Raw genomic sequence first — 66,614 nt, 5'->3', positions numbered from 1 at the left:
AGCTCCCTGATTGCTCCTTTCGGCAAGGGAAGCAAAAGAAATATTGTAGGTCCTCAATATGTTTGAGTCAGGTCATTCTAAAGAACCCACAAATGGAAAAGTCCAACTCCACAATTAACTAATAACTGCATTCTTGTATTCATCCAACTGTTAATAAACATTCAGTCATCACGCCAGACCATCATGGAGGTACGTGAGGAATAAGATGCTGTTCTTTTTCTCAAGAAGCTCAGTGAAAGACAGAAAACAATGGAAGCATTAGGAAAACTCATTTCTCAGTGGGGTACTAAAAGCCTCTGGCTTTTAGCTGTGTTTTACCAATAGGTAGCGTAGGCCTATAATCCCAGCAGCAAGGGAGGCTGAGGCAGGAGGATCCCAAGGTTAAAGCCAGCCTCAGCAACTTAGCGTGTCTGTAAGCAACCTAGTGAGACCCTGTCTCAAAATTAAAAAAAAAAAAAAAAGGGCTGAGTATGTGGCTTAACCACTGGTGGTTAAGCACCCTTGGGTTCAATCCCCACTACCAAAAAACAAACAAACAAACAACAACAATAACAACAAAAAACCCATTTCTATCCACATCACTGTATTCTTTCCTTCCCTTCCGCCTTCCAAGAAAAGAAGGACAGGACTCAGAAGGGGAGCCAACTCTGGGAAAGCTCTGAACTAAACTAAGCAGAGGTGACTGCCTCTGACTGGAGGGAAGGAAGGACTTATAGCTCAGTTTGGCAGAAAATGAATTTTCAGGGTCATAGCACCACTGGGCAATTTTTTTTTTCTTAATCTAGAGTTGACTTTGTCTTCAGAACTCACTTCTGCCTCCTTTTTCTTTCATAGCACTTCTCTATACTTGTGTTATGCTGCCTTCAGGGTCTCTAAAATTCCCTGTAGGGCTTGACCTCCAACTCCAATTGCTTCCTTCCACTGGGCCACAGTCAAAAGTCTAATATCCTAAGTACTGCGTTTATCTGTTGTTTATCTCTGCTGAGTGTGAAGCTGATTAAAGTAATTCCCATTATCCTGTGAATGAAACTTACCGTTCTTAAAAGGTATATTTGCATTTTAATAGCAGTCCTTTAACACAAAGTAATCTCTAATTGGTAGAATGTGTGAGTTACTTTCTGTGGGAAGAAGGAGAAGGGGGAATTATTCCTTAACTCCCTAAATTTAAAAGAGTTGCTGCTCTCAGAGCATCTGTAGTCTCACCTCTCAGTCACTCCTCCGCAGGATGCAATTTTGCTTCTTTCTGAAGTAATGATGCTGAAAAGTTTTTTAGGTTAAATTCAAAGGATGTGTTTCAGGCATCTTCCTTAGCCCATCTGCATATCCTACATCTTGAAGTCTTGATTTTCCTTCTCTCTTCTAGATACTCCTTCTGAAGTTTCCTTCATGGGACCCCCTTACCTGACTGCTTCTGAATGTTAGTTTCCCAGTTTGCGCTTTGGTTGTTCACTGTGCCCACTGACTGGAGGCTCTCTCTTAATTCCTGTGGTTTTAGTTACCATTAATTCATTCTTCCTTCAATACTTAGTTATTGGGCATCTACAATGTGCTAAATGTGGTTCTAGGACATGTATATACTGTCATAAACAGTACCACATATGTATGCACATAAAGCTGAGTGAGAAAGACAGATAATGCACAAATGAGCAAATACTTAGTATAATATTAGTTCTAATACTATGAGAGATAAAAAGCAAAGTGAAAGTGCAATTTTCAATAGAGCCTCTTAGAGAAATTACTACGGAGCAATTTCAATGAAGCAAGGGATCTGTAGGTTTGTAGGGCACAAATTTATTTCTTGAACTTTAGATCCTACTATGGTTTGGATAAATGTCCCCTAAGAGCCTGTGGATTAAAGTTTTGGTCCTGCCTCTCATGGTGCTATTGGGAGGTGGTGGAACTTTTGAAAGCTCAGGCCTAATGGGACGAAGTCTAGTCATTGGAGACATGTCCTCAAAGAGGATACTGGGATCCAGGCTTCTTCTTGTTTCTTTTCTTTTCTTTCTTTCTTTTTTTTTTTTTTTTGCTTCCTGGATGCTATAAGGTGAGCAGCTTCCTCTGCCATGTGCTCCTGCAATGATGTGCTACCTTGCCACAAGCTCAAAAACAACAGGAACAACCATGAATGGAAATCCCAACACTTTCTTCTTTTTTTTTAATTGATTATCTTAGATCTTTTGTTATAGTGATGAAGAACTGAGGAACACAATCCTTATAACCAAATACCTATTGGATAGACCACCTGGATGTATATCCCTCAAGCACCTGAAAATTCATATGTCTGAGATTTACCTTTACCTACCTTTCTTTTCTTCTCTTTCTTTCTCATACTTTATTTTTCTTTTCTTATCCCTTATTTCTGAAAATACCACTACCATCTATCCTCCAAGACAGAATGTACACATTTTTCATATGTGATTCATCATCTGAACATCTTTTATATTTGGGGAAATTTCCATATTACAAGTAATCCCTTCTCACCCATGTAGAATCAGAACTCAAATTCCAGTCTATTTTGCAGCTGGGATACTGGCATGTGAATAAAATATTCCCATGCAAAACTAAATTTGGATGTGAGCAATGTGAATAAACAAGCTCTGCATAAGACTCTTATTGGCAGAGTTTTCAGGGATGGGGGCACTTGAGACCTGATACAGAAATGATATTGGTAGAAGTAGCAGTTGCAGTAAAACCAGGTTGCAGGACTCAGTAGTAGCAATAGCAGCAGTTGACATTTTTACTGAAATAGAAAATACCAGTGACTTATTTCTAATCTGAACAGTTCTGTGGCATGTTTAGTTATTTGTTATAGTTTGGATAATGTGGTATCCCCCAAAAGCTCATGTGTAAGACAATGAGAGGATGTTCAGAGGTAAAATGATTTGATGATGAGAGTTGTAACTTAATCAGTAGATTAATCCACGTATGGAGACTAGTCAGGTGGTAATTGTAGGCAGGTTAGATGTGGCTGGAGGAGGTGGGTCACTGGGGGACACTGCCTTTGGGGTTCCTATTTCCTGGTGAGGAGAGCTCCCTCTGCTTCCTGATTGCAATGTCCTGAGTGGCTTCTTGTGCTATGCCTTCCGCCACGATGTCCTGCTTTACCTTGAGTCCATAGCTATGGAGTTGACTCTCTATGGATTGAGACCTTGGAAACTGTAATTCCCAAATGAACTTTTCCTCCTCTTCATTGTTCTTGTCAGGTCTTGTCATCACAGTAAAGAAAAAGTTGGCTAAAACAGTATTATTCCTGGGAGCTTAGTCTTAAGTATTTCTTTGACTATCCCAATAATTCTATAAATTATTTAATATCTTCTAATTAATCAGTTTTTGGTTAAAAGAGCCAAAATAAAATCCACTGTTTACAACTAAGAACACTCTTGATGCAGGAATCACCCTCAACTCCCCCCCTTTTTTTTTTGCTACCTCTCAACCCACAGAATTTACAGGACTCTACAGTGCTGGGGAATGAACACCAGTTCTTTGTGCATGCTAAGCACATGCTCTACCACTGAGCCCCTTACCCTCAGTTTTGACCTCTCTCTATCAGGGCAACCAGTGCTGCCTGATTTTGCAATCTGATTTTATCATTTTTTGTCTAAGGACCATCCAGTGGCTTCCTAGGGCCCTCAATATAATGTCCAGGATCAAGTTCAAACACCTTAGTACAGACTCTCAGGATCTAGTCCTGATGGACCATTTCAGCTCATTTTCACAGCCTGTGTCTCAAGCCTGTGTTCCAATTATACTTTTTGTTGTTGTTGTTGAGCTAGACTAGCAGCAATGAAATCCCTTGAGACTCTCTTAAAAATGCAGAATCTCAGTCCTACTCCAGACTTACTGAATCAGAACCAGCATTTTAATAAGATCATTAGGTGTTTCATTTGCATATTGAAGTTTGAGTAGTGCTGTGTTGTAGCCCTGTACTCTTTCCTCCTGGGCTTTTACACATTCTGCTCCCTGCATTCTCCTTTGCATGCCAATCATTATTCCACAGGATTCTGCCAGATATTCCCTCTTTCAGGGACAATTTTTTGACTAGTGAAGGCTGGGTTGAGAGGCATTCTCTTAATACCCTCAACATGACACTTATGCTTCAACTACCTTTCAACTCCTTTTTTTTTTTTTTCTTTTAAACAAAGGTTTTCTCTCCTGGGTGCAATTTAATCTGGAGCACTTAAAAAAAAAAAAAAAGCCTTGATCCTGGAATTTTAGAAAGCTATCCCCAATGATTATAACATGGAGGCAAATACAGAATAAAAGCAGTAGACTTTAAGCTCCATAGAGACAGGGATTGTGTCTTATTTACTTCTGTATTGCCAGACTCTACAAATGTGCCAGGTATATACAGTATACTAGTAAATAATTGTTGCTCCCAGTTTCTCAGGAATGTACAATCAGTTTTGCCTTGTACACACCATCTTACCTTATCTACAAACCTAACTCACATGTTAGCCACTGAGGAACCTATTTATCTAATTGAAACAAAAGAGCCATTTCTTGAGGAAAAGAACTTGAGTTAGCATTTGAAGTACATCTCTAACCACCCCTGTCTTCTGTTCTTGAGCCAGTTTGATGTTAATAAAACAAAGCACGTTTATATAATTGGATGCTAATAGGCACATTGTATTGAAACACTGTTTCCATGCAACAGTTTTAGGAAGCAGTCACTAATTTTTTTGTTTATAAACTTCTTGGGTCCTGAGAATTCAAAATAGTGAGGAGGTTGATGAGATCAACACAACTATAACCATAGTTTTATGGGAGGTTACAAAATGCATTTTGTGTGTGTGTGTGGGGGGGATTTCTTAAGTTTATACATGATTTCCTTACATGTAAAGTGACCTTTAAAAATAAAACGATTGATAATACATTTGTATAGTGCTTTACATAATGTGATGGCCCTATATAAATTTCATTAAATATCTTTTATTTGATACCAATTGTGCATGATATTTATTCTAGAGAATAAATGCTGTAACTTCTTCCTGTCCTGGAGGAGTTTGCAATCTGTAGAGAAATGAAACAAAACACACAAAAGAGTGGTGAAACTAGACCTCATGAAAAAGCTTACACAGATCACTGTAAGGAATGATAGACAGCACAGGGTTAACACACACCACAAAATTCACATTCGAGGGCATGTTTCTTATTTCATAGTAACAAGTCTAAGGAGGAAATAAAAGATGCTTTATGTAGCTGCTGTTTTCAAAGCACAATCCTTATTGCAAAAATCCTAAGTTCCATTCAATAAGTTTCTTCTTAAATCTGGTAACATAAAAATTCAATGGGCTTGTCAGGATTTGGAGAGGGTGCAGAGGGAAGAAGCACCTTCCACTTCTCACTGTAGGGCCCCTGAGAACCACAATTTGGCCTTGAGTCCCAATCCTCCCTCTGTGAGAAAACTGTTCAAGCTTTAGACACTTACAATAGGGTCCAACAATTAGAATGTTTATCTATGCAAAGTTTTTAAAGATCATATTCTCAGTGAGGAAGAGCAAACTCCCAATTGTTCAGGTGCCAAGGTATCTGTCATCAGTTGCTCTGAAACCATGTTGACTGGCAGGATTCCTACGGCATCAGAGCACTGTCACCTTCACGATATAAAAGCTTAACCATAAAGGTTAATTTTCCTTTCTTTCTAAGACTCCTTATAATTAATATCCATTTTGAGCATTTCTGGGTAGAATATTTGCTTGTGGTCTGGAATGATTTGTGGAAAGATAGCTAGAACATTTAGGGATTGAGTGTAGGTTGTGGCCTAAATATTTCCATTCTGTATCAATTGAACTAAACAGATAATTCAGTTGATTTGAGATAGATCAAACTATCTATTGATTAATATCTATTTGTTGATGAATAAAACATGCAAACTGCTATAATTTGATCTGATATGCACCCTGAAGGCCTTTGTATTAAAGGCTTCGTCCCTAACCATGGCACTAAAGGGAGGTGGTGGAACCATTAAGGGGAGCTACCTGGAGAAAGTTAGGTCATTGAAAGTGTGCTCTTAAAGGGAATGTTAAAACCCTTCCCACTTCTTCTCTCTCTTTGCCTCCCAGGTGCCTTGAAGTGATCATGCCAAGTGTTTCCATCACAATGAGTTGCCTCCCAATAAGACTGACAGCAATGGAGTCAACTGATCATTGACTGAAACTTATTTTTTTTGAGATGATATTATTTTTAATTTTTAAAATTTGTTCTAATTAGTTATACATAACAGCAGAATGCATTTCAATTCATTGTACACAAATGGAACACAACTTTTCATTTCTCTGGTTGTACACCATATAGAGTTGCACCACATGTGCAGTCATACATGTATGTAAGGTAATGATGTTTGTCTTATTCCACCATCTTTCCTACCCCAAGCCTCCTCCCCTTCCATCCATCTCCTTGGCCCAAAGTTTCTTCATTTGCCCCATGCCCTGCCACCCCATTATGGATCAGCATCCACTTATCAGAGAGAACATTTGGCTTTTGGTTTTTTGGGATTGACTTACTTTGCTTAGCATAATATTCTCCACCTCCATCCATTTACCTGCAAATGCCATAATTTTATTCTCTTTTAATGCTGAGTAATATTCCATTGTGTATATATACCACAGTTTGTGTATCCATTCATCATCTATTGAAGGGCATCTAGGTTGGTTCCACAGTTTAGCTGTTGTGAATTGTGCAGCTATAAACATTGACGGGGCTGTGTCCCTATAGTATGCTGTTTTTAAGTCCTTTGGTTATAGACTGGAGAGTGGGATAGCTGGGTCAAATGGTGGTTCCATTCCAAGTTTTCTAAGGAATCTTCATAGTGCTTTCCAGATTGGTTGCACCAATTTGCAGTCCCACTATCAAAGAATGAGCATGCCTTTTCCTTCACATCCTCACCAACACTTATTGTTATTTGTATTCTTGATAACTGCCATTCTCACTGACATGAGAGATGAAATCTAGAGTAGTTTTGATTTGCATTTCCCTAATTGCTAGAGATGCTGAACATTTTTTTCATATATTTGTTGACTGATTTTATATCTTCTGATAAGTGTCTGTTAAGGTCCTTAGTACAAGTTTTTTGAGTTCTTTATATATCCTGGAGATTAGTGCTCTATCTGATGTGCGTGTGGCAAAAAATTGCTCCCAAAATGTAAGCTCTCTCTTCACCTCATTGATTGTTTCTTTTGTTGATAGGACACTTTTTAGTTTGAATCCATCCCATTTATTGATTCTTGATTTTATTTCTTGTGCTTTAGGAGTCTTGTTAAGGAAGTCAGGGCCTAATCTGATGTGATACAGATTTGGGCCTACTTTTTCTTCTATTAGGCTTAGGGTCTCTGGTCTAATTCCTAGGTCTTTGATCCATTTGAGTTTTGTGCATTGTGAGAGATAGGGGTTAGTTTCATTTTCCAATTTTCCCAGGACCATTTGTTGAAGAAGCTATCTTTTCTTCAATGAATGTTTTTAGCACCTTTGTCTAGAATGAGATAACTGTATTTATATAGGTTTGTCTCTGTGTCTTCTATTCTAACATTGGTCTACATTTGACCAAAACTTCTGAAACTATGAGCCAAAATGAACCTTACTCATTATAAGTTTATCTCAGGTATTTTTTTCTCATAGGCAAAGAAAGCTAACACACGAACCAAACTAAATAAAAAAGTAATAGATCCACAATAATATGTGGCCTTATATAACTTATGTGCTTTAATATTTTGCAAAAGGCTTGAAGCAAAACTTAAAAACTAGGGAAGAGGGCTGGGATTGTGGCTCAGAGGTAGAGTGCTCGCCTACCACTGAATTACAACCTCAGCCTATGACAGATTCTTAAACATTATAATTGTCTTAGTCTCATAATTTGGAGACAGCTAATCTCTGAGTATTAAAAAGAGACACTTAAAATGTCTTTATAATTAAAACATTAAAGTATAAAAACCTATGCTGTCTGTTGCTATAGGGTTCTATGACAGAAAATTAAAATCCAGGATATTATTGGCCTTTAGAAATTAATATTCCTATTTTTGACAGTCAAAGATTAAGAATCACATGGACGCCAGTTTCATCTACTGGGATACGTGTAATTTTAAAAAGGAAAATAACAAGTGTTTGTGAAGATATGGAGAAACTGAAACTTTTGTACCTTGCTAGTGGGAATGTAACAGGTACACATTGAAAAGTTTGAGGGTTTCTCAAAAAATTAAAACAGAATTAACATTTGACCCAGTAATTCCACTCTTACGTACTTCTCTACAATAACTGAAAACAAGGACTCCAACAAATACTTGCACATAGCTGTTCAAAGCAACATTACTCACAGTAGTCAAAAGGTGGAAATAACCCAAGTGTTCACCAACAGATGAATGGATTTAGAAAGTGTGGTATATCATACAATGGAATACAAGTAGACATAGAAAGGCATAAAATTCGGATACATGTTGTAACATGAATGAACCTTTAAAACATTATGCTAAGGCTGGGTTGTAGCTCAGTGGTAGAGCACTTGCGTCATACACGTGAGGCACTGGGTCAATCCTCAGCACCACATAAAAGTAAATAAATAAAATAAAGGTGTTGTATCCATCCACAACTAAAAAATTAAAAAAAAATTATGCTAAGTGAAATAAGTCAGACACAAAAGAATAAATATATGATTTTACTTATAAAGAATATTTAGAATAGGTAAATTCATAGAGATAGCAGACTGGCAGGTATTAGGGACTGGGGCTGAGGAAATGCAGAGCTCTTAATTAATGGGTACAGAGTTTTTCTGGAGGGATGAAAAATTTTGGAAATAGTGATGATGGTTGTACATTATTGTGAATATAACTAATACAAATGAGATGGTGAAAATGGCAAATCTTATGTTACATATATTTTACCACAATTAAAAAAGTTTCAACTCACATTTGCAACATGACCTATTTCCTGTTTCCTTGGAGATCTTTTAATATTCATAGATCTAACTATCGTACAACCTAATGTCACCTAATGTTTCTCTAATATAGGGAGTGTAGTATATAAAGGCAGAGGGTATAGCTCTAGTGGTATAAATCACAGAGTTCATGTTTAAGTATCTAGAATTTAAATTTCAACTTGCGAATTTAGGTTTTGCGTCTTTCCTGCAGAAGAATCATCACTGAATGCTGACTCAAACAGAGCAAAAATGGACTTCTTGAAAACCTTTTTGAAATTCTCCCCAATAAATAGGTAGAGTGTGGGAGAAAAGACACTGTTGAAAGAACTGGTTACCACTGTAACTACCAGACTCAAGTCTAAAAGGAGTGACTGGTTCGTAGTGAGAGTTAAGCCCTGGTGTATATGGTAGGGCATCCAACACACAAAGAAAGAGATAATAGCAGTCATCATGACTTTGAAGGGCTTTCTGGATTTAAACAGGCTCCTCTCTTTCATCTTACTGGCTACTCTTTTGTAACAAAAGATGATAATGAAGAAAGGTAGAAGGAAGCCCAGCAAGAAGCGGCTGATGAAACAGGTTGCATGAATCCGTCGCCTTAAAGTTTGCATCTCTTCACTTTCCCAGTTAGCCGACACAGCATAGTTATTTCTGCAGGTCACCTTTCCATTATGGTCATGATGTGTCTCCCTGAAAACCAAATAGGGTGAGCTGAGGGCAGTAGCAGATATCCAGACTCCCAGGATAATGTTGGAAGCAAAGCGTGGGTTTCGGTGCTTCTGGGACCACACTGGGTGAAGAGTGAGAAGATAACGATCCAGACTGATGACAGAGAGGAAGAAAACAGAGGCGAACATCCCCAGAGACAAAGTGCTATTGAAGACCTTACACAATGCTGTTCCAAAGATCCAGTAATGGTCCTGAAGATAGTAGATGCCCAAAAATGGCAGAATCAATATCGAAATAAAATATGAGAAAATGAGATGAAAAAACAAGAGGGTATTGACTGTCTTTTTCATCTTGAATTTTAGCACCCATAGGTAGAGGCCGTTGGTGATGGTACCGACTATAAATGACATGAACAAAGAAAGGGCAATAATCATGTCTGAGGCAGAAGCTGAAAAGTGAGTGCTATTTCTTACTAAAGTAGAAGTATTGATCAGGTCATCAGTAGAGTTGATCAACTTCATAATTACCTATGGAGACAACCAAAGCAAAATAAAATATTAAATGTAGAGATTAAAGTAGTGATTTTTGCATAGTAATAGTCCAAATGACAATATTTTAACAATGGCAAACATATTATTTCTATAATAATACAGACAAAATGTTTTTCTAAGGTGTACACTTTTATATTGTATGTAGAATTAAGATCAGATTAATCTGAGCACAAAAAACAGAAGTATTACAGATGAAATAAATGTGAAAGAGAAAAAAAGATTGGGACTTTGGGACAATTGTTAAGTAATCAATTTAGGCTAAAAAAATCTTCTATTCAGATGTTAACTGGAAGTCTGACCTTTCCTGATGGGCACAACTTCTTGAGTAAGGCAATTCAGAGTCATTTTTACTTGACTAAGACTTGGTTGGGACAGGGACAAATGTTGCTAATGAAATAAACTTGAGTAACAAAAATAATAGCAACTGTTGCAAATTAGGGGTTGCCTAATTAGATTTCCCTTATAAGCTAATTATATTTAGTAAATACTGTTATCTAGTATTCTGATACTTGGCATATAAGAGTAATCTTCATATGAGAGCTGCAGAGTACTATGAGAATGTGGAATCTTCAACCAAAGAGGTAAGTATGTTATAGGATACAAGGAGTAGTTATTTTCACTTGAGGAGAGGAGGAGGAAAAAAGTCCAGAAACTCACATTTATCTAGTGTCTGTGTTATTCCATAAAAAATCATTTCTTTTTTCTCACAAGCCTGTGAGGCAAATTTTTAAGCAGGGGGGAAAGTGAGTTTTAAAATGGCTAAAGATCTTTTATCACCCACATTTTCCACCACGCCTTTGTTGTGACAGATGGGGAACTGTACCATTGTTTTATATTGTCTGTGAAAATTGGCAATTGACAATGCTCCATGAATCAAGAGTACCTAAATATCAAAGTATCTAAAGCATCAAATTTCTTGAATAACAGTTCCTGTAGTATCAAAAATATAAACCCCAAAATGTTTTGGAAATAGCTATTATGAAAGAGTCATATCAAAAATTGGTTTTTGATGAATTGGGTAAAGCAATGGAAATGACTAATGATGCATTTTTTTTTCACTAAGCAAAAACATTTTAAGATTATAAAGGGAAAAGAAATAAAATAATTGTTATATAAAAACCACAACTGACTTAAGTCAATGCCGCCTTCTAAGGGACTTGTGAAATTTTCCTTTAAAATAGAAAAAAGTTCCTCTCTCAGTAAAATCCCTTAATTGTCTGCTTTGTGAATAAAACTCAAAGCCTAAAGGGTATGGAATGGATAGCAATGGAGAGTGAAAATTCAAGAAAAAGGTCATGTTAAGGTCCTGAGACCTAGAGGAGAGGGCAGGGGAGTGGGGGTGGTCTTAAGAGAGGAGGCACAGGAAGAAGCCAGCAGGAGGTTAAGAGGCCTGAAGAGAAGTCAATGAGATATTTTGAGAAGCAGAAAAGACTGAGGGGGTGTAAAAATAAGAAGGTCTAATGCCCAATTTTTGTCTATTTGCTATGTTTTGATATAATATAATGTCCCTTTCCCCCATTAAGCCACAATTGTCTTGTGTTGGTGGTTGTGGAGAATCAAAAGAGTTTGTGTTCCCTATTTGGAAATGGAGTGCGATGGAGAGAAAAAAGACAGCAGTAGGAGGTGAGATGTGACTGAGAGGAAGCACGCAGTGGAAATTGGATAGATATTGGGGCTTGAGTAGCCAGGGAGAAACATAATCACCTGGAGAATTTCCCAGGAGGGAGGGAGGGAGAGAGAGAGAGAGAGAGAGAGAGAGAGAGAGAGAGAGAGAGAGAGAGAGAGGGGGAGAAGCTAGGTATGCCTTTGTTCTTTCTGTATACCTAGTGTGTTTGTGCACATGCAGATAGGTTTATGGTTTCTGTATATGTCTGTTTGATGTGAGGTCTGTGTATGTGTATCTGTAGTATATTTGTGTGATCTGTGTATATATGTCTATATGTCTGCAGGCTATGTTTGGAATGGTGTATGTTATGGTGTTTATGTGTTTGTGCTTTGGGTGTGTGTAGGGGGATCTCTTCATATGTGATTGTGGAAAGCTGAATTTTAGGAAAATTTTTAATTGTGTGGCTAAGCTCTTAAAAGGCATCTGAAAATACTGTAGAACTTGAATAATATCAAAATGATTCTGAATATTATATAAAGTTTCTAGGGACTTTGATTTATTGTACACAACCAGGAGAATTCTTCATTTTTTTTAATCTTTATTTTATTTGTTTACTTTTATGTGGTGCTGAGGATCGAACCCAGCACCTCACATGTGTTTGGTGAGCACTCTACTGTTGAGCCACAACCCCAATCCCCTTCATTCTTAAATATCTTTTAAGAAGGTTTTAAAGTACTTAAACATAAATTAATGGGGCAGATTTCAGGCTCTGGTGTTCCATAGTCCTGGGTTTGGATCTTATCCCTACTACATTTTAGCTCTGTGACTACAGACTCTTAAGTAACTCTTTAAGCTGGGGTGTTTTGTTTGTTTGTTTGTTTGATCATACTAAGGATTGAATCCAAGGGGCACTTTACCACTGAGCCACATTCCCTATCCTTTCAATTTTTTATTTTGAGTCAGGGTCTTGTTGAACTGCTTAGGGCCTAAGTGGCTGAGGCTGGCCTTGTGATTCTCCTGCCTCAGCCTCCAAGTTGCTGGGATTATGGGCATGAGTCACTACGCTCAGCATTCCCTATGAATTTTTATGAAGGCTAAATAAGAAAATGTTTTAAAATTACTGAGCTCCCTTCATCGCACACAGTAAGTGCTCAATAATTTTCTAATCTATTATTTTGCTCAGCTTATTATATTAAAGCCAGTAACAGCTTCATTTTGCTCTTTTACTACTACAGGATATACTTCTTTAAACAAAAAAAAATTTTAATTGTAGTTGGACACAATGCCCTTATTTAATTTATTTTTATGTATTTATTTTTAAAATTTTTTTAGTTGTTGATGGATCTTTATTTTAATTATTTGTATGTGGTGCTGAGAATCAAACCCAGTGTCTCACACATACTAGGTAAGCACTCTACCATTGAGCCACAACCCCAGCCCCTTTATTTTATTAATTTTTATGTGGTGCTGAGGATTGAACCCAGAGCTTCATGCTCTACCGTTTAGTATATCCCCAGCCCCAGGATATACTTCTTTCCTCACTAGAGTACCTGTACTACATTTTGGATACCCTCAGAGAGTTTTGAAAAATCCCAATGTCCATCTCTTCAGGTAGAGCTCTCAGATTTGGAGTTATCTTAAGGTTGATGTAATGGCACTTACTGGCACAAACAGCTCTAAGGAAGACACCACTTCCATTTGGGGACACTAAGCTGCTTTTGTGGGAATGGGCCACAGAACCTGAGAAAACTGATCCTGGAGGGTCCATTCAGGTGATGGGACTAGGCGATAGTCCAGGGAATCTTACCTTAGAGCTGTGTCTTCGATCCAGAGAGTCTTGAGCAAGCCACAGTGACTCTACATCAGCAATCTTCTAAGGACAGAGACAAAAATCGGTGACACTTGGCCTTCAAGTTATCTGCTTTTCCTTTTGCTGTTGCAACTTCCTATCCTTAAACTTACTATTTAAATATTTAGTGAGTTTTTTCGCTCTTCTTGGTTCCTTTTTCTGTGGAACATACTGCTGTAGAGGTGGAGGCAGAGAAGTGTTTACTTCTCTTCAAATTGTTTTTTCTCCATTTCAAAGGAGAATTTTTAAAATTTCATAAGCAAGGCCATTTTTAAAAGTCTAATAACTGACTTCAGGTATTAAAACATTGGTTAAAATTATTTTCTTGTATTAGGTCATCCCACCAGGAACCTGCTCTGCCTCAATTTTAGGATTTTGATTAGCATATGGATAAGTGATGTTGGGTACATAAGTATTCGGTAAATATCAGGCATGAACAAAAATAGAATCTGGAGATGAGCTACCTAACCTTGCTGGAGAAAAGTGGTTAGAAAGAAAAACTTAAACATTGAGTCTCACATTAAAATGGAATCCATTTATATCAAAACAGGCAAAAATTTATATTGTTTAGTTTAGAAGGATGAAGGCAGACAGGCTGAGTGATCTGCATTTAAACAATTGTTGAGAAGGGTGCAAAAAAAAAGCAAGAAAAAAATGGAGTTGGTTATCACATCCTAGGAGATAAACTCATTACAAGAAATACTACAACAAAGATCACACCTTTATGAATTACTGACTCAGTCCTACATTTCCTATTTTCTTCTCTCTAATTCAACTCTGAATTTTTTTTGATCTATCTCTGTGTTGACCTCAGTGTCCTGATTTCTTTTCTGCGTGCTTTTCTCTTCATCTCTTCACTGCCAGCAGAGAAATACATAAAAACCACTACACAGGTTCAGTGGAGAAGAGCTTGGGAATCAAAACCATTACCTAGTCAATGTTAGACTCAGAATTTTAAAGCTTTCACTGCTCATCTGTTCCCTTATTAGAAATAGGATTAAATTTTACTTCTCAATTCATTTGTGGCTGTAACCTTCAACCTATGAACTGATCTTCTTTGCAGGTTAAGGATGAGTTTTCAAACTTGCAGCTGCATTTTAAAAGGGATTTCTTACCAGGTTTTCATGCCCTTTGGGTTAAAACACAGATCCAGAAGCAACTTGAGGTATTATTTGGTTCAAACCTACTAATTTTGAAGATCAGCAAATTGAGATACAGAGAGGTTAAGTGAATCACAATAGGTTTTCACCAAACTCCCTTAGGGTTATCTCTTTTAGAGCTATTTAAGAACTTGTCCTAGTTTCTATTATCTATTAACAAAGAAGTTGAGGCAGAAATAATGTACACTAAAAATATTGATGCACTTCTTGTGGGTATTATATTGATTGAACAGTATAGAATAGAAAGCAAAACCCTAGATAAAATCCAAACTCTGAATCTCAGTTTCCTCAACAGCAATAACACATTTCTTTCAAGTATTCTTGTGGGGATTAAATGAAATATTATAGGTAAAGACTTAGCATGGTGCATGGTACATGATAAGTATTAAATAAGTGATAATTATGTCAATATTGTGTAAGTCATAGCAAAGGACCCCACAAGCCCAGTGGGTTAGGGTGAATATCTGAGCAGTGCAATTCAAGAAGAATTTATTGAGTAGTTATTGCATTCCAGACAGTGTTTGAGACTGGGGAAAGCAAAATAAATAATTCAAAGTAATTACCCTTAATGTTTACAGTTGTTATAGAAGATGATATCTGAACTGAATAGCTTAGGAATGTAGGGGAGAGAACATTCTAGATCTTAGAAACCGTATGCTTAAAGACTCCTCAGCAACACCATCTGCTTCTGCATTTCTATATGTGTGTGCTGTGGTTATACAAAACAACATAAACAACATCAGTTTCCATTTCTATGAGTTCTTTACTTGAAACTACCTGACTTAATTTGGAACATGAAAAGCGAACTGAATAGAACCACATCAGAAAAACCACATCAGGGGCTGGGGATGTGGCTCAAGCGGTAGTGCGCTCGCCTGGCATGCGTGCGGCCCGGGTTCGATCTCAGCACCACATACAAACAAAGATGTTATGTCCACCAAAAACTAAAAAATAAATATTAAAAATTCTCTCTCTCTCTCTCTCTCTCTCTAAAAAAAAAAAAAAGAAAGAAAGAAAAACCACATCAGCAGAGTCATTAATTCCTCAAACATAGTCTGTGTATTTCATCACAGTTAATTACCACTGGCTTAAGAACTTATGGGAAGAAAATAGTACTGATAGTATTTCTAAGGAGAATTATGGAAGAATTCAATTTTAGGCTAATTCTGATACTAGCTCCAATGCCTGCTTTGGGGGGGGGAATTAAACACTATTTACAAAATATTTGTTGTTTATGAATTTTACTAATTATAGGATTAGGAAATATAGAATGGGGGCAGAGGAGAAATGAACCCAAAATCCCCCTTTTTTTTTTTGCGGTGTTGGGGATTGAACCAAAGACCTTATGCATGCGAGGCAAGCATTCTACCGACTGAGCTACATCCTCAACCCTCCAAGTTCCCTTTTTTAATTCATAAAATAACATAGAAAGGAGATTTGACTATTAGTCCAGTGGTTTCCAGCCTGGCTGAAACCAGAATCATCTGGAGATTTTTAAAAATGAGTAGAGTGTTCCTGATATTTGATTTATCCACCCAGTATTTGCTGAGTATTTATTGTACTTGAAACACTATTCTTGCCTTTGGGGATACAGAGTAAACAAGAAGAGCTGTGTTCGCGTGGAGCTTACATTCTAGGGGGAAGAGATGGATAATACCCCAGTAAATAAATACATAAAGAAAAGACATCAGCTAGTACAACAGTGCTATGCACAGCACCAAAACACGAAAATAGGATGAGCTAAGTGGCTGCCTTAGATGGAGTAATCCAGAAAGGCCACTGGTCCAGAAAGGATGTTTGATGGAATTGGAATGAATGAAAGAGCCAGCTGTGCAGTAATCAAGAGGAGGAAAAGAAAGGTGGATGTGTATCTTGTTCCATGTCTTTTTGTCTTATTTTGTTTTGTCTTAATTCTAGCTCATTTATTTAAAAGATCAACATTCCCCCCTTTTTTTTTTCATTTGGAAGGAATAATCATTGATAATTATGAACTCCAGGGGGTTCTGTAAGGCCTAACTCTGAAAGGAGCTTACCAATCTCATGTGGGATTCTTGGATGAATGTAATGAGGAAATGGAATATGCAATCTCCTTCTGAAGTAGTAATTTTTTATTTTACTTGCTAAAACACATAATGGCAATAAATTTTATTTTATATGCTTTGAATGCCCATTTTATTTCTACATCTTTTGAATTTATTGCTTCCATCTTAACTAGATGGAATTCTAGGGATTGAACCCTGAAACTTACATATTCTAATAAGCACGTGCTCAACCACTGAGGTGAATTCTAACATCCCCAGCCTAAAAAAAGTTAAAAAAATTATATGGTTGCAAAATCTCAGTTGATGAAAGTGCTGAAGTTACTTCTTAATATGTTTGGCTAAAATGCTTGTGGTGGATCAAAGGGTAGTTGAGAGAAAGATTGTTCCATGTCTTTCTACTCCATATGGGCTGCTTTCTACTTCCTGTCTGCTCTTACTCTCTTAATTGGGACTTCCCATTTATTGGAATCTTTGGCTCATGATTTTAACTTCATCCCTTTGTTTATAGCCTAGGTTCTCCTTCTTGAGGGGCTTAAGGGCCTCCCCTCCCACCCCAAGCATTCAGGTGTTGGAAGCTCAGTTCCTAGTGTGGCCATGTTGAGAGATGGCAGAACTTTGTAGAGGTAGAGCTTAGTAGAAGGCCACTGCAGGTGTTGCCCTTAGAAGGAATTGGTGTAGTTCTTGTGGGGCCCTCATGAGAAGGTGATTATGAAAGAGCAAGACTGGCCCCTCTATGCTCTGGCTTGTTATCTCACTGTGTTATCTCTCCCTCTTGCTAATGTTCCCACCATGATGCCATTTACTCTGATGCAGTGCAGCCAGGGGATCCTCACCAGAGCAGGTGCCATGCTGATTGGACTTTCAGCCTCCCCAAACTGTGAGTTAAATAAAACTCCTTTTCTTTTATAAGTTACCTAGACTCAGGTCTTTGGCTAAAGTAATGGAAAATGAACTAATTCACAGTCCTTGTTATGATAGCCTTCTTGGGAACATAAGTTCAGTTTTGTTCAAGTGACTCTGTCCTGGGAATATGCTTCCAGCAGGTGGCCTTATTAGACATAAAGTATCACATTGAATGAACCTCAGGCCCTCTTCATGTCTGGAAATTCCCAGAACTGCAGGCAGGGTATACTTAGAGAAGAGGCAGGGGATACTGCTGGGAAATTGACCTAGATCTTAATTACAAAATAACTTAAACTTGGTTCAATCTCAGGAATGACAGGGTTGGGCTTTGGAGCAGAGGTAGAGAAGATAGGCCTTGTACAGGAAAGAAAGAGTTAAGGCTTTGGGTAGATTTGTATCTTTGCAACTCAGACCCAAGGTAAAGTGCTGAGAATGTACAGACCCAATGTTTAGAATTTCCTATGACAGTAATGAAACATATAAAAATGAATGAATGGTATTAAGGGTGTTTGAGATTAGAGACCAGTTATTTGTGAGTCTACCCTCTGAAGATGGGGGAAAATACCTGCCGCAGTCTGGCTGGGCACATTTCATGAGCCACTTGTCAAGCAGAAATGAACTTTATTTTTAGAACACACTACACACCACACACCACACGAGCTCTTCAGGAATTCCCTCAGAGCCCAACTGCCACCACCGACGAACGAGCCTCTCAACTCCCCTCTCCTCCCACTCTTGAGGCCCATTGGCTGGGTCACATGGGCGGAGCCAAAAGAGTCCCCCAATGAGCAGCTCCGTGGTCTGAAAGGGTGGGGAAACAGTCCAATGAGCATCACCCCAGAGGAGCTAAGCAGCTGGATGTTTGCTGGGGCCACTTGGGCTGTGGCTCTCAACAAATACCTTATCATGCAAATTTTAAATTCTGACCAGTTCAGTCTGTTATATTTCCTTCCATCCTGAATGTAGGAGTAGCAGAGCAGATTGTCAAAGTATTCAGGGCTGATGGTTTCCAAGGTAATATTAAGGAGAGGAAGCCAGCTGAGTTGAGATCACCAATAAAAGAGTAGTAGAAGTGACTGTGCTGGGGGTTTACATGGAATAGGGAGAATAGAAAGTCATGATACATTTGCCAGATGGGGAGAAAGGGAGAGAGAGAGAGGGACTGGAAGGTGTAGTAGTAGTAGTGTATATATAGGCATAGAAAACTAGCCAGATATGGAGTATTGGAATATTTGAGGTGTAGCAGCACTGAGTGGTGGCAAAGTCTCTAGAGTGTTCCAAAGGAAATCAGGTAGTAAAACAACTATCAGAATTAAAACTTGAAAATAATATATTGGATAGTCCTTACCCCCCAAACAGTAGATATCATTGAAAGGTTTTAAGCAAGTAGTGATATGGGCACGACAATAGTTTTAAAAAGACAGCCCAGCTTTTGAAGGGGAAAATGGATTGGTGAGGGGTGAGAGTGAAGGTGGGAAGAACAATTAACTTAGTTTCCTCTTTTTTGTTTGTTTATTTTTGTGGTGCTGGGGATTGAACCCATGACCTTGTGCATGCAAGGCAAGTACTACTACCAACTGAGCTATATCCCCAGCCCCTTAGTTTCTTCTTTAGAAGAAAGGGTAAGAGCAACATAGTTCAAATAGTAAACAGGTCACATCTGTGTGCTACTAAAGCATCACCCTATTGAGGAACTATAGAAAATGGTGAATAATAGATATTGCTGGGTTACCTCACCTGCATTGTGAAGAGGTGGGGTCTTTATAGAGTCAGTCTGTCAGTCCTTGATTGAAGGGTATTCCCAGGGGATGTTAATTTCTTGGTACTTTCTCTGCCAAACACATGAACAGAGAGAACATTTGGGTAGGTGAGTGCACTCCACAGAAGAAAATCTGGCCATAAAGAACAGAAATGGTAAAGACAGAGTCATGGTGGGCATTGAAGGGGATCTGCAATATCTGTTAAAAGGCTATTATGTTAGTCCAGGCAAGAGACAGAGGTGGCTTGGACCAGAGTAACAGTGATGAATATAGAGAAGTGAAAGATGAGCACGTAAGCAACTTTTGGGCACATTAATTTCACACTCTCCATTTTGTTAATCCTACTCATGAAAGTTCTGCTTTTTTTTTTGGACTGGGGATTGAACTCAGGTCACTTGACCACTGAGCCACATCCCCAGCCCTATTTTGTATTTTATTTAGAGACAGGGTCTCACTGAGTTGCTTAGGGCCTTGTTTTTGCTGAGGCTGGATTGGAACTCACAATCCTCCTGTCTCAGCCTCCCCAGCCTCTGGGATTACAGGCATGTGCCACCATGCCTGGCTACTTTCATTTCTTTCAGGGAGTATTCCAGTGTCCTCTTTTCCTTTTCTTATTTCAAACCATAGTTATCAGAAGGTAACATAAGACTGACATTCAGAGCTCCTTGTCTTATGAATCACATGTCCTTTTTCTTTCTCCATCTTTATGATGGAAATGAGAAATTTCTATTGCTAGGGAAATGAAAGTGGACAATAGAAAATCATCCTTGCCAGGTGTGCTGATGCATGCCTGTAATCCCAGCTACTTGGGAGGCTGAGGCAGGAGGAGCTTGGGCACTTTAACAAGTCCCTTTCTCAATATAAAATAAAAAGGGATAGGCATGTAGCCTAGTGGTAGAGCATCTCTGTGTTCAATCCCCAGTACCCTTCCACAAGTCCTTGACTGAGATTATGATCTAATCATCAAAGGCCCAGAGATGCTTGCCTGGTGTGTATGAGGCCTGGGGTTCTAACCTTAGCATTGCGAAAACAAGCAAGCAAAAACCCCAAAGAGTTGACTAAGGAAGTAATCTAGCAAAATACTAAGGAAGGAAGTGTTTGGCAATGTACAAGATAACTTATAAGTTTTTACCAAGACAACAGAGATAGTATCTGTTGTATAGCAACAAGCTTGAGACAAAATCAGTCACACTTCTGTGTGCAAATCTGGTATTTACAAGAAAGAGGAAGCTTCAAACCACCCTGAGCTCTCTGCAGAGCTCCTGCTGACATTCTTTGTAAAATATTGTTGACAAGAGACCTAATTATGGCAAGGGTCTTTGGGGGGGGGCTACTCCATTTCTTTTGGGGGTACTTCAATTTAAAATCTTAAATTTCAGATGTCCTCTTTTTATCTTAACTTTAAAATTGTACTTGATATGGGCACGACAATAGTTTTAAAAAGACAGCCCAGCTTTTGAGGGGGAGAATGGATTGGTGGGGGGTGAGAGTGAAAGTGGGAAGAACAATTAGCTTAGTTTCCTCTTTAGAAGAAAGGGCAGGAGCAACCTAGTTCAATTAGTAAGCAGGTCACATCTAGACTTTTTGTTCTGGTATATACATCTAAATATGTATTTAAAAGATTTTTTTTTTATAAAAATGGAATCACTGGAACAGACACTTCTCAGAGGAGGACATACAATCAATCAACAAGTACATGAAAAAATGCTCACCATCGCTAGCAGTCAGAGAAATGCAAATCAAAACCACCCTAAGATACCATCTCACTCCAGTAAGATTGGCAGCCATTATGAAGTCAAACAACAACAAGTGCTGGCGAGGATGTGGGGAAAAGGGTACACTTGTTCATTGTTGGTGGGACTGCAAATTGGTGTATTTGACCCAGCTATTCCCCTTCTCGGTCTATTCCCTAAAGACCTAATAAGAGCATGCTACAGGGACACTGCTACATCGATGTTCATAGCAGCACAATTCATGATAGCAAGATTGTGGAACCAACCTAGATGCCCTTCAATAGATGAATGGATAAAAAAAATGTGGCATTTATACACAATGGATTCTGCATTAAAAAATGACAAAATCATAGAATTTGGAGGGAAATGGATGGCATTAGAGCAGATTATGCTAAGCAAAGCTAGCCAATCCCTAAAAAACAAATGCCAAATGTCTGCTTTGATATAAGGGGAGTAACTAAGGACAGAGTAGGGACAAAGAGCATGAGAAGAAGATTAACATTAAACAGGGATGAGAGGTGGGAGGGAAAGGGAGAGAGAAGGGAAATTGTATGGAAATGGAAGGTGATCCTCAGGGTTATACAAAATTACATACAAGAGGAAGTGAGGGGTAAGGGAAGAATAATACAAGTGGAAGAAATGATTTACAGTAGAGGGGGTAGAGAGAGAAGAGGGGAGGGGAAGGGAGGGGAGGGGGGATAGTAGAGGATAGGAAAGGCAGCAGAATACAACAGACACTAGAATGGCAATATGTAAATCAATGGAAGTGTAAATGATGTGATTCAGCAATCTGTATACGGGGTAAAAATGGGAGTTCATAACCCACTTGAATCAAACTGTGAAATATGATATATCAAGAACTATGTAATGTTTTGAAGGACCAACAAAAAAAATAATGATAAGTTATTGATTTAAGAGGATGAAAGTTACCTCTGTAATCCAGATTTTTCTTAATATAGATTGAATTCTAGCATTCTATCAAAAAAAAAAAAAGGAAAAAGCAGCTTTACATGTATGAAGACATGAATTGGTGTGAGCATATTTTATATACAAACAGAGATATGAAAAATTGTGTTCTATTTGTGTAATAAGAATTGTGATGCATTCTGCTGTCGTGTATTTAAAAAATAAAAGCAATTAAAAAAATGGAATCACTGTTCATTCTATTTGGTAACCTTTTCTGTTTAATAATGTTATGTTTTCATGTCAATAAACTAATAGATTAATAAATATACATCTGTATTATCATGTTATATTAGCTAATATTCTGTTAGAGATTATTTTGAAATTCAATGAAATAAAATATGTGAATATAACTGCCAAATAAAAATCATAACTTCAGAATATAAATATAACTGAAATTCAGGCTTTATATAATCAGCCTGCTGGTTGATCTTTCCACATCTTTGCTAGCCAACCACTATCATATAGGCAGTCCTAATTCTATAAAGCAAGACTTTCACATGGAATTGTTCATATATCAGGACCAGGAATCTTGTGTTTCAGACATCATGGAAGGTATCAGAAAAAAAGGTAGCCCAGGAACCTGCATAGATGATAGACTTCCTCTCATGGTTATGTAAGAGAATATTGAAGATTTTCTTTTTGTTAGGTACTGGGGATTGAACCAAAGGATGCTTTACTACTACATCCCCAGTCCTTTTCATTTTTTTTTTTTTTAATTTTGAGACAGGGTCTTAGTTGCCCAGGCTGCCCTGAACTTGAGATCTTCCTGCCTCAGCCTCCCAAGTAGCTGATATTATAGGCATGGGCCACCATATCTAGCATTCACTCTCTCTCACTCTCTCTGTATGTATATGTATATGTATGTGTATATATATAATTTTTTTTTAACCACTGAGCCACATTGCCTGGCCCTTTTTATGTTTTTCTATTTTAAGATAGCGTCTCACTAAATTGCTTAGATCCTTGCCAAATTGCTGAGGCTGGCTTTTTTGAACTCACTATCCTCCTGTCTCAGCTTCCCTAATTGCTGGGATTACAGGTGTGTGTGCCATGGTGCCCAGCCTTCTTTAAAGAATAAAATGTATACTCTCCTGATTCAAGGTTGCAAAACCAGAAGATCCCAGAAGAAAGAAAAACTTTTAGGAGATGGCTTCTCAGAGCAGAAAGTTAAGTTTCATCTCTGTGAAGTCTTTCCTTATAGCACTCTGAAGGTGTTTGTGTTCTCTTCTTCATGGAATAAAACTTAATTTATGACCTCCCACTTCAGTGAACTTATCAGAGCATGAGGAACATTCCAGATTCCTATTTGAATATGTGTTCCTCTTACTACATTTCTGGGTTTCAAATATCCCTTAACATTCTTTTTTTTTTAAAGAGAGTGAGAGAAGAGAGAGAGAGAGAGAATTTTTAATATTTATTTTTTATTTCTCTGCGGACACAACATCTTTGTTGGTATGTGGTGCTGAGGATCGAACCCGAGCCGCACGCATCCCAGGCGAGCGCGCTACCGCTTGAGCCACATCCCCAGCCCCCCTTAACATTCTAAGAATTATTTTTGTAAATGAGCTTGGCAGCAACTCAAAACACTATAGCATTTACTAGGTGACTCATTCATAGCCTCTCTCTGAACATCATTTTACAGAAGTGCTTTCAGATGGTTTATTTTTTTATTTTATTTTTTTTATTGGTTGTTCACAACATTACAAAGCTCTTGACATATCATATTTCACACATTAGATTGAAGTGGGTAATGAACCCCCAATTTTACCCCAAATGCAGATTGCAGAATCACGTCGGTTTCAGATGGTTTAGAATACAGACATATCCTACAGGCTCAGCTTGCACAACATCCCTGAATATCTTGGGACATGGTTGAGTAGAGGAGCTTTTAGGTTTGTTGTTAGCCATCCTTTCTTCATACTACATCTCCTGGGAACCAGCAGGGGGGCAGTGAAATTAGAGCCTCCTGGGAAAGAGCAATATATGACTTCATATAGAGCATCTTATGGTGCTGTCCCAGTGGCTTCTCTAGCTAAGACAGATGATGCCTCAATTTCTCAACAGAGGTGGCTATAGTCAGTTATTGAGAGAGAACAGCAGTCTTATGGTCAACTAATATTAACTACAGGCCTGCTATGTGCCAAGTACTATGCTGATACTCAGAGAAGTAAACTAGAAATTGTTCACCCATTGCAGAGCTTCTGAATTAGTGGGAACAAAACAAAACAAACCCCCCCCCCCCCAAACAGTAGGCAAGATATCAGCAATGACAGCTGAGTTTAGGAATATAAAAGGGAAATTGACCTAGATAGGGAGTCAGGGAGATATCCTTGAGGAAGGGCCATTTTAGTAGTTACTTGAAGGTACATGGGTAATGGGGGTAGGGACTGGTATTTCTAGCAAAGGAAACATATTCTGAGAAGGCCCCAAATATGTTTGAGAACTGAAAGAAGTTCAGCACAGCTGGAGGGGAGAGAACTAGAGAGAGAAGAGAGGCAGGAAACACATATAGGACAAAGTTCATCTAGAGCTTTATAGTCAAGATAATTCTATTGTAATTTATTTTGATGGAAAGGAGAAAGACACCGTAACTGGCAAATAGAAATTAAAACTTCAGAATATAAATGGTACTGAAATTCAGACTTCATATAATCAGCCTGCTGGTTGACCTTTCCACACATTTGCTAGCCAGCCACTATAATGCAGGCAGTCCTTAGTTCCCATAAAGGAAGATTTTCATGTGGATTGTTCATAAATACTAGTTTTCTAGGAATACCCAGTGATATAACAGAAATTTTTTTTCTTACAGTTCTGGAGGCTGGAAGTCTGAGATCGAGGTGGAGCAGGGTTAGTTTCCTCCAAAATCTCTCTCCTTGGGCTGGGGATGTGGCTCAAGCGGTAGCGCGCTCGCCTGGCATGCGTGCGGCCCGGGTTCGATCCTCAGCACCACATACCAACAAAGATGTTGTGTCCGCCGAGAACTAAAAAATAAATATTAAAAATTCTCTCTCTCACTCTCTCTCCTCTCTCACTCTCTCTTTAAAAAAAAAACAAAAAACAAAATCTCTCTCCTTAGGCTGCAGATGGCCTCCTTCTTGTTGCCTTTTTATGTGTCCTTTTCTCGGATCATGGAGCCGCTGACCACTCCAGATGTCCAGGTTTCCTCTTTTAAGGATGCCAGTCAGATTGGATTTAGGCCAGCTCTGTGGCCTCATTTTAACGTACTCACCCCTCAAAAGGCCCTATCTCCATATAGAGTTGCTTTCTAAGGTCCTTGGGGTCAAGACTGCAACATGTGAATTTTGTGGGGACATAACTTAGCTCATTACATGGCTGTAGTATAGAGAAGAGATTGGAGAAGGGCAATTGAGGGGATCTTAAGGAGACTACTGAGAGAGATGATAGTGACCTCAGGGTGTAGGCCGCAAAGAAGATGGGTTTGAGAAGCATTTTTTTTTTAAAATATATATTTCTTTTAGTTGTAGATGAACACTATCTTTATTTATTTATTTTTATGTGGTGCTGAGGATTGAACCCAGTGCGTTACATGTGAGTGGCAAGTGTTCTTCCACTGGGCTACAGCCCCAGCCCTTGAGAAGGCAGCATTTTGATGGAAGATGACGTATGGAAGTGAAAAGAGGGAAGAGTCAGATGACTCCTATGTTTTTGGTTTGTGCATTTGACTGAAGCTAAGTCCTTGTCTTGGAGCTGTGGTGTGATAGCTTGGGTGGGCTGGAATGCAAGTGGCAAGAAGAGCTTGCCATGCTGGCATGGTCCTGAAGTACAGTAAACAAGGTCCTAGGCAATCCAGAGCATGTCAACCTTTCATCCCAGGGCCAGTGTCAACTCCCACTCCACACAGTACCACAGGTCTGAGCCCCCAGCATCCAGTCTGCAGACCTCAACCTCCTGGGAAACTGGGATTACAAGTAGTGAGAAAATGGAAATGGGGCAGACCAAACTCAAGGATTAACCAATAGCATTAGTACTTTTCCAAACCCTGATTAGCACAAATTTGAACCAATGGCTAGTTCTTTACCAAACTCCAATTTGCATAAATTTGGACCAATAGTGTCAACCCAAGTCTACAACTATATAAACCCCTAGACTAGCACACTCAAATGGCAACTTCTTTTGGGTCCCTTCTCACCCAGCAGGAGTGAATAAATCCTACTCTTACACACCTCATCTGTGGATGTCATTCTCTAATTTCACCAAATAAGAATCCAGAAAGATGGTCCTGGGGTTGTGGCTCAATGGTAGAGTGCTTGCCATATAGAAATAAAATAAAGATATTGTGTCCACCTAAAACTAAAAACTAAATATTAAAAAATTAAAAAAAAATATGGAAGAACCCAGAAAGAAGAAATTGGCTTTGAGCTGCTAGAGTATGCTGCAACACTGCAGGGTATAGCCTGCCCATTAAAAGTAGTAACATGTCACTCACTGGTAGTGGAGAAGAATTGGGCTTTCTCAGCTGCAGAGGCCTGAGAAGACCCTACCCGTTGGCAGAAGCAGAGAAACTCTGTTTCATGACCAGCTGGTGCTGTAGTTTATTTAAATAACAATATAGAAAAAGGAACAATGGTTTGTAAGGGAAGATGATGATTTTAGTTCTGCTGTTATTGAGGTGCCTGTCAACCATCAAGAAGACTAGGTCAGAGGCCAGATAAGAAAAAGCTAGGACAGGCCTGGTAATAGGCAGAGGTTTTGCTTGAATGCCCTGCCCTACATTACTTTAAGGGTCAAGGAGGAGATGCCACCTTGATAAAAAGTAGCCATATGGATCAGACTATGTTATAGGTTAGATCTGGAATGTACCCTAAAGTTTTATGTATTAAGGTCTGGTCCCCAGCTAATAGCACTATTGGGAGGTGGTGGAAGCTCTAGGAGGTGGGACTCAATTGGAGGAAGAAGGTCATTAGAAGCACGTACTTAAAGGGTATATCTTATTTCCAGCTTCTTCCTTTTTCTTTCTTTGTCCCTTCCTTCTTCTCTTTCTTTGCTTCCTGGCTGTCATAAGATGAGCAGTTTTTTTTCCACCACATTCTCCCTGCCATAATGTTCTGCCTTAGCACAGCCCTAAAATCAATGAAGCCAGTAACCATGAACTGAAATCTTTTGAAACTGTGAGCTCAAATTAATCTTTCCTCCTTAAATGTTTATCTCAAATATTTTGTCACAGCTATGGAAAGTTTTTCTAATAGCGTGACTAGCTTTCCTGGTTTCCTGTGGCTAATAGGTTTCCAGAATAAGGGACTTTCAGTTTTAAAACTGGGAAAGTCCCAGGGAAACGGAAACAACTTGATTACTCAATAAAAAGATTCTAATAGACTTAGGTCTTTGGTTGTTCGGTGACCCCACCAGAAACAACTTTAACCTAAAGCAAATAAAACTCCATGTGGGGCTTAGTATAACCTTCTCAGTGAAAGGACACTACAATTTGCTTTTTCTTTTTAATAAATGATTTTTTTTTGAAAAGAGTGAGAGACAGAGAGAGAGAGAGAGAGAGAGAGAGAATTTTTTTAAAATTTTTTTATTGATTATTTAAAGCATTACATAGCTCATGATATATCATCTTTCATACATTTGACTCAAATTGTGTTTTGAACTCCCATTTTCACCCCAAATACAGATTGCAGAATCACATCTGTTACATATTCACATTTTTACATAATGCCATATTAGTGACTGTTGTATTCTGCTACCTTTCCTATCCCCTACTATCCCCCGAGAGAGAATTTTTTTAATCTTTATTTTTTAGTTTTCGGCGGGCACAGCAACATCTTTGTTTGTATGTGGTGCTGAGAATCAAACCCGGGCCGCACGCATGCCAGGCGAGCGCGCTACCACTTGAGCCACATCCCCAGCCCTTAATAAATGATTTTTAAAATTAAATTATTTATTTATTCTAATTTGTTATACATGATGGCTGAATGCAATTCATTTCATATTACATATATAGAGCACAGTTTTTCAAGTCACAGTACACAAAGTATTTTCACATCATTTGTTTCTTCATACATGTACTCAAGGCAGTAGATGAATGGATAGGGAAACTTTGGTATTTATACACAATGGAACATTACTCAGCATTAAAAGAGAATAAAATCATGGCATTTGCAGGTAAATGGATGGAGTTGGAGAATATCATGCTAAGTGAAGTAAGCCAATTCCCCAAAACCAAAGGCCAAATGTTTTCTTTGATATGAGGATGCTGACTCATAATAGGGGTGGGCCTGGGCAGAATGGAGGAACTTTGGATAGGGCACAGGGGAGGGAGGGGAATATAGGGAGGGGGCCAGGGAGTAGGAATGATGGTGGAATAAATAAATTATTTTAAAAACTAAATTAGGGGTTATTAGAGTGACCACATGTTCTGAATTGCTGAGATCACTCTCAGATTATGCCTATTGCCTCACATTATTACTAATATCACCCCCCTTCTCAAAAGTGTCCTGATTTTGATGACAAATTATATGATCATTTGATCTTTGATAAAATGATCTAATTATTTTTTTCAGGGGCAGGCAAGGGTTGAGGGGTGGTTCATTTCTCCAAAGGGTTTCCTTCCTTGGTCCTTCTCTCTTTATTTATCTCTCTCTCTCTCTCTCTCTCTCTCTCTCTCTCTAACCCAGAGGTGTTTAACCACTGAGCAATATCCCCAGCCTTTTTTAAAAAAATGTTTTATTTAATGTTTGACAGTGTTTGTTTTGAGATGATTCACTGCTGAGAGCCATAGCCAAGTAGGAATGACGCATGGCATTTTTGGTTGAAAAGTGACACCAGCAAGCCATTGAGATGATAATGGTTATGTTAAGATGTGTATTCAATTGGATATTAGACCCATGCTGTCCGCTCGGCCTGCTACTTTGGAGTTTCCTGGAGAGTTCCCATTGGTTGGGGAAGTGCGGTAGGAGGGATTTCCAGTTGGTGTGGTGTGTCCCGGGAGAAGGCCTCGTGTGTGTGCCGTTCACAGGAGTCTTGGAAATAAAGTTTGTTCCTGCTTGAGTGGCTCGTGATTTTGTGCCCAGCCAGACTGCAGCAATTCACTATTTACCACTTTTAATAAATAAAAATTTTCAATTAAAAACATTTTGTATTGAGATTTTGATCATAGTTCTACATCTGCAACAGAATTTCTTATACACAGATTTATCCTTCTGTATCTCACTTGTATTTGACTATCTCATTATTTAACCAAATTATCCTGAATTTTAAAAATTTATTTCTAGTTAAGCTTTCACAACATTTTATAAGCAAGGAAATTAGAAGTTGAAAGGGAACTATTATAGAAAAGCAAATAGTCAATGCTAATTAAGTAGACACTGGAGGGAGAATTATCAAATTAAGAAAACATTTTATAAAATTATTTAGGGATGTGATTATTTCCAAAATATATCAGGTAATTTAGTATGAAACCACATTTTTTATATAATTAATTATGTAGCATACATCTAAACAATTAGTCTAAAATTGTAAGTATTTGTTATTCAGAGAATAGAGAGGATGCATGGTATCTAAAGAAACTGTGTCCTAAATAAATCACTTCCCAGATTATTAGGCATAAATTTAAATGTTTTATATATATTACAATTAAATTAAATGTTCATCCTACATTTCACCCATTTCATTCATATATATATATATATATATATATATATATATATATATATATATTTCCATTTTAATGAATGTTATTGACCACTAGAGGGAGAAACAAGAAAAGCTTTGAAATTTTTGATAAATCTGAGCAATTAGTTAAATGCCAGCAGTGAAGTGCACTAATTGCAGTGAAATAATGGATTCAAGGAAGATATTAGCACATATTGTTGATTGTTGCAAAGCTATTGATTTTATGAGATTCTGTAGAAATAATGTAATGGAAAGATGACGTGATTTCTCTAAAAAGTAAGGAACAACATGTCCTATGGTTTACTAGCTAAATTACAGTTTTGTTCAACCTGTACCTTTGCTCAAAGAGTAAGTGCAAAAAATAAGCCTGTATAATAAGGATAAATGATGAATGTATTAAGTGTTCCAAATAGAGGAAAAATACTAACATAGCCAGAACAATTTCCCTATGCTTTGCATTAAATACATTTGACAATTAATTCTTTTTTTTAAATTAATTTATTTATTTATTTTAAAGAGAGAGTGAGAGAGGAGGGAGAGAGAGAGAGAGAGAGAGAGAGAGAGAGAGAGAGAGAATTTTTAATATTTATTTATTTTAGTTCTCGGCGGACACAACATCTTTGTTGGTATGTGGTGCTGAGGATCGAACCCGGGCCGCATGCATGCGAGGCGAGCGCGCTACCGCTTGAGCCACATCCCCAGCCCCAGACAATTAATTCTTAAACGTACAAATATATAGATTTGTTAAAAAGTGAGAGAAAATTCTAACCAGCTAAAGGTGTGTTTATCTTAAACTGCTCAATATATGTATTTATCAAGAGACAATTACTTGAACTCTATTCCTTAGTTAAAAAATATCTTGAACTTTTTTTCTTATCCAAGAAAATACTGAATTCTTTGATCATATGGAAAACATATAACATATAAGTTCAACAAATAAATGTTGAAATCTATTAAATATTATGTACTTAGGACTCTCAAAACTAAATCTTTTTTCCTAGAAGAAATAGACTTGGAAGTAACTAATCTATTCATTAAAATGTATAAATCAAGGAAGATACGGACTATGCCATTAGGAAAGCAGAGTCAGGGTGTTATGTGTGTTGAGAAGGAAAATTGCTTCTAATTTGATGTGTCTGTGGGAGTGGGGATGATGAGAAGCACAAATCAGAGAAGGCTTCATGAAGGATGTAGTGTTTGATCAGGGCCTAAAGATATTTAAGTTTTAGAAATGTGGTGGCAATTACAGGAAAAGCATTCCACATGCAGGGAGTAGACTGATCAGGAGCATGGAAGCAAAATTCCATGGACAAATGCAAAGTGTATAAATTCCCCATATGCAGTAAATAGAAGAAAGGGAATGAACACAGCGCCTCACTCATGCTAGGCAAGAGCTCTACCACTGAGCCATATTCCCTGCCCCAAGAGGAGCTGATTTTAAAACAGATAAATCAAGTCCAACATTTAACATAAATTTGTTTAGCTTGAATGATTAACTGTTGGGTCATATGGTTGCTCAGATATTTGATCAAACATTTTTCTGAATATTTCTGTGAGGGAGCTTTTAGATAAGAGTAACATTTATATCTATAGACTAAGTAAAGCAGATTGCTCTCTATAATGTTGGTGGGCCCCATCCAACCGACTGAAGGCCTGAATAGAACAAAAGACTGACCCTTCCCCCAGTAGGAGAAAATTTGCCTGTCTGATGGCCTTTGAACTAGGACCTCAACTCTTCCCAATTCTATAGCAGCGTGCTGGCTTTTAGACTCAAACTGTGACATCAGCTCTGCAGATTTTGAATTTGTCAGCCTCCCAATTCCTGTCTGGCAGTCAGTCTGTCTAACTATCTATTTATCTATTTTCTATCTATTCATCCATTCTATTGGTTCTGTTTCTCTGTAGAACCCTGACTAATGTAGTGTAAGTATAATGTGATTGTTCCTTTGGGAGTAGTTTTTTGCAGTTACTTTTGCTTCACCTCCCTTTGCCTTTTTGCAAGGTTGCTCCCCCTCCTTGATCCTTTTTCCAGGATTATGTCTTTTCCCTTTTGACTAGTATTTTAAATTCAAAAGAGAATTCTCTACTAAATGGTTAAGATGTTAACACTAAATAATTTTTTTTATTTTTAATTTTTTTTAGAATTACCGAACCCAGAACATCTGGAGACCTTAAGATAACACCAAGATGTGTAATGACCTTCCTAGTTCTTTTAATCCTTTGCATCAACTAACACAAAGCATGTAAATTTCTATGAGCTTTAACTTGCAGAAAAGTAATGTCTAATTGAAAAAGGACTATAGGAACTAATCCAGGGGGTTGAGGTTCTTTGCCATGTTCCACAGAAAAAAGGAGACACACGCTCTGGATAACCAAGACCAGACTCAACACTTAAACTTTCTGCCCTGTTTCATCTTTCCCTCCTATAAAAATCCTTTGCACCCCTAATTCCCCCAAAATGGAGGTTTGAGGGCAATAGTCCCTCCATCTTTTCAAAATTCTGGCCTTTGAATAAACCTGATTCCTTCCTACCATCTCTCATCTCCCAAATATTGGCTTTTGAGCAGTGAGCACCCTGGACCTGAGTCTGGTAATATTAATTTTTCTTAAAGATAAGCATTTAATAATCTACCAACAAATATTTACTAGACACTACTTTGATCTTAGTGCTGTGGTAAACCATGGGGGAAATACTAGTATAATTTTACAGAGAATATGAAAGAATCTGAGTGCTACTTAAAGAATATATGCTGATTTTATCAATTTAACACAATGTTTTATTTTATTAATTTATTATTAAAGTAAAGAAAAAATACTTAAAATTGTAAATTGGAAGAAATAAGAAAAATATATTTCCAAGAGCCTAATACAGCACTGCTAGCATTTTGGTGTATTTTCTTTCAGTAATTTTTCCTTTGCAATCTTTGATATGTACAAAATTTTACTATGTATTAAATCATAATTTTTTTGGTGGTGCTGGGGATCATGCTGGGGAAAATGCATATGCTAGGCAAGTCTTCTACCACTGAGCTACCTCTCCAGATCTGATCTTTTATTTATTTATTTATAATAGTCTATTTTTGGGGAGAGAGAGAGAGAGAGAGAGAGAGAGAGAGAGAGAGAGAGAGAGAGAGAGAAAGAGAGAGATAATTTTAAAAAAATATTTATTTATTTTTTTAGTTCTCGGTGGACGCAACATCTTTATTTTATTTTTATGTGGTGCTGAGGATCGGGCCCAGCCCCAGAGCATACCAGGCGAGCGCACTACCGCTTGAGCCACATCCCCAGCCCAATAGTCTATTTTTTAACTGAACTTTGTATCATAAGTATTTCCTCAGATTGTTTCATAGTCTTATTTTTTAATTTTAATGCCTATGCAATTGGCAAACTTACCATGATTTTCATAATCATTTTCTTAATTTTATATTTTGTTTTGTTCTACTGATTCACCCCCCCCCCCCACCATTCTAGGGATCTAACCAGGACCTTGTTCATGCTTCTATTTTTAGATATTGGGGTTGTTATGTAGATTTCCCTTAATATCCTTAGTATAAATATATTTATTACAGCTTTCATATTTTGAATTATTTCAGAATAACTTCCAAGAAGAAATATTATTGGATCACCAGGTATGAACGTTTTTACAGTAAGTTGAAATTGCTTTTCATAATACAAATTGACTGAGATAAACTCTGTATTTGTCTATTCAATATCCATTTATATTTTGATTAATAAAAAAACCTTTTTTTAGTGAGAATGTGACTTGTTCAAAGCATCTAATTTCCTCAGACTCCCTTGCAACTAGGTATGTCCATATGGCTGGCCTCTGGCTTATGACAGTTGTTGGGTTCAGCTTCTAGAAACACCTTTTTTTTTTTTTCTTACAGTAATTAAAAGAATATGCTCAGCTGCCATAGATATTTTCCTCTTTCCCCCACCTTTCTTCTTGATTGAAAGTAGAGCAGTCTTCTTGCAACTTTAAGTTAAGCTAGTAGAACAGGAAGCCAGAAGGAGCTTGTGACTTTCTTGAACGTCTGCACCAGCTCTGGATTCCTTCCTTTGGAATTCTTTTCACTAATTCATGCTTAGTTAGGCAACTGTAGTATATTTCTGCTGCATAAAACTGAAGAAAACCTAGTAATAACATATATGCATAATTACCCTCCCATAATTGTCAGGGAGGGTACTGTGTTGGTATTCTTGATTATAAATAATAAAAGCCTAACCTAAACATGTTTAAATGAACAATGGAACTTGAAGTAGGTTCCACCACAGCTAGAGGTCTAGGTGGTAAGTGACAGGTGGTCAGTGATAGGTGGAGATTGGCAGTTACATACACTTCAGCCCCAGTGTCTCCCTGCTAGGTGTCCTGCCTCAGCCTCCAGAGCAACAATGGACCTCCCATTTCCTTCTTTCAGAAAAATATCCACATAAAAAATAATTGTCCTATGGAGATACGGATGCTGAATTTTACTTCAAAAGTAAAAGCTAAGTTAATATGTAATATATGTATACACACACATATATAAACACCTCTATACCTGTGATACTAATTATTACTGACTTCCTTTTTTAAAAAATATCTTGTTTTACTTGTAGTTGGACACAATACCTTTATTTTTATGTGGTGCTGAGGATCGAACCCAGCACCCTACACGTGCTAGGTGAGCGCTCTACCACTGAGCCACAATCCCAGCCCCTATTACTGACTTCTTTATATGTTAAATATATTTATGTTCCCCAAATGTATAAACCCTCTAGAATGCAAAGCTTATGAAAACCTGTACTAAGGGTGTGTCCTCCAAACTAAAATCGTTCTAGGGAAAGTCTTTTTCAGGTGTATGTGTGTGTGCTCCTAATTGTATTCTGAATACATCTTCAAGCAAAGATAATTAGATGTACTCAAATGCTCAGCATTTCAAACTGTAAATTCTGATAATTAAACAAATTGAACATTGGCCACCTAGGGAGTATATCTGTAAACAAATACATTCTACTTTATTTTAAAACATTTCATTTAATTCTCAAAAGACAAAATTAAATTGGAATTTAGTGATGTCATTTAATATTTTATAATTAGAAAAAATAACCTGTTATCAGTAAGTTACATGAAGAAAGATGTCTTTACACTGAGGTAGGAATTCAAATGTATTTGTGAAACGACAATGAGAACTTGATTGAGTTAAAGATGGGTAAGGTACGACATGGAAATATTTGCCATTTTTTTAAACAAAAACAAAGAAAAGGAAATTAAGAGCTCTCTTAACTTTTCTGATTTATTTATGTTTAAGATATGATATTATTATTTTAAATGTTTTTCAAATAGATTTGAAATCCAGTCTCACCTTGAGTAAGGCTTCTGCTCTGCATGTTAGGCCCCCAAATAGGCTAAAATTGGACACATTATTTTGTTTGGAAGGATAGATTTTGTCATAAAGATTGCTGCAATCCCGAGGTAGAAATAGACACAGTATAAAACTAAATAAGAATTTGGGAAAATTATAAAAGGTCTTAAAAGGTTATAAAAAGGTTTTTAAAAGAAATATTATAAATGATTTTATGTATGATTAAATTGTCTTTTTTATGTAGAGGCTAAACAAATATCAAAGACACATTAGTGCTTTTATAAAAATGTTTCTTGGTCAGTACTATTATACAAACTAAATATGTTTTTGCTTTTATTAATTTCATTTTATATTTTCCTTACAAAACTTTATAATTATTGCCTGTTAATGTTTTGTAGAAGTAACATTTCTAACAGAATAACCTGAGTTAATTTAAGACAATAAGCTATCATTTATTGAAAAGATAGGGTATGATACCAACACTAATTAAAAAAGGAAGGGATAACTGTAATGTTGTAAGTTAAACTTAAAACCCACTACTCCCACTTCAAGACTGGTGATTCTGGCTCTCTGGGTATTCAACAACTAACCTTGAAGCTACCAAAGCCTAGGGAAATAAAAGAGCTAAGAAAAAAAAAAAGCAACATTTTGGTCCTTCCCCTCCAAGGATAGCCAGGACACTGGGAATGACAGAGGACCCCTCTAAAGTTCCTGCAACTCAGTAGGTCACCTGACTTCCCAATCAGGGGAATTGTTAGGACACTAGATAACAGGAAGATAACCAGTGTGTATTCTTCAAAGAGGAGGGTTATTGGTGAGGGAAATGTTCCTTATGCTTCCAAGGGAAGCAACATGTGGTCAGCAAGACCCTGACCTATCCTGGCAGATGATACAACTGGTAGAAGAAAAAGGCTGAAAGAATCAAGAGGCTTCTCATGTGAGCCCAAACCACTGGGGAGCCTTGGCTGAACAGTAGAAAGGACAGTAGAAAGGAAAGAGATTAGTTTTTGACCAACTTGGGGGTCACTTACTTGTCCTTGAATATCCAGCAAGCAAGAATGACCAAAGGTAAATATACTCATATGAGAATGAAATAAAAGAGAACAGTCATGCCTGGTTATTTAAAAGGGACAGACAATGATCCTTTTAAATGTAACTTGACATAGGCTCCTGTGTCAGCCTACCAAAACAAACAATGCTAAGAGTTTATAGAGGAAAAGGGTCTTAAGTAGGAGTGTATGATAATAACTATCAAAAGAGCCTTTCCAAGATCATAAATTTGTCCTGAGTTAATGTGAGCCAGATCTAACTGACCTGCTATTGGAGGAAAAAAAATCCAGATCTTGAGATGTTTTCAGGTGAAAAATAGTTAAGTTTACTTGCTTAAGCCAGATGAGGTGGCAACCCAGCGGCCTAGGAGGCTGAGGCAGAAGGAATGTGAGTTCAAAGATAGCCTCAGGAACTTAGCAAGACCCTATCTCTAACTAAAATAAAAAAAAGGTCTGGGATGTGGCTCAGTGATTGAGCACTCCTGGGTTCAATACCTGATGTTAAAACAAAACAAAAAACAAAATAAAAAAAAACAGGCTTCGTTACCTAATCTCAGCTGTTACCACTAACAGCTACTATACTAGCCTAGTTTTATATGTATGTATAAAATGGGCTACTATACTTTCTTTTTTGGTACTGGAGATTGAACCCCAGGTGTTCAATTTACCACTCAGTCCTTTTAATTTTTTATTTTGAAACAGGGACTCATTAAGCTTTATGAGGCTGGCCTTGAACTTGTGATCCTCCTGACTCTACCTCCTGAGTTGTTGGCTACTCTGAGTGCCTGGTGATTAATATACTTCTTGACCTCCTAGTAAAATCTGTATTTTCCACACTGCAATAGTTCAGTGGTTAAGATGATAGCAATACATGGATTTCAACCTATTCCAACAACTAAGACCAGTCTGTCTCTGTACCCATTAGATCTGTCAGGCAGAGACCATAATTCCCTGGCTAGGTAGGGGCATTGCTCTTTACCAGCTTGTAGCAGTCTGGAAGAGAGCTCTTCCCCTTTTTTGACCTTTAAGAATAAAGGATTGCTAAGAGCCACAGCCAAGTAATATGATGCATGGCATTTTTGGTTGAAAGGTGACGCCAGCTAGCCATTGAGATGATATGATTCTGTTAAGATTTGCATTTATATGGATATTGGACTCCTGCTGTTCACCTAGGCCTGCAACGGGACTCCTGGAGAGTTCCCATTGGTTGGGGAAGTGCAGTAGGAGGGAATTCCGGGGGAGGAACTTCCTCTGGGGTTCCGCGTGGGTGGATTGGCAATCTTCCTGGGCACATACGGGGCATTGGTGGCAGTTTCAAAAATAAAGTTTGTTCCTGCTTGAGTGGCTCGTGATTTTGTGCCCAGCCAGACTGCGGCAAAGGATCTCAAGTCTGGGGTGTGGGGAATGAGATAGGAATTTGGAGATACAGAAAATGAAAGATTTACTAAGTCTCAAAAGAGCCCATGAGCCATTGGAATGGAGGAAACATGCATGAACCTTTGAAATACAAAACAAGCATTCATGAGCAACCCAACCCATGTCCTTAGTGCATGCCCTTGGCCTGTGCCCTTGACCCATGGACCTTGCCTGCAAAAAAGTAAAATAAAGCAATGTACAAGCACTAAAAATACTATCATGAAATTGTTTAACTCTACCCTGATTCCACCTCTAGTCCATCCCCTACCAACTGTTCCTCCATAGATATTATTACCTTACACCAAGGGGTTGCTGTTTTTCCCTCTGGAGATGGCCCACATTTTCCTTTGAATGTGCATTCCTTGCTTTAAACCAATTAAGTTTCTTGCTTATGATGACCTCCATTCTCCCTTGAATGTGTATTTTTTTACTTTACCCCCAAAGATGTCTCTCTCTTGAAATAACCCACCTTCCACCTTGATTGTATATATCTGCTTTTATAAATAAATCTGTCTGTGTCCCTGGAAAAAAGAGAAAGGAAAAAGGAAATTTGGTTCCTCATGTACTGGAGGAAGCACAGGGGTTGAATTCAGGCTTCACTATGTAGCATTGATTATACTTTAGGTCAGATCCTTTTATTCTTTTCTGGGGGGCGTAGGAGGGCTTGAACTCAGGGGCACTCAACCACTGAGCCACATCCCCAGCCCTATTTTGTATTTTATTTAGAGGCAGGGTCTCACTGAGTTGCTTAGTGTCTTGCTTTTGCTGAGGCTGGCTTTGACCTCGCAATCCTCCTGCCTCAGCCTTCAGAGCTGCTAGGATTACAGGCGTGTGCCACCACGCCTGGCCATTAGGTCAGATCTTTTATCCCCCCTCCCCCTGCCTTTTCCTCTCTCCCTTTTACTGTATCCCCTTTGCTTTCCTCTTTTTGTGGACCTCTTGTCTCCTATTGAAAATGGATTTTTTTTTCAGGAAGGCTGCTGGAGAAGTTGACCAACAAAGAGCTCTTGGCTTAGGTTGGCTCAATGTCAGAGGAAAGAGGGAATTTTACTCTTTTTTGTTTGAATATATCAGTCTTAGGGAGGGATTCTCACCAGGCCTATTTCATGTGTTCATCTAAGGGAGGATGGCAGGAGGGGGGCAGGGGAGAGGAACAACTGTGACTACCAGCCCCACCGCCATCACTGGAGAAGGAAAGTAGGGTGTTGACACCATGATTGGTGGATAAGCTCAAACAACTCATTGCCAAATGACCATTTTTTTTTAACTAATCAATGTTCTTTATTGTTATTCTAATTTACTTTTCCTTGAAGGTGAAGATTTTGTTTACTAACTTCATTTCTTTCTTTCTTTCTTTCTTTTTTTTTTTGTAAAATCACCTCTTTAAGCTTTGTAATATTGTGAACAACCAATAAAAAAAAAAAAAAAAGAAAAAAAATCACCTCTTTAAGGTACTCATTATTCATTGGCAAACAACCAGAAAGTCTGTACTTGACAAAGTGTCACAGTTGAATATTCTCTTTATTTTGAACATGATCCCAATTTTGTGCTCAGGATCTAATATTCTGTACCTGGAAATTCCAATCACGAGAGAGAGAAAAAATATATTCTTTGTGAAGTCCATGTAGACGTGTTTTAAAGGCCTTCAAGAACAGTGACAATGGTGTTAGATGTAAATTTAATCAACAGGTGTATTGGAGTCCTGTAATATATTTAGTATGGAGGAGTCGAAAATATAATAGATTACCCCTTCTGGAAGTTAGCTGAATTGGTTTTAATATATTGCTTGGTGACAAATCTATTTTAGCTGATATAGCAGGATATTGGCATTATGGGTTGTTCCCAAAGTCTTGATTATTTAAAATAAGATTTAAAAGCACACTCAGGATTTAAACTTTAGATTAAGGCTTGAAAGAAAAGTTTTTTTTTTCTTTTAAAGAAGCCTAGAGGCTCTTTTGGCAAACAATACAAATATTTTATTACTTTTTATTTACAAAATATTAATTCAGTTGGTGTTTATGGCCATCATTGCATATGTTGTTATGGGCCACGATCTTGGAGAACAGAGGCACTGGCTGCAGATTTCTTTTTTCTTGACTCAGTGGTTTCAGTGTAGAGGTAGTGCTAGGGTATTCACAAGGGACAGGGATGAGAAACTAAGTCATCGCTGTGCTCAGCTCTGCCCCCATCATCCCACCAAACTGAATTTAAATGCCTTTCAAGAGAGGGAAGATTGAAATCTAAAAATAAATGATATACTGATCTAACCATGTACTCAGTTTATTAAATTAGTTTTATTCCTCTCTTCCTTCCAGGAAAAAAGGCTGGCGATAAAACTAAAAGAAAGTCTGTTCTTTGCCTTTCCGATCTGCTGTGTCTGGTGACTTCAGACCAGCTGCTACCTGCAGCCTTACACTCTGGTGAGCTACCTGTGGGTAAGAGTAAGTTAGTTAGTTTATTTATTTATATTTCTTCTGTTATAAATGAAATAACAGGTAATAATGCTGAGGCACACTAGTCTCTTGATAAATATTAACTACATCTAGATTTACACAATAAAAAGTTATTCAGGGAAGTTTGCAAATTTGCCACTATTTAGGCAACTGCATTCTAGTGATTTTTAAAGTTTTATTCTTTTTGAGACAGGGTCTTGCTATGCTGGTCTTGAATTCCTGGCCTCAAGTGATCCACCTGCTTCAGCCTCTCACGTAGCTGGGATTAGAAACAATGTGTCAAAATGCCAGTTTGCAATTGCATTTTATATGGAGCTCAGAGGAAGTGGTTGATATTTACCTTCCAATAGATGCCTGGGGTTCTAGTTAGGTCCACATGCAGTTTAAAGCATCCTGATAGCCATGGGATTTTATACCTTACTGATGTTTTTCTCCCCTGCTTAGTATTCTGTATTTGGTTCTTTGGAATTTAACATGATTTTATGTTCTCTTGGAAGTGTTTTCTGACCATTCCCATTTCATTATCCCTTAGGTGCTCCTTGTTTATACTTCCAGAATATCTTATGCACAATCATAAAACTGAGTCCTAACATAACTGATTTTCCTACTTGCCTGCCCCCGATAGTCTAGCAGAATACCTGGCCCAGTGAATCCTCTTGTTGATTAGATAAACCAGTTGAAGTTTATCTTAGGGGGTCCCCTCCTCTTCCTATTTGTTTTCCTTCTTTCCATTTGTACTGTCCTGCTCTGTCTCCTGCCACCTTGCCATTTTTATGCCTTCATTTTTATTTTCCCCCTCTGGGGTTGTTGATGGTTCCTATTGCCAGCTGTTATGAGTTTGGAAATAAACTTACTTAAGTCATAAATTGCAAACCTCTGGAGAACAGGAAAAGTGTTAATCATCTATTCAAAAGTGTTGAAACCTTGTGAATTAGCAGAGTGTTTTTTCACATATTAGCTGTTTATTTAGATTAAAAACATTTTTTCCATCACAAACTTAGGGCTTCGCATATGCTAGGCAAGTGCTCTACCACTGAGCCATAAAACCCAGCCCCAAAATGTATTTCTTTTTTTAAAAAAATTTTTTATTAGTTGCTCATAACATTACAATGCTAGGCAAGAGCTCTACCACTGAGCTACAGTCCCAGCCCTGGATTCCCTTCTTATTGAATTATAAGAGGATACAGAGCACATGTACATTCCAAGTGCTTATGCATCTTTTAATTTTATTTTTAAAATTTTTAGAATTTTAATTTGTTATATATGACAACAGAATGCATTACAATTCATATTACATATAGAGCAGCTTATTCATATTTTATCAGATACATGATTTTCAAATATCATACATTTGATTCAAATGGGGTACGTAATCTTATTTTTCCATGTGTACAGATTGCAGGATCACATTGTTTATACAGCCACATTTATACATAGGGCCATACTGTTGTCCAAAATGTATTTCTTTTATACATTTGTAAAAGTAAGACATATTCATTGCTAATTTTTTTTTAAAGAGAGAGTGAGAGAGGAGAGAGAGTGAGAGAGAGAGAGAGAGAGAGAGAATTTTTAATGTTTATTTTTTAGTTCTCGGGGGACACAACATCTTTGTTGGTATGTGGTGCTGAGGATCGAACCCGGGCCGCACGCATGCGAGGCGAGCGCGCTACCGCTTGAGCCACATCCCCAGCCCCTCATTGCTAATTTTTTTAAAAAATATGGGATATTATTAATAATCAAAATTACTCATCCATCACCAATAAATAAGCACCATCAATATTTTAGCACATTGATATCTATATCTATATCTATATCTATATCTATATCTATATATATATCAATTCCTTTCTATGCATACACCTCCTTTTTGCAATATTGGGATCATACTATACAAACTCTTAACCTGATTTTCCATTTACCATTATATCATGAACATTTTCTCAGGTCATTAAGTATTATTTAAAATGCCATGTATTGGATACTTATTTCTGGGTATTGAGATCATTTCTAGTTTTCACCTTTTTAAAAAATATTTACTTTTAGTTGTAGTTGGATGATGTACCTTTATTTTGTTTATTTATTTTTATGTGGTGCTGAGGATCGAACCCAGGTCCTCGCATATAAGTGGTCTACCGCTGAGCCACAGTCCCAGCCCCTCTAGTTTTCCCTTATATAAACAAGTCTATGAAGAAAATTTTATGCATAAATCTGTATATTTCCAATTATTTCCTTAAGATAAATTCCTAAAAGAATTATTTGAGTACTCTGTGACTGCTTTAAGATCTTTTGAAATATGTAGCCAAAACAACATCCAGAATGCTCTGTTATTCATCTACTCATCTAGCAAATACTTTACATTCTTAGCACTGTATAGGAGCTAGAGTTATAATACAGTATAATATACTCAAAGTCCTTGCCCTCAAAGGACTTGTATCCAACTAAAGCAGAGAAATATCAAATAAGTAAATGAAAACATATATAAGAATAAAAGATTGTTACTGGTGCTTTGAAAGAAGTTACGGGAATATAGAACCCTACTTTGGTTACAGTGAGGAGTAAAGGCTTTTCTTTTTTTTAACTTTAATCTCATAATTATTTATTTGTTATATATATATATATATATATATATATATATATATGATAGTAGAGTATATTTTGACATATATATACATGGAGTATTACTTATTCTAATTAGGATTCCATTCTTGTGGTTGTACATGATGTGGAGTTTCACTGGTCATGTATTCATACATGAACATGGGAAAGTTATGTCTGATTCATTCTACTGTCTTTCCTATCTCCCCTCCCCTCCATTCCCCTTTGTCTAATCCTCTGAACTTCTAAACTCCCCCCACCTTGTTGTGTGTTAGTATCTGCATATCAAAGAGAACATTCAAACCTTGGTTTTCTGGGATTGGCTTACTTCACTTAGCATGATAGTCTCCAGTTCCATTCATTTACCTGCAAAAAGTCATAAAGCCATTCTTTTTTATGGCTGAGTAATATTCCATTGTGTATATATAGCATATTTTCTTTATCCATTCATCTGTTGAAGGAAAGGCTTTTCTGAGAGCTTTTCTGTTTGAGTTTGAAACATTGAGAAAGCATCAGCTATACATGTGGAGGGGATTATTTGCTGGGAGAAGGAGAATGTCAAGAAATGAGGTTGAGAAGATAGGTATGGGCTTAAGAGCTGAATCATGTTTCTCTGTAAGATGATAGGAAACTACTAAAACCAACCAATCAAGGCAATGCATTTATAGGCATCAGCAAATCAATGTTTTGTCACTTTTAGTAAAAGCATTAATTTTAACAGACATCTCCTAGAAATATTCTCCTTAACTTCAAAGAATGCCCTCACAGGTTGGTGGATGTTTCACTACTTCTCAGTTCACATGTTAGAGTTTTTTTTCCCCCAGATTGTGACTTCTTCCACAAATGCCTGAAGGTCTGCAGAGGTATTTTGATCATCCACAGAAGCTTTGCATGTACCCATGGTTCATTTTCTTTATTCTTTTATTTAGGTAAATAAAAGCTGCCCAGCCATGATTTTTTTATTGTTTATATACCTCCAATGGGAGTAGAATTAATGATGATTAATTTAAAAATATTAATTAAAATTTAAAATTTAATTTTAAAATATTAATTAAATTTAAAATTTAATTTAAATGTCTGTCACATTTACACTCTCTAATATTATATATGTGATTTTATTATAAATATATATTCTATGTGATAATTACATAATACGATATGATATAACATGATATAATTATATATGATATGATATAGTTATATAATAATTCATAATATAATTATATGGTAGTTACAAATTATGTATAATTACATTTATAGAGATATAGACATAATATATGTGGACAATGAAAATAATCTTAATAGAGAATTAGGAAGAAATCAATCTCCCCCAAACTTTACGGGTATATCTGAGATACATATTGATATTCAACAGTGGAAGCTCTTTTAAAATCTGAATTCTTGGCTTTGATTAGTTTGTGTTTATATTTGGAGTCAGGATTTGTATTCAGCTTTCAGGTTTATTTTTTAGTATTGTGCATTGATGTTTACTGAGCACTTTCAGATTTATACATATTTATAAATGAAAAGCTTATTTATTTATTCTCTTTGGGTCTAGATTTTATTTTTTTCCCATAAAAAAGAAAATTATCTTTTATTAGAATTCAGGCCTTTTGAAGATTACTCAAAAATCAAACAAGATTATAGTGAGGAGAGTATTTTTTGAATTTTTGGTCTAAAGCAGTTCTATACAATACTATTCTGATTGTTCCCTTTGACAAAATGTATTATTATAGACAATCAAAACAAAACTGTCTTGCCTAAAACCAAATAAAATTAACAGATACTGAATGTCTACAGTGTTTCAGGACCTGACTAGTCATTGTGAGGGCGAAGGAGAAGTTTGGTATGTAATCCTTCCCCCACAGGAGCTTACAGCCTTACAAGGGAGACAAAGATAGAAGTCAGAGGAGACTTAGGACACTGACTACAGGGCTCTGCTATGGCTTGAGAATTGTGCTAGGTGCTTCCATACACGTTATCTCAGTCACAGCCAAGCTCACTATCATCACCCAAATTCTGCAATATTGTCTTTCCCTCTCTCCACCCAGTTATCCAGCCTTCTGGTCATCCTCAGTCCCTGCCACACTTATTCACATCCAGTCATCACCAAATTCTGTTCCTGGATTCTTTCAATGGCTTCACGACTTGTTCTTATTACTTCTATTTTCTTATTAGCTCATCCTTCTTCCATACTGTGGATGGAGTGAACTCTTTAAAATGTAACTGTGATATGATTAATCATAACTCTTCTGGGATGTAAACAGCAAAGCTCATTTAAGTTAAGATTAAGCTGGGTGAGGTGGGGAACACTTGAAATCCCAGTAGCTTGGTGGGCTGAGGCAGGAGGATTGCAAGCTCAAAGCCAGCCTCAGCAACTTAGTGAGGTCCTAAACAACTGAATGAGACCCTGTTTCAAGATAAAAAGGGCTAGAGATGTGGTCACTGGCTAAGTGCTCCTGGGTTCAATCCCTGGTTACCCCCCACCCTCCAAAAACAGATAAAGTTGGCAAAGCAACATAATTTATTATTATAACTGTGACAATTGACCCTTGGGTCCCAACAGTAGGATGCTCCTGAGTCAGATGAATAGAATGCATGGACCATGGTTCATTATAGTCCTTTCTATCTTGTTTTTGTTCCTCTTGAGATGTTTGTTTCATTTCTTACTGTGGCTTTTTCTTCTTTCTGGTCTCTGTGGCAGAAAATGACAACTGGCTTGGGTCTGGACTTCCTCAGTTCCCATTCTAAATCCCTCAGGGAAAGGACTTGTTGGACCAGCTTGGGTTGCATGTTAGCACTGGATCAATTGCCAGTGGAAATCAGGGTTACCATCGAAGGGCAAAGTAACTGAAATTATGTTGCTGGAAGGGAGGTGGAGCGGTTCTAAGAAAGGGTTGCTAGGCAGATGCATCAGTGGGTATTTCTTGGAAAGTCTGAGCATTTAAATTGATTGTCGAATATGGTTGAGTTATCGATAAAAAGAAAGAAGGTTACAAAAATGATAGTTCAGGGCCAAGTTCTTAAATCCTTATGTGAAGCTCAAGAGTTTGAGCTCCCTTGTACAAACTGTTGAGAAATTATTGCAGTTTTCTTTTAAAGAGAATGACATGTGAAACACTATTTAGCATAATTAATCTGGAAGTGGATTGGATAGTTTTGAATTGGAGAAACTGGGTCAGAGTTCGATAAGTAAGGTGAGTAAAAATGTTGGGGAGGATGCACATTATTTGGAAATAGTGATGGGTTTTGTTTTTTAATCTTTGTGAAATTTTTAGAATTACCATACTGCTATGGAACACAACAAACAGTATGTTTCATAAAGATGAATCCATGTACTTCTGACAACTCTAACATATTTCTTACGATTTCAGATTTTGTTTCCTCCAGGAGATAAAGTCTAGTTTTTTTTTTCCTCCTTCTTGTCCATCATCACCACTTGGCCTTATCATATATTGGGAGAATATTACTATAAGTAGGAATGAAGCTGGGACACTCTGGAGACTGGTTAGACACAGATGAGTCTGACAAAACAATGATAAATTGTTTTCAATTCAAAACTGGAGTTCCTGTAACAAGGAAAAAACTAATATTATTAATTAAGAGTTCTGGTAAGTGAGTCATTTAAAGGAAGTCATGTTAAGTTTCCATATCACTTTTAGTGTAAATCTTATTTTAGTATTTATCATATTGTATTAGCATTATCTGTGTCCATGTGGCCTCTCCACGCTGGGCTATCAAATTCTCCAGGGCAGAGGCCATTGCTTATTTGATACTTGGCAGAATTCTTGACTTTGCATAATTCAAAAAAATGTTGAATATCCTTCCTTTGATTATAGGCCTTCAAAGGTAGACTCTGCTTTTTCATATAACCTACAATGTACTTGGAAGGGATAATTGAACAAAAATGACCAAAATATCTTTTCCAGCCTTTCTCCTGTCTTGGTTCTTTGGATTGTTATAATAAGAACTGGAAACAGTAAGCGTGGAACAGAAGAACACAAGCACTAGGGTTGGGTGAAGAGTTTTCCAGAGGCTTATATAGAAAGAAGGGAGGGATTGCCTGGATATGGAAGGCCAGTGGATGAGAGGGGATTCAGGGGTTTTTCAGAAGTGTTGATAGGAAACACGTGCTCTCTTTTTGGTGTTTGAACATCACACACAAAGGACTTTTTATTTTTATTTTTGGACCATGTTTCTTCCTTGATAGCATTCTGGGATAGAACCACAAGGATCACAGATATATAAGTTTTACACTTACATAGCAAATATCTGTGAAAGGAAGAAGAAAACAGAGAGCTAAAGAAAGAAGACAATGAGAACTGGAGGAAGGAGAGAAGGATTGAATCAGGGCCATGTTAATGTCTGATTTCATGGAGGAGATCCACGAATCTAAACCACATACCTGGATTTCCATTTTGAAACTATTATAGTTCATCTGAATTCTATATTCATTCTCTTTGAAATTGATGAGACTTTAACTCAGTAAGAGTCTGAGTGAGTTTCACTGGAATCAAAAGCATCAGGACAAGCTCATTTTGCATTAAGAAATTCAGCTGATCTTTTATTAAAAATGAAATGAACACTGAACGATATTCTCCATTAAAGAAAAGAAGCATTTAACATTTAAAAATACCTGATTATTAGTTTTAAAAGTGAATTATTATATAGCAGAGTCCAATGCTCTCCCACCCAAGGAAATTTCCTCTAATACCTAGTATTTATATGTAGGAACATCTTTCCTGGGGTAAATAAGAATACTTTTTCTTCTCAATAATAAACTTATATGTTGAAATTATGTGGCATATTAGATTTGAATATACCCCTAGGAAATTTAAAATGGGACATCAAAAATATTCAAAGGGCAAAAGAAGCTAATTTCAAGAGTGAATTAGTTTTTAGGATTGTGTATAACTACTACTGTTATATAGTATAATTCTGAATAAATAAATTGTAACTGCATGAATGAACTGGAAGATTATTTTAAAGGTTTCTCGAGGCTTTTTCACATTTAGAAAAGTCAGGGTATTGATTAGAGAATCACAGAATTTTAGAACAGAAAAGAATTTTGAGATGCTCTTGTCCAGCCCTCTCATTTTACAGATGACTAAATTGGGGAGCGTGTAATTCAGATAACAGCAAATGCAAAAGTCTTCAGTGATGGTTCTCTACTGGGGGTAACAAGTACTTTGGCCTAACTGTTCCTTCACCAAATCATTGCAACACAAAACTGCAGAAACAGAGAGAACAAAATTGACAGCATGAAGCCTCAGGGTTCGCTGGCATTCATAATGTTCCTTCCTGCTGAGCTAACAAAACCTTGAACCAGCAAGGCAGTTGGCTTTTTAAATCAAGTTTGCTTCTGCGTCATAATGGTGGATTGTTTATTTATTCTAATTAGATATATATGACAGCAGAATGCATTTTTTTAAAAATTATTTTTTTATTTGTAGTTGGACACAATATCTTTATTTATTTATTTTTATGTGGTGCTGAGGATCAAACCCAGGGCCTCTCATGTGCTCACATGTGCTAGGTGGGCGCTCTACCAGGGAGCCACAACCCCAGCCCAGAATGCATTTTGATTCATTGTACACAACTGCAGCACAACTTTTCATTTCTCTGATTGTACATGATGTAGCATTGCACCATATGTGCAGTCATATATGTACCTAGGGTAATGGTGTCCATCTCATTCCACCGTCTTTCTTTCCCCCATGTCCCCTCTCCTTTTCTCCCTCCCCTTTGCCCAATCACAGTTCCTCCATTTTTTAAAAAAATATCTTTATTTTTATGTAGTGCCGAGGATGGAACCCAGTGCTCTCACATGTGAGGCGAGTGCTCTCACTCTGAGCCACAATCCCAGCCCCACAGTTCCTCCATTTTTCCCATGCTCCTCGCCCGTTACCCATTATGGATCAGATCCATTTATGAGAGAGAACAATCGGCCTTTGGTTTTTTGGGATTGGCTTACTTTGCTTAGCAGATTATTCTTCACCTCCAATGGTGGATTTATTTTTATTTTGCAGTGCTGAGGATCAAACCCAGGGCCTTGAATGTGCTAGGCGAGTTACACATGCTGACCTACTATAAAGGCAGAATCTACAGCAGAACAGGATGGCGTGTCCTCACTGACCCATTTTTGTTAAGATGAGTGTTTGTCTCATAAAACAGATGAGTGAAGATAGTTCTATTAGCAACTCAGCTTTCACCTCGGTTTCTGATGACTAGCATGTGTGCCAATGCTGTTGAGCCCAACACTGAGGTTAAAGTAAGTAACAGTACACGTTTTGAACTCCAAAAATTGTCCACATGTTCAAATGTGATGAATGCTGAGTTTAGAATGCCGAATGTAATAATGAGGTAATCACAAGCTTCACATGAGACACAGAGAAAGTCATTTCACGCTTAAGCTTCAGTTTCTGTCATAGATAGACTCCCATTGATTTCAAAGGGAAAATTTGTTTACCTTTTAATAGGTAGCTGCCCTCATATTTGTAAGATCATTACCACAATTCCAAACATTCCATCCTGACATAGCACTGTGCAGCACAAAAATGGGGTGCTTCCTCCTGTGTGTCTTTCCTAGTAAGCAATGGTTGGTTTTTTTAGGGGGATGCTTTTTTAGGTGTGCAGATCCCTGGAGAAATCAAATAGTTCCAAGAAACAATAGAAATCTTGCTTTACGTGTTACAATGAATCAAAATGCATTCTGCTGTCATATATACCTAATCAAAATAAAAATAAAAAAGAAATCTTGCTTTAGTTTTGACTTGGTACAGAAGGGAGGGCACATACCTCATTCTGAACTAAAGAAAGTACAGTGCAATTTTCATTTCATGTTTCTCTTTTGGCTGTGTTATAGCAGGCTGTGTTATTGGTCATTTGTTTATGTGGTGCCCACCCAGTAGTCCTGCCCCTTTCTTCCTTGACTCCAGAATCTTGATTTTGTGCTTACCTCACCCTCCTGACATGCTTAAATCTGATTAGTCTATGTCAGTTATAGTCAGTGCCTCCCACCCCACCCTTCATCCCCCAACACATACATACACACACACACACACACACACACACACACACACAGAGAGAAAGAGAGAAAAAGAGAGAGAGAGAGGAGAGGGGGGGGGGGAAGAGAGATATCCAGTATGATTGAAGAAAGAACGTAAAACACAATTCTGGCCAATGAGAAATGCAGGGAAATCTGTGGTGGAGACTTCTGGAAAAGATTTCCATACTATTAAAAACAGAAATACAAGGTGTATACCCAGGAGTGGAATTGCTGGGTTATGTGGTAACCCTATATTTAAGCTTTTGAAGAACTGTCAAACTGTTTTCCAAAGTGACTGTACCATTTTTATATTCCCATCTACAGTGTATCAGTGTTCTATATCTCCACATCCTCACCAATTCTCTTATGTCTCTTTTTGATTATAGCCATCCTAATGAAAGTGAGGTGGCATCTCAATGTAGTTTTTATTTGCATCACACTTATGGCTAATGATAGTGAACATCTTTAATGTGAATATTGGTAATTTTTAAAATCTTTTTTGGAAATCTGTCCATTGCCTATTTAAAAAAAATAATTAATGTTATTTTTTAAGGGTGATAGAAAAAAAATGAGTTGAAAATACCAGAGTTCCTATATTTTTTTTTGGAGAGAGAGAGAGAATTTTAATATTTATTTTTCAGTTTTCGGTGGACACAAGATCTTTGTTTGTATGTGGTGCTGAGGATTGAACCTGGGCCGCACACATGCCAGGCGAGTGCGCTACCGCTTGAGCCACATCCCCAGCCCAAGTTCCTATATTCCCTAACACCCAACCTTTACACATCCAAACAGTTTCCCCTGTTGTTAACATCGAACTTTAGCATGGTACATTTGTTATAATATATGAACCAATGTTGATATGTTATTATTATTAACTAAAGTCCATAGTTTACATTAGGGTTCATGCTTTGTACTTTTCATTTTATGGGTTCTCACAAATTTGCATTTTACTGGATCTCACAAATGTATTCCTCATTATAGTATCATATAGAGTAGTTTTACTGCCCCAAAATTGCCTGTGCTCTACCTATTCATTCCTCCCACTCCAATTTCCTCAAAACCCTGAATAACCACCAATCTTTGTAGAGTCTCCATAATGTCATATAGTTGGAATCACATTGGCTTCTTTCACTTAAAAATGCACTGTATAGGGCTGGGGATGTGGCTCCAGCGGTAGCACGCTCGCCTGGCATGCGTGCGGCCCGGGTTCGATCCTCAGCACCACATACCAACAAAGATGTTGTGTCCGCTGAAAAAACTAAAAAATAAATAAAATTCTCTCTCTCTCTCTCTCTCTCTCTCTCTCTCTCTCCTCTCTCACTCTCTCTTTAAAAAAAATGCACTGTATGTTTCCTTGATGTCTTATCATGGCCTGATAGCTCATGTTTTAGTAAGCTTTTTCTGTTGTGACTAAAAGATCTGACCAGAACAATTCTATGGGAGGAAAAGTTTCATTTGGGGGCTCACAGTTCCAGAGATATCAGTCCATAGAAGGCTGGTTTCATTCCTTGGGGCTTGAGGTGAGACAGAACATCATAGCAGAAGATGTGGTGAAGGGAAGCAGCTCACATGATGAGCAGAAGGCAGAGAGGTCTCCACTGATACAAACATATATATCCCAAAGGCACACTCCCAATGTGCTCCCCTTCTAGCCACACCCTACCACTTCAGTTACCACTCAGTTAATCTCTATCAGGGCATTAATTCACTGATTGAGTTAAGACTCTCACAACCCAATCATTTCTCCTCTGAACCTATTTGCATTGTCTCACACAGGAGCTTTTGGGGGACACCCAAACCATAACAGCTTATTTATTTTTAGTCATCAAATAATATTCCACTGTGAACATGTACTGCCATTTATCCATTTATCTATTGAAGGAAACCTTGATTGCTTTTAGGTTTTGGGAATTTTGAGTAAGTGGCATTTAACATTGATGTGCAGGTATTTGTGTGTCTCTGTGTTTTCCATTCATTTTGGATAAAGGAGTGCAGTTGCTGGGTCATAGGGCAAGAGTATATTCAATTTTTTAAGAAACTGTCAAATCATCTTTCAAAGTAGCTGTGCCATTTTATACTCCTACCAGCAATAAATGAGAGTTTCTATTGCTCCTTTTGCCTATTTTTTTTTAAATTGGGTTATTTGTCTTTTTATTGTTGAGTTGTAAGAATTCTTTATAGATCTTAGATATATGTCTCTCTTCAGTATATGATTTGCAAAATCCTTACCATTCTGTGGGTTGTCTTTTAATTTCCTATTTGAAGTACAAGGATTTTTTTTTTTTTTTTGAAAATGAAGTCCAACTTATCTCTTTTTCTTTACTTTTCTTTTTCTTTTTTGTACTGGGGATTGAACCCAGGGACACTTAGCCACTGAGTCACGTCCCCAGCCCTTTTTATTTTGAGACAGGGTCTCCCTAAGTTGCTGAGGCTGGCTTTGAACCTTTAATCCTCCTACCTCAGCCTCCAAAGCCTCTGGGATTACAGGTGTGGGTGGCCAGCTTTCTTTATCTGTTGTTACTTTTTCTTTTAGTGTCTTGACTAAAAAGATTTTGCATAACTCAAAGTCATGTTTTATTCCTATATTGTCTTCCAGAAAATTTATAATTTTAGCTATTTTATCCAATTGAAATTAATTTTTATATGTGATGTAAGGAGTTCAATTTCATTCTTTTGCATGGAAATATCCTGTTATCTAGCACCTTTTGTTGAAAAGACTATTCTTCCCCCATTGAATTGTCTTGACACTATTGTTAAAATCAATTGACCATAACAATACGGGCTTTTGAATTCTCAAACTTGTTTTATTCATCTGCATTTGTCTCCTCATGCCATTATTGCATTGCCTTGATTACTGCATCTGTGTGGCAAAATTGAAATTGGGAAGTGTGAATCCTCCAACTGTGTTCTTTTTTTTCAAGACTGTTTTGTCTGGTCTGGGTCTCTTATATTTCTGTATTAATTTTAGAATTGGTTTGTCAAGTTTTGCATAGAGCTAGCCATGATTTTGACAGGGATTATATTAAACCTACAGATCAATTTTGAACGTATTGTCATCTAAAATAGTAAGTCTTTTTTTTTTCTGATCTATGAATATGGGATGTCTTCAATTTATTTAGATCTGCTTTGATTTAGATCTGCTTTGATTTATCTAAATTTTTGGTAGTTTTCAGATTTTTTTTTTTTTTTTGGATACTAGGGATTGAACTCTGGGGCACTACTCGACCACTGAGCCACATCCCCACCCCTTTTTTGTATTTAGTTAGAGAGAGAGTCTCACTGAGTTGCTTAGTGCCTCACCATTGCTGAGGCTGGCTTTGAACTTGTGATCCTCCTGTCTCAGCCCCCCAAGTTGCTGGGATTATGGGCATGGGCTACCATGCCTGGCCAGAATGTATTTTAAGCTTTTTAAAAGCATTTCTGAATTATTTTATTATTTTTAATACTACTAGAAATGAATTTTTAAATTTTTTATTTTTGGATTGTTTATTGTTAGCATGGAGAAATACAACTGATTTTTGTATATTGATCTTTTATGCTGCAACTGTGCTGAAATGATTGATTAGTTCTAATATTTTTTAGTAGATCCATTTAGGACATTGTATAAATGAGATCATATTATCTGTAAATAGAGAGAATTTTGCTTTTTTATTTCAATCTAGATTTCTTAAAATTTTTATTTTTTTGCTTGCTGGACCTGGCTACAACCTTCAGCACAATGTTGAATGAAAGTGGTGAGAGCAGATGTCTTTGTTTTGCTTCTGATTTTAGGGAAATAACATTTTTTTACCATTAAGTGTGATGTCAGTCATGTGTTTTTCATATAACATCCTTTGTTAGAGGTGACTCAGGAGAATACAAGCAGCAAGGAAGCAATGGAAAAAATGGATGCTATGGATCTCTCACTGAAGGTCCTGGGCCCTGCCCTTTGGACCAAGCACCAGAGAAAGGGTAAAATCTTTAACTGTTCAAGTTAACCAAGAGCAGAGCCAGACTGTGCCATGCTCCACACAGACAGAAACTTCAACATAGAAACTGATTTGACTGATAGGAAAATAAAGTTGTATCTCTTGCTTATTCAAATCATGAGCTGAAACTTACCACTGTGTCATTATTAATTACTAAATAGCTTTATATCAGAATTTTTTCACTTATAACTATCAATAGGCATATATTATAATAATTCCAGTAATATATTCTTTTTGGATACCTATCCTGCTCAAGATAAATCAATCCAGTGTTATAATGAATACATTTTAAAATGGTAAAACATTTTCTGGAATTAACATTGATTTTTTAGAGAGTCTCTTGTGAATATAGCAGGGTGTCTTTAATTGATTTGGAGTCAGAGAATAATGCATTTATAGAAAACACAATCTCATTTTACATTGAAATCAATTACATTTTACCATGTAAAGGCTTTTGGAAAGGTGACTGAAGATTTGAATCTTGAAATGTTTCCTTTTACACATTCAAAGGAAACATTTATTCAATTCATTTTTAAAAATTTCCTTTTTTGTTTTGTAGAATTATGGTATAAGCAAAAATAGGATTTCATGCAAAATGTGAAAATAAATTATGATTTTCCTAGTAAGATAATGTGCTGGATTCTGATTTTAAAAATCCATTTAAGTTCTTGAATTTGTCCCTACAATTCAGAACAAAAAATATTTAAAATACTCTTTTTTGACCCTTTCAAAAATTTACTCATTTGAGAAGTATGTATTATCATTCCTATTTAAGTGCTTACTTTATTTCTCCTTTTTGAAAACTTAAAAAAAATTGAAAATTGTGTGTTCTTTCCTTTAAACTAGTGGGTCTTAACCTTGAATATACATTATAGTAAGCTGGATTACTTAAAAAAATAGTAACACCTGGGTCCTAGACACCCCTAGGGCTAGGGTCTGTCACTGGTATTCTCAATACATTTTTAAAATATTTATTTTTTAGTTGTAGTTGCACACAATACCCCTATTTATTTATTTATATGTGGTGCTGAGGATTGAACCCAGAGACTTGCGTGTGGTAGGCGAACACTCTACCACTGAGCCACAATCCTAGCCATGTCACTGGTATTCTTTACAAGCCACAGTAACTTTAGGTACATGCTGGGTTGAGATTGTTTTTTTAAATGATCACCAGAACCAGTGGATCTTATGGTATATTAATGATGTCTCAATAAAATTGTTTAAAACAAAAATCACCAATAGATATCTAAAACTTCACCAAAATAAAATGTCACATTTATATGGATGAGATAGACTTCCTCCATAGAAGAGGGCCATTTTCCCTCTTTTGACACAATTATTGGAGGAGAGACAGATGGAACGAGCATCCCATCCTTCTAGAAGACACTATTGCTTTTTCTTCATTACACACTCACTCATTGCCACCTTGTTCTTTGGCTTTAAACCTCACCACCTGGTTGAAATTACTCCCTTGGAGATACTTGATGACGTGTGGTCACCAAATCCATTGTATTACCAGTATTTATTGCTGATCCTTCCTTCCATTCTTCCTCAATATCTTTAGCACAGTACTAGACTGTTTTCCTACTCTGAGCAAACTATACCCATTTTCTTTGTGGGCTCCTTTTCTTTTTTCCCCTGGATTTAATCCCCACTACTTGGGGGTGGGGGATAAATGATGCTGTTGTCATCCTCTTTTCCATCATAACCCAACATTCCTCTCTAAACATATCCCAATTCCAAAAGAAAGATACTATATTCTAAGAAGAAATGCAGGGAAAGGGTCAATAAGGAGCCCAGAAGAAAGGGGAAGACTTTGACATCACATTTCTACCTCTGTAGGAAGACAGTGGATAGATTTCCAGGCACAAGCATGATTGCCCCTTGTCAAACGTTTCTTTATGGGGTTAATGAGGCTAGCCCTTGAGATTGTTTATTTTATTTTCTTAGCTCTGATTCTGTGATCAGCAAGCAAGAGTCAGATCATGTTCTTGTTTCCAACATAGACTTTTCTACAGGTATTAGCAATGCGAGTTCCACAGTTGAATTGACAGTTATATTTCTCATTTTAAAGTTAAAATTCTGACTTTACATAAATCTGTGGTTTTAGCACCTGTTAGTTGTCCTAAGCCCAGTCATCTCTGAATGCACTGACAAAAACAGAATTGTTTTTGACCTGCAAAACTGGAAGAATTACTGGCTTCATAAAGGAGCTATCACTCTGTGAATAGCTGATCCCTTAGAGAACAGGTCTGGCTCTCTCATTTCTATCTCCATAATCCCTTTTCATATCTTTAGTTCTGACTTATCTTGAGTTCCAGTTATCTGGGAATATCTACTTGTACATCACAGATCCATTTCAAACTCATTTCCAAATGCAAATTAGTCATCTCAAACCTTCAGTCTTACATCCCTTCTTTGGATTTCTTCATAGGATCTCTAGTTTTCATAGTACCTACTTATTTTATTCCATATTTGTTTCCCTCTACCAGAATATAAGCTCCAAGAGAGCAGGATTTTTGAATACTTGGTTCACTGCAGTATTTCCCTTGACTGCAATAATGTTTGGCAAGTGGTGGGTATTGGAAGGATGTTTGTTGAAGGAGTGAAGTTCTTTTAATGTTGTTTTGAGACTTCTTTTAAGATTAATATTGTCCTTTCCCTTCTCATCATCACCATTATGTTAGACATTTGGAAATCCGAACTGGGACTATGAAATAGAATCTCCCACGTCTCATGTTCTTTAGATTTTAATTTTAGTTAATCCTACACATCGCTACCAGATTGAATTTACTTGGGGCTCAGCCCTCATTATGTCACTCATGAGGCTCAACACTGTTTAAATACAGAATCCTCAGCCTGGCATTCAAGCCATCACAGTATGACCTCAATCTGTCACTTCAGTTTTATCTCCCGCTTTTCCTTTATAGATTCCTTAAGTACAAACAAATTGGGCTACTTGTTCTTTGAACGAGATTTCCTGCGTCTGTGCTTTTCTCACACAGTTACCTCCTTCAGGAATGTTCATTATTATTTCTTGTGACATTTTCTTTCGTATAGCTAAAATAATATTCAACATCAGTGTCAAATATTGACAAACTGTGGTTAGAGGAGGGTTTCATTCTTTTGCACTATCACACGTCATCTCTGTGCCAGATATCTTCTGTGTTTCCCTCCAGTTATATTTATTTTTTAGTTGGACACAATACCTTTACTTTACTTATTTATTTTTTATGTGGTGTTGAGGATCAAACCCAGGGCCTTGCATGTGCTAGGCGAATACTCTACCGCTGAGCCACAGCCTCAGCCCCTCAAGCTTCTTAACTGTATGGATGCATTGATGACTCCATGGCTTCAGCTCTTTATTGAGTTTGGTCCATGTGGAGCAGACAGAAGGCCTGACTAGTGAAGTCAGGCTATTAGGGTGCTTATTACCCCAACTTCCTCTCAGAGCCCCTTGAACACAGGTAATTTTTCCTTTCCGAATGGGTTCCTCCTCCCAACTTTCTTCTTTTGGGTTCTGGTAGCCGCTCCCTCCATTCCTCCTTTGGGTCTTGGAGGTCCAATCTTGAGTCACTAGCTCTGTGATTTCCCTGCAAGCTGCCCACATCTTTGCAAATAATCCCTTTGTAAAGAAACCCTTCTGGCTTATCTGAATTTGTGTCTACCATCTGTTTCTTGTTGGGATCTAACAGATATACTCTCCTTTCATGTTCCTAATTTAGTTATGTTACAATTTTGGGTTAAATCAATATTTATTGATTATAATATTATGATATATATATATATATATATATATATATATATCATAGTGTTTTCTAAGCAAATTTCCTTTCTGATACAGCCTTTTGTTTTTCTACAAGATGTTTATTATCTCATATTCTCATTTGCTTGGTTTTCTGTATAATTTTTGCTATGTCTTCCTAGGAAGACACTTGAACACAACAGATACTCGATATATTTGATTTCTCTCTTATGGGACCTACCATATTTCTTTTTCAATATTGTTTAGGTATTTCTAGGCCTGCTTTCAATATCTCTGGGATCCTACGATATCCTCTTTCTTGGTTTACTCCTTTGCTTTGCTGAAGCACGTACTCTAGTACTTTTTCAACAAATGGTGCATGGGCGGAACTTTTTTTTTTTTTACTGTTTTTTATTGTTGATCGTTCAAAACATTACATAGTTCTTAATATATCATATTTCACAGTTTGATTCAAGTGGGTTGGGCGGAACTTTTTGAGGCTGTGAATATTTGAAAAAATATTTGCTAATTTGGTCAGGTGCAGAATTACTAGGATGAAAAATGCTTTTACCTCAGAATTTCAAAGGCATTGCTTTATTATTTTCTAACATACAGTGTTTTTGTTGATATGTATAGTGTGACTCCAAGTTCTTTGAATACGTCTTTAAGAAGTGTTTAGAAGATGTGTCTTTGTGTTGATCTTTTGATTTTTGGTTTTTACTGTGGTTGATCTTTGGTGTGCCTTTGCCCTCTGGATATCTGCGTCCTTCAGTTCTTGACATTTTTTTTTTCCATTACTGTAGAAAATACGTATATCAGTCCACTTTCCATTACTGTAACAAACCCCTGAGATAATCATCTTATAAAGACAAAGATATATTTTGTTTCATAATTTTGGAGCCTTCAGTCCATGGTCAGTTGGCCTTTGCTTTTGGGTCTCAGGTGAGGCAGCACAGAATGTTGGGGAGTGCATTGGTGAGAGTGTGGCTTATCTCATGGCTGCAAAAAAAGAGGGAGAGAAAGGGGTTGGGGTCCCACTATCTCATGGGCCCTGTGACTGGAGGACCTCCCAGTAGGTCCATCTTCTTACAGTTCCCACTACTTCCCTCTAGTGCCAACCTGGGAAGAAAGCCCTTAACCCTTGAACCTTGCGGGACATTTTAGATCCGAACTATAGCAACACTTTTAGCTGCTTGTTCACCAGACATTTTCTTCATATTTCTTCCTAACAAAAGTCCTCATTTTACTCAGGCAATAGCCTTCAGTTCCAAAGGTCAGAGAGTTCATGATTGTTAAAACCAATTATGGTAATCCTACTTGCTTTTCAGTGGGATTCAGTACTTGCTTTTCTAGCTTTCTTGTAACTAAGAGTGAACATGTAATACATTTCTGGTGAGTGAAATAAAGGGAGAAGTCTGCAGCGGGAAGGGAAGGCTTTGAGGAATAGTTTTGTTTTCTGATGTGAGTCATATGTATGAGAAGGGCTCATTAAGTTCTCTCTGTCTCTCTCTCTCTTTCCTGATGTGGATGCGATTATGAAAGGACATGATGTCATCTTAAAATTGTAATACCCAGCTTGCGATCAAGAGGACACAGCCTATGGACAAAATATGGACATGCCTATGGACAACACTGGCAGAGTTGACTGATTTAATACCCTAAACCAGGCATGACCTACCTCCAAAATTTATGTTATAAGAGATCATTGAACACTTTTATTTATTACTTTAGCCACTTTCCTTTTGGCATTTTGTCAGTTACAACCAAATAACTTCTGATACATAGTCCATTGTTGGGTTTTTCCCTTTATTTCATCTGCTCTCTTTCTGGAACTCCTGGATTAATTTTATTACCTTGTTTCTCTTTTCCTTTTCATACCATGTTAATGTTCTGAGTTATTTTCTCAAGTTTAGCTTTCAAGCATTCTACTGAATTGTTCATTTCAGCTCCCAGAGTTTTAATTTCCAAGACTTCTTCTCCGATAGTTCTAAAGAAATACATCTTGTTTCATGGGTGTAACATTCCCTTTTAAACCGGAGACTGTTAATTATTGTTTTAAAGGGTTTTCTTCTGATACTTGAATTGCCTTTTCTGAGTTCCTTTTTTTCAGATTGTTGACTTTTAGGCTGGAGACACTTCTCAGTTGTTGGGTGGCACTAGATTGTCTTTTTATATTTGCAAAAGGTCCTAAAAAGTTGACTGGAAACTTTATGCATGTGGATGGACTTCCTTGAACAGTGATCAGGCAGCAAGCAAGCTTCTTTTATGAAGGGATCCCCAACTAGATGTATCTGTATATCTTTTCCTTTATGGTTTTATTTCTCCAAAAATAATACTCAAAGGTATGTATACAGATACATTCTAGAAGCAGGACATTGGCCAACATCTGTAGTATAAATATTCCTATGGTCAATTTAAAACCTCTAATATGATATCAATGTGGTGTTGGAAAGATGCACAGAAGCTCACCATTACATAGTGTTTCTACCATGCACATGGAATAGATGTAAATAGCTTCAAGAGAATCGATACTCATAAACTGTAGTAAAAATAATCAGGAAGTTAAAAACTCTGAGTATCTATTATATCCTTTTGGAACATAACTTATTTAGTTGTAAGCTCATTTGATTTAATTTTAAAACAGGGCTGTGTTAACAGCTGGCTCATGAAAGTTCTAAAAATTTGCAAGCAGCTTTTTTGAATTAGTAAAACTAGCTCAGAGCATAGCTGCTGTTTCCAGGCTTAGGCCCAACCCTGACCCTTTACTGTGCCTAACCCTTCTGAATATGGAGTGTCTGTTGCGCATTTTCTCTTGAGAACACAGTTCTGGTAGCCTATGGGAGGGTTTGTGGAAGGGGAAGGATGAAGAATGATGGGTTAAATACACAGGATATGAGTAAACCTGGGATCTATAGCTTCCTTTACAGATTTTGGACAAATCCCTGCGTTTTCAGCTCCATACCTTACTCTTGCCTTCTACTGTGCCTAGTACCACAAAGTCCTAAGCCCTCTTTGGTTATGCCAGTAAAATAAGCATCCCTGGAGGCATTGAAGGGCAGAGCCTCATCCCTCCTGGGTCAGTTGCTGCAGTTCCATCTGCTTCCTAACTTCTAAGAAGACGTTGATATCAACTCTTGGTTATTATCTTCTTTCCCATTCTCTTTGTCTTTGTGTGTACACTATTTAAATTTCCTTTACCTATTTAAGTGGCAGCAGATAAATTAGCATGTTCAATTATGTTTGTTTAACTGGAAGGATAGCTCAATAAGTATTGTACATTTAAAATTTGTTGAATTGATTTAAGATAGTTGGAATGTATGTAGCAGCAACTAAACTCTGTAAATTAACAGTCACTAACTACTGATTTATTTAGTGTATCATTATCTCCAAGATAATCACATACCCACTTTGATTTTCCCTCTTCATTATTTTTTTTAAAAATAAACTCTTGGGCTGGGGATGTGGCTCAAGCGGTAGCGCGCTCGCCTGGCATGCGTGCGGCCCGGGTTCGATTCTCAGCACCACATACAAACAAAGATGTTGTGTCCGCTGAGAACTAAAAAATAAATATTAAAAATTAAAAAAAAAACTCTTAATTTTAGAACAGTGTTGATTTACAGAAAAGTTGTGAAGACCACACAGAATGTTCTCATATATCCCACACCTAATTTTCATAATTACAAATATTTTAACTTAGTAAGTCACATTTATAACATATAATGAACTAATATTGATTTACTATAATGAATTATATTTCATATTTTTTCATTCTCTTTAGTTTTTACTCCATGTCCTTTCATTGTCCAGAATCCCATATTACATGTATTTATTGTGTTTCTTTAGGTGACTCTTGGCTCTGACAGTTGCAGACTTTTCTTGTTTTTGATGACTTTGAAAAATTTGAGGGATACTGGTTAGGTATAAAATGTCCCTCAACTGGGATTTGTCTGATGTTTTTTCATCATTAGATTAGGATTATGAGTTTGGGGAGGAAGATCACAGAAATCAAGTGCCACTTTTACCACATTATATCAAGGGTGTACATTACTACAGAACAATTCTGATTCAAACCACCTGGAGTTAGCATAGACTCCAGGTTAAGCACATGGTCCCCAATAAGACTCCCCTCCCTTCAGTTGCTAGTCATAAGTATGAGAGAGTCCCCAAGCCATCTGTACTTCTCACCAAACAGTTACAAATTCAGGACTTTCCATAAGCCTCTCGTAGAACTTGGGGAAAAAAACTATAGTTTTGACTGCAGCTTGCTATGATTTGGGTCTTCACTGTTGCCCAAAGGCCATGTGAAGGATTGGTTACCAGCCTGTGGTGCTGCTGGAAGGTGGGGCCTAGTAGATGGAAATTGAGGACATGCCCTTGAAGGAGCTATTGGGATCCCAGTCCCTCCCTCTCTCTCTTTTGCTTCCTAGATGCCATGGATGAGTGGCTTTGCTCCCCCTTGTGCTTCCTACCATTATGTCTGCCTTAGTATACACTCCAAAGTAATGGAGTCAACCTAACCATGGACTAAAACCTCTGACACTGTGAGCCAAAATAAATCTTTTTTCCTCTAAGTCAATTTTCTCAGATATTTTGTCACAGCAATGCAAAGAAAACATACAGCTTTTTTTTTTTAAAAAAATAAAGAATACAAACCAAAAAAACAGTATTTAATTACTAAAAAAAAGAATAGTATTTAATTACTAAAAAAATAAAAGAATACAAACCAGTCAAGTAAAGAGACACATAGGGTGAGGTCAAGGAGAGCTTAAACAAGGAACTTTCATATCCTCTTTCCACAGAATCAGGATGTCACCATCAGTGTGTTGAACTAGGGAACTCTCCTGAACTTTCTGTTGAACTCTCCTGTTTTTCATTTTATATTGGGGTTTCATTGCATAGGTACGATTGATGAGCTTATTAGCTATGTGATTGAACTCAGTCTCCAGTACCCCTCCCTGTGCTTCATGGAAGAGGTTAGGCTGAAATGATATTTAGCTCAAAAGTCCACAACCCTCTAATCAGATCATGGTTGATCTTTCCACCATGGCTAGCCCTCATCAATAACTATCTTGTTTTCATAAATTCAGATATGGTTCTAGGGATTTAGAGGTTCTTTCCCAGAAGGTAGAAATAAAGGCTGAATAATAATAATAATAATTATTATTATTATTATTTTTGTGTATATGTGGTACTGGAAATTAAACTCAGGGGTGCTTTCCCATTGAGCTACATCCCCAGACCTTTTAATTTTTTAAAATTTGAGACAGGATTTCACTAATTTGCACAGGCTGGCCTTGAATTTGAGATTCTCCTGCCTCAGCCTTCCAAGTTGCTGGGATTACAGGTGTGTACTCTGTAATCCATGCTGCCCAGATCAAATTCTTTATTACACAGCAGGTGCACACTAGCAACATGACTTCATGTTTGTCAGTTTTTTCTACTGTAAATTTACTCTCTGCTCCCACCCTCTTCACATTCTACTCTTTGGAAGGGAATCACTATGTGCACTTAGACTGTGAGAAGTCATGCTCAACCTTCCTGAGGAGGGAGAATCTACATTAAATTATTTGACAAAGGATATTTTGTCTTTTCCTCATTTATTCATTTAACTGTTATTTATGTCACCACGGACGTGTGTACATTTTATTCTTTGGATTGTAATCTAATAGTACTTTATTCTTCATGTTTCTAGTATTGGTCATTGGGAGCTCTTTCAGTAGGTTCTTGTGTCCCTTTGACATACTCCCTCCATTGTGTTTTGTTTGCTTTTGTCTTTTTCCTTTTCGTTTTTTGATGCCAGGGATTGAACCCAAGGGCACTTAACCACTAAGCCATATCTCCAGCCCAGCCCTTTAATTTTTTTTTTTAAATTATGATACACTGTCTTGCTAAATTGCTTACGTCCTAACTAAGTTGCTGAAGCTGGCTTTAAACAGTGATCCTGCTGCCCTAGCCTCCCAAGCCTCTGGGACCCCAGGCTTGGGACCCCTCACCTGATTTTGCTTTTGTTTTGTTTTTAGTCCTTCTTTTTCTTTTTATATGCTTTAAGTTCATCTTATATGTTTTTTGTCCCAGTCCAACAATCAGCCATTTTCCCAAGGAGTACTATTTTTTTTTAAATAAGAAATTATTATTGAAGAATAATATTATCCACATTATTTTAAATCATTTCCAAGTTCTTCCTGAATCATTGTTTAAAATTTATTTTTAAAGTTTTCATTCCCATTTTGATTTGGATGGGATTATCAAGATGTAAGAACTGTAAATCAGAGTCTGTCTTTTTTCTTGCACAAGAGAGAAAAGCAAAGCTTAAAGTAAAATTTGCAATTTCAAGGACCCTGAGTATTTCCTTCTTGATAACACAATCCCTGAAGGGATGGAATTATCTAATAAGAAATAGACAAACACAGTTTGTGGAGCTGTAGGATAAGGCTATGGACAAGAGCTAGAGAAGCATGATTATTCATGATTTTTGTTCCAAAATTGTTTTTAAAGATTTAACATTTGACCAGGTGTGTATTGGGTGCACGCCTGTAATCCCAGCAGCTCGGGAAGTGGAGGCAGGAGGATCTTGAGTTCAAAGCCAGCTGCAGCAAATTAGTGAAGCCCTAAGCATCTAAGAGAGACCCTGTCTCAAAACAAACAAACAAACAAACAAACAAACAAACAAACAAAAGAGCTGGGAATGTGGCTCAGTGGTTAAGTGCCCCTTAGTTCAATTCCTGGTAAAAACAAACAAACAAACAAATGATTTAATATTGAAGTTGCATCTGTGAGAGGCCTGGGTTACCTCTTTTCTCATCAACACGTTATTGTAAAAAACTAAAACATATAGTAAAGTTGAAATAATTTGAGTGAAATAATTTTACAATGAAATCTATTCATGCAGGCTGGGGTTATGGCTCAGTGTGTATATTGCTTGCCTAGCATGTGCGAGGCCTTGTGTTCGATCCTCAGCACCGCATAAAAATAAATAAATAAAATGAAGGTATTGTGTCCAACTACAACTAAAAAATAAGTATTAAAAAAAAGAAATCTATTCATACCACCTAGATTTTTTTTTTGGTTTACTTATTTTTTTTCTTTTTTTTTATTGGTTGTTCACAACATTACAAAGCTCTTGACATATCATATTTCATACATTAGATTGAAGTGGGTTATGAACCCCCAATTTTACCCCAAATGCAGATTGCAGAATCACGTCGGTTACACATCCACATTTTTACATACTGCCCTATTAGTAATTGTTGTATTCTGCTACCTTTCCTATCCCCTACTATCCCCCCTCCACTCCCCTCCCAACTTCTCTCTCTACCCCATCTACTGTAATTCATTTCTCTCCTTGTTTATTTTCCCATTCCCCTCACAACCTCTTATATGTAATTTTGTATAGCAATGAGGGTCTCCCTTCATTTCCATGCAATTTCCCTTTTCTCTCCCTTTCCCTCCCATCTCATGTCTCTGTTTAATGTTACTCTTTTCTTCCTACTCTTCCTCCCTGCTCTGTTCATAGTTGCTCTCATTATATCAAAGAAGACATTTGGTATTTGTTTTTTTAGGGATTGGCTAGCTTCACTAAGCATAATCTGCTCTAGTGCCATCCATTTCCCTGCAAATTCTATGATTTTGTCATTTTTTATTGCTGCATAGTACTCCATTGTGTATAGATGCCACATTTTTTTTTTATCCATTCATCTATTGAAGGGCATCTGGGTTGGTTCCACAGTCTAGCTATTGTGAATTGTGCTGCTATGAACATCGATGTGGCAGTATCCCTGTAGCATGCTCTTTTAAGGTCTTCAGGGAATAGTCCAAGAAGGGCAATAGCAGGGTCAAATGGTGGTTCCATTCCCAGCTTACCCAGGAATCTCCAAACTGCTTTCCAACTTGGCCGCACCAATTTGCAGTCCCACCAGCAATGTACAAGTGTACCCTTTTCCCCACATCCTCGCCAGCACTTGTTGTTGTTTGACTTCATAGTGGCTGCCAATCTTACTGGAGTGAGATGGTATCTTAGGGTGGTTTTGATTTGCATTTCTCTGACTGCTAGAGATGGTGAGCATTTTTTCATGTACTTGTTGATTGATTGTATATCCTCCTCTGAGAAGTGTCTGTTCAGGTCCTTGGCCCATTTGTTGATAGGGTTATTTGTTATCTTATTGTCTAATTTTTTGAGTTCTTTGTATACTCTGGATATTAGGGCTCTATCCGAAGTGTGAGGAGTAAAAATTTGTTCCCAGGATGTAGGCTCCCTATTTACCTCTCTTATTGTTTCTCTTGCTGAGAAAAAACTTTTAAGTTTAATTAAGTCCCATTTGTTGATTCTTGTTATTAACTCTTGTGCTATGGGTGTCCTATTAAGGAATTTGGAGCCCGACCCCACAATCTGTAGATCGGAGCCAACTTTTTCTTCTGTCAGACGCAGAGTCTCTGATTTGATATCAAGCTCCTTGATCCATTTTGAGTTAACTTTTGTGCATGGCGAGTGAAAGGGATTCAGTTTCATTTTGTTGCATATGGATTTCCAGTTTTCCCAACACCATTTGTTGAAGATGCTATCCTTCCTCCATTGCATGCTTTTAGCCCCTTTATCAAATATAAGATAGTTGTAACTTTGATACCACCTAGATTTTACCAGTAACTTTTTACTCTACTTACCTTAGCATATACCTACTATTTTTACTCCACTGTCCCTAGCATATACCTACCATCCATTTATCCCTCTGTCCATCTAATTATTTTCTATAATTTTTTTTGAGGATCAGTGCTCAGTCCTTCCCAGTTCGCTTTCCTCACGATATCCAAGACATGGTGTTCCTCCCACTTCAACTTTGTGTGGATGTGTGTTTCACCCTTTTCTTGATGAACTTGGGGGCCCCTTTGTCCTTGGAGACCTTAAGCAGCTCCATGGTGTGATGCTCATCAGAGAAAAGCCACACACCTTTTGGATCATGTCCTGCATTAACTTGGTATACTTGGTGAAGCACCCACTGTGGTGGCTGTGCCTTGGTGTGCTCACATTCTTGGTTACCCTATGGTCCTTATTGAGGCCCACAGCATGGGGTAGCACACAGCCATGGCTGCAGTTCTTCAATGGCTGCTGGGGTGGAAGGAATCCATCTAATTTTTGATGCATTTTAAATTGCAGACATAAGACAATTCACCTTAACTATTTTAGTATGCATACCAATAACTGGAACTCAATATATTTAGGTA

At 37.3% G+C, this 66,614-nt stretch overlaps 1 protein-coding gene across 1 annotated transcript; it reads right to left on the bottom strand.

The window, feature by feature from the left end:
- Positions 1–8,748: 8,748 nt before the first annotated feature.
- On the bottom strand, positions 8,749–13,584 carry GPR33 (G protein-coupled receptor 33). Its single transcript, XM_081291488.1, has 2 exons — positions 13,539–13,584; positions 8,749–10,101 (listed from the first exon to the last, which is right to left on the bottom strand). Exon 2 carries the CDS (start codon positions 10,093–10,095, stop codon positions 9,073–9,075), a length of 1,023 nt encoding a protein of 340 aa, XP_081147614.1. The 5' UTR covers positions 10,096–10,101; positions 13,539–13,584; the 3' UTR covers positions 8,749–9,072.
- Positions 13,585–66,614: the final 53,030 nt, after the last annotated feature.

This window comes from Spermophilus citellus (assembly GCF_964194105.1).
Source record: "Spermophilus citellus genome assembly, chromosome: 4".
NCBI lineage: Eukaryota > Metazoa > Chordata > Mammalia > Rodentia > Sciuridae > Spermophilus > Spermophilus citellus.
This window is presented reverse-complemented; position numbering and strand designations above follow the sequence as displayed.

What these genes read in the sequence shown, in the direction of transcription:
- GPR33 (XM_081291488.1), bottom strand. Translation starts at nt 10,095, where the DNA reads ATGAAGTTGATCAACTCTACTGATGACCTGATCAATACTTCTACTTTA.